Consider the following 72,089-nt stretch of genomic DNA (forward strand, 5'->3'; position numbering starts at 1 on the left):
TATATGATTTCGAAACTGAAAAAGCTCTAGCACATGATTTAATCCCTGCTTCCCTCTGCGAAGGGCCTGTCTTTTACTTTATGTTGAGTCAGTAAACCTATTTCCCTCCATCTCAAGCAAGCATTTGAGTTGTTGTGATCAAACTATTATATTGTGATTTGCTTCATCATGTCTTTACTCTTTCTTGTTTAGTACAAGTTTTGCCTGAATGAATATAGCTTTGAAAGTCAGCAATGTTTAATATGATTAAGTATGCAAGTTTACCATAAGATTTTAACATGAGAGCGCTGCTCAATAGATAAGTATAATTTGTTAAATGTTCTCTGACCAAGAACAAAGTTTGCCATCACCAATTATGATTTCTTATGCACCTTTATTTGTGATTACCTTGTACTTGTTTCAAGTTGAGTTATATGAGGAAGTTGTTTACTATAATGTCTTGTGTGAATGAATATGATGCTTCTTGTCCGTATTTTATTTATCGACTCTTCACTCCATAAACATGTGGTCCTGTTTACCGAGTTCAGTTTCGCTTGGGGACAAGCAAAGTCTAAGCTTGGGGGAGTTGATACGTCCAATTTGCATCACTATTTTATATCATAATTTGCTGTTATTCATTGATATATTTCATATTGGGACACAATACTTATGTTATTTCATCTATTTTGCATGTTTCATGATTATTTGGAGATCGCGCACCGGAGCCGGGATTCTGCTGGAAAAAGCACCGTCAGGATGCAATATTTCGGAAGATCAACTGTGGAAGGAAATTTCACCAAAAATCCTATTTTTCCAGATGACGGAGAAAGCCAGAAGGGGGAGCTGAGAGGACCCAAGGCGGGCCCACACCATAGGGCGGCGCGGCCCATGGCCTGGCCGCGCCACCATGTGGTGTGGGGGCCCCACAGCCCCTTTCGCCTCCTTTTCTTCGCGAAACTCTTCGTCCCGAAAACCTAAGCCACAGAGGGATCCTCACGAAGGGTTACAACCGCCTCTGCGGGGCGGAGAACACCAGAGAGAAAAGAGCTCTCCGGCGGGCAGGAATCCGCCGGGGAAATTCCCTCCCGGAGGGGGAAATCGACGCCATCGTCACCGTCATCGAGCTGGACATCATCTCCATCACCATCACCATCATCTTCATCATCATCACCGCCATTACCACCGCTGGACATCGTCACCGCTGTAGCAATTTGGGTTTGATCTTGATTGTTTGGTAGGGGAAACTCTCCCGGTATTGATTTCTACTTGTTATTGATGCTATTGAGTGAAACCATTGAACCAAGGTTTATGTTCAGATTGTTATTCATCATCATATCACCTCTGATCATGTTCCATATGATGTCTCATGAGTAGTCCGTTTAGTTCTTGAGGACATGGGTGAAGTCTAAATGTTAGTAGTGAACTATGGTTGAGTAATATTCAATGTTATGATATTTAAGTTGTGGTATTATTCTTCTAGTGGTGTCGTGTGAACGTCGACTACACGACACTTCACCTTTATGGGCCTAGGGGAATGCATCTTGTACTCGTTTGCCAATTGCGGGGTTGCCGGAGTGACAGAAACCTAAACCCCCGTTGGTATATCGATGCGGGAGGGATCGCAGGATCTCGCAGTTTAAGGTCTGTGGTTAGATTTATCTTAATTACTTTCTTGTAGTTGCGGATGCTTGCAAGGGGTATAATCACAAGTATGTATTAGTCCTAGGAAGGGCGGTACATTAGCATAGGTTCACCCACACAACACTTATCAAAACAATGAAGATTAATCAACCGTATGTAGCGAAAGCACTAGACTAAAATCCCGTGTGTCCTCGAGAACGTTTGGTCATTATAAGTAAACAAACCGGCTTGTCCTTTGTGCTAAAAAGGATTGGGCCACTCGCTGCAATTATTTCTCTCGCATTTTACTTACTTGTACTTATTTTATCTGTTACATCAAAACCCCCTGAATACTTGTCTGTGAGCATTTACAGTGAATCCTTCATCAAAACTGCTTGTCAACACCTTCTGCTCCTCGTTGGGTTCGACACTCTTATTTATCGAAGATACTACGATACACCCCCTATACTTGTGGGTCATCACATACTCACATCGACTTGAGTATTGTAATAAGACCACTTAAGTATGTAAATATATGGTATATGTTTGGTATGATTTGGATTTGCTTCTTGATTTCCATTGCGTGACTAGTTCTGTGCACAATGTTGAGCTCAGAAAACTTGCGCATGGAGTAACTATGAGTATCATCTTGTGTTGCAGAACTAGGGGGTTATGTCGGGAGCGTTAGGAGAGGAGACCGAGGCACAGCGCATGGAGCGCGAAGCCAAACAAAAGGAAGAGGCTGACGAAGCAGCCAGGAATCAGTTTCCACCACCACCACCACCCATGACGCAACAGAATTTCGTCCAGTACATGCAGATGGTGGAAGAAAGACAACGTATTACGTTGGAGCAGCAGAATAAATTCTTTCAGGAATTGCTGCAGCAGAACAGAGTTGAGAGACCTGAGAATCAGGGAGTCACCCTATCAGACTTCCAGAACACAAAACCTATATCTTTCGCATACGCGCCCGAGCCAATGGACGCGGAAGACTGGCTCATGGACACTGAGCGAAAGCTCAACACTGTTGGTTGCAACGACCGGAGAAGGTCCGTTATGCTACACACTTGTTGTGTGGACCTGCCGCATCATGGTGGGATAATATCGTAGCCGTTTATCCGGCTGAGAAGGTATTTACCTGGGAGGAGTTTAAGAGGAAGTTCAGGGAATCCAATGTTCCTGAAAGCATAGTGGAACTAAAGCATCGAGAATTTGAAAATCTCGAACAGAAGGACAAGGCCATCCTGACCTATGTCAGGGAGTTCTCAAAGCTGTCCCGGTACGCTGTTGAAGAAGTCAACACCGAGGACAAGAAGAAGAAAAGGTTTCTGAGGGGGTTAAGTCCCCAGTTCAAAGTACAGCTCTGTATGATGAGAGCGACGGAGTTTCAAGAGTTGGTGGATGTGGCCATCACTCTGGAAGATGATTTCAAACAACTGCAGGAGGAGAAGAGGAAGAAGGCCAAGTTTGAGCCTAAGAGGTTTGTTAGCAACAAGCCCAATACCAGCTTGAGTTTCAAGCCAAGGTACAACAATAATAACAACAACAACAACCAGAGGAGGAACCAAGGATATCAGTCTGCAAACCAGATTATATGCCATCACTGTGGATTCAAAGGACATGTTGCGAAAGATTGTAAGAAGCCAAGGATCATATGTTTTGGTTGTCGCCAGGAGGGGCACATGATGAAAGATTGCCCCAACAAAAAGAACGGAGGAGGGCAGTCAGGAGGAGGAGGAAGCCGAGGAGGAAACACCGGAGGGAACTGGAAGAACAAGAAACCCTTCGGCAAGCTGAACTGCACTAGTCTGGAGGAGGTGGTCAACTCCGATCAGGCGGTGATAGGTACGCTTCAGATACTCACTCATCCTGGCAAAGTACTTTTTGATACTGGTGCAACTACATCATTCATTTCTCAACAATTAATCATCAAACATGGGATTAGTTGCACTAAGTTAGATACACCCATAACCATACTTTCTGCGGGGGGAACGATAGTAGTAACTCATACCAAACAAAAACAAGTCATTATGATCAATAAGTGCGCTTTTGACGCAGACCTGTTCATTTTACCGATGAAGGACATTGATGTCATTCTTGGTATGAACTGGTTGGAAACTAATGGAGCATTGATTGACTGTGTGAACAAGACGGTATCATTGAAAAGCCCCGATGGAAGTAGAATGATCTACCAAGGCGACAAACATACACAGATTGAAGTGGAGCTACAGCTAAACAGCATGAAGGAAGTGAAATTGGAAGATATACCGGTAGTGAATGAATTCCAGGATGTATTTCCTGCGGAATTATCTGGAATGCCACCAGATAGGGAGATAGAATTCACTATCGACCTAATTCCAGGAACAGCACCGATTGCTAAAGCACCATATAAGATGGGGCCTAAAGAGTTGAAAGAACTTAAGGAGCAATTGGATGACTTGGAACAGAAAGGATTTATACAAGAAAGTGTTTCACCATGGGGATCACCTGTGATCTTCGTAGATAAAAGAGATGGAGGTAGAAGGATGTGCGGAGACTACAGGAATTTGAACAACGTCACAATCAAGAACAAGTATCCACTTCCAAGAATTCAAGATCTATTTGATCAAGTTAGAGGCGCGAGAGTCTTTTCCAAAATTGATCTAAGATCCGGTTATCACCAGATAAAGATCAAGAAGGAAGACGTTCCGAAAACTGCCTTTGTTTCAAGATATGGACATCATGAATATCTTGTAGTGCCATTTGGATTAACCAATGCCCCAGCAATTTTCATGAATCTCATGAATAAGATTTTCATGCCATGTCTAGACAAGTTCGTCATAGTATTCATCGATGATATCTTGATCTATTCCAAAGATAAAGCTGAACATGCTGAGCATCTGAAGATAGTGTTGCAAACACTAAGAGAACATCAACTCTATGCCAAATTTAGCAAGTGTGAATTTTGGCTAGATCAAGTGGAATTTCTAGGTCATGTCATTAGTAAAGATGGAATAGCTGTTAACCCGAGCAAGGTAGCAGCAGTTCTAGAATGGGAAGCACCCAACACTGTCAAGGAAATCCGAGGATTCCTCGGAATGGCAGGATATTATCGGAGATTCATTGAAGGATTCTCCAAGATAGCAGGACCAATGACGAAGCTATTAAGAAAGAACACACCATTCGTGTGGTCAGAGGAGTGTGAGAAGAGTTTTCAAACTCTGAAGGATAAACTCACCACGGCACCGGTGTTAGCAGTTCCAGAAGTTGGCAAGGATTACACCGTGTACTGTGACGCATCCAAGCATGGATTGGGTTGCGTACTCATGCAAGATCGGAAAGTAATATCTTATGGATCAAGGCAACTCAGACCTCATGAGGTGAATTATCCAACACATGATCTAGAGCTAGCAGCAGTTGTATTTGCACTTAAAACATGGAGGCATTTTCTCTATGGAGCCAAGTGTGAGATCTATACCGATCATAAGAGTCTCAAATATTTCTTCACTCAGAAAGAACTCAACATGAGGCAGAAAAGATGGTTAGAATTAATCAAGGATTATGATTTGACCATCAATTATACTCCAGGAAAGGCCAATGTTGTAGCAGATGCTTTGAGTAGAAAGAGCACTGGAGGAGTGGAACAAGAAATATCACCGGAGTTGAGGAAGGAAATAAGCCAAGCCCAGATACAACTTTGGGAGAAAGAAGCTCATGAAGGACTATCGGCTTTGCAAGTAGCCGATGAGTTGAATGTTAACCTGAAGAATGAGATAATGATGGGTCAGCTGGACGATCCATTCATCGTGGAGGAGATGAGAAGAATAGATGAAGGAAGACCATCAGAATTTCACCGAGGAGAATCAGGATCACTATGGTTTCAAAAGAGGATTTGCGTTCCGGATATTGCTGAAATCAAGGAAGTAATACTCCGGGAAGCTCATCAAACACCATACTCCATTCATCCGGGAAGTACGAAGATGTACATGGATCTAAAGGAGCTATTCTGGTGGAACAACATGAAGAGAGAAATAGCACAATATGTGGCGGAATGCCATACCTGCCAAAGGGTGAAGGCTGAGCACCAGAGTCCCAGGCGGAAAGTTACAACCATTACCCATTCCAGAATGGAAATGGGAGGAGATAGGAATGGATTTCATCACCGGACTACCCATGACTAATAAAAAGAAGGACATGATATGGGTAATCGTGGATCGGTTGACGAAGAGTGCACACTTTTTAGCAGTAAATCAGCAGGATAAAGGAGAGAAACTCATTGATCTTTACATCAAAGAGATCGTGAGTAAGCATGGAGTGCCCAAGAAGATCGTGTCGGATCGAGGATCCGTGTTCACATCAGCATTCTGGAAGCAACTACACGAAGCTTTAGGATCCAAGTTGGACAATAGTACCGCCTATCATCCTCAGACAGGTGGACAAACGGAGAGAACTAACCAGATCTTAGAAGATATGCTTAGGGCTTGTGCCCTAGACTTCGGAGGATCATGGGAGGAGCACTTGCCACTAGCAGAGTTTTCATACAATAATAGCTATCAAAGTAGTATCAAGATGGCACCGTTCGAAGCTCTGTATGGAAGGAAGTGTAGATCACCGATATGTTGGTATGAAGCCGGAGCAAGCAAAGAGTTCAACCCTGATTATGTCAAGGAAAAGCAACAAATCATCGACATTATCAGAGATAGGTTGAAGATAGCCCAAAGTCGGCAAAAGAGTTATGCCGATCAGAAGAGAAGGACTTGGGAACCACAAGTTGGAGATATGGTATATCTTAAGGTAAGTCCGATGAAAGGTCTTCAGAGATTCAGAGTAAAGGGAAAGTTGAGCCCTAGATACATCGGACCTTTCAAGATACTGAGTCAGAACCGAGGGTTAGCTTTTGAATTAGATCTACCGGGAAAGCTAGCTCAAGTTCACAATGTATTCCATGTGTCACAACTCAGAAAATGCTTAAAGACCCCAGATGAGCCGAGTATCACATGCCGAGCTCGAGTTACAACCAGATTTGACTTACATCGAGAAGCCAGCCAAGATTCTCGAGGAGAGCTGGAAACAACTCAGAAATAAAGCTATCAAGTACTGCAAGATACAATGGAAGCATCATCCCGAGAGGGAAGCCACCTGGGAAAAGGAGGAAGACCTGAGGAAAACATACCCCGAACTTTTCAGGTATTACAACCACAACTTCGGGACGAAGTTTTCTTTAAGGGGGGAAGGCTGTAATGTCCCAGGTTTAGAGACGATCGAGGGGTAGATTTTAGAAAGGGATGTGCATTGCATTACAAATTCGGGGGAAATTTCGCGCTTTTAAAACAAAACTGCATCGAAGGAGGACAAGTTTCTCTCTCGACACCTTACGAGGTTAGGGTTTCGAGAGTGCGACAAATTTGTATCTCACCTAACTAATTTAGGGTTTTGAGAAGAGAGGAGAGTAAGTGCATTACAACTTAAGTTGCATGATTGAATTCAAACCTAAGTTGCATTTGAATTTAAAATTCAAACATCAAATGAATATCTCATAATTCAAATGTGAGGTAATTCATTAAGAAAATTATAAATAATAAACAATATAAACAATACAAATATAAAATAAAGCTCATTAGAGAAACTTGGAGCTTTATTGATAATCACACAAGATACATTGTCTTTACAATATTCAGATTTGAAAATATAAGATATTACAACACATTACAAGAATTGACAAAATGAAAAAAAAGAAAAAGAAAGAAAATTACAATGAAATGATCAATCCTAAACTACAAGTTGATCTTCATGAAATCCTGGAACAAGATGATCTTGCAATTCATCTTGATCATCTTCCAAGTCCCTGCATACACACAAAGAGAAGAAACAAGTTATGCCAAGTGGCTTTGCCACTTGGCAGATTAGAAAAAAAACAGTGAAATGGTGGATAATACCCAGCTCTGCCGAGCCGATCCTCTCACATCCAAGTGCAAAGCATCAGGTACACACACACACACAGGCAGCTTACACTGCATGTGTGCATGCTAAACAACACACCAGCACTGAGAGGAGTCACCAAATGAAATCACCACTGCTGTCGACCAGAGAGAGCAAGGGAGAAGCATATATAACCTTTTTGAGCCAAAAACCTAGCTGTTCACCGGCAGCAACTTCACTGGGTAAGTCACCAAGAACACAAGAACACTAGAACACAAGAACAGCTACTGCTGTTCAATATATTCCACAGTCACCAGAAACAATCCAAGAACCAAGCTTACAAGGAGGAGCAGGGCAAGCTCATAGTCCAACCAGAAGAAATCCTCTACAACAACACCATAATCTAGGAGCTGGAGTGAGGTATACATATCATCATGAACAAACCAGAGGGTTTTGTTCATAAATTGCACATGCATGATCTCAAGCACACCAAAAGGGTAGGAAATCATGTTTGTGTCATCATCTGGCTGTCTAGCCATTTGGTGCAAGCAAACATATGGAAAGCCAGGAGGAAAACCAACCCAGGGAACATTGGTTATACCAAACCGAGTGGCATAATCAAAGAAATCCAACAAGGGAAGATCCTATCTAGCTAGCCGGATTCACCTAGCACCTAAGACCATTACACCATCGGACAAATAAGCAATTGTGCCTATTTTTATTTGTCAACGACCAAGAACACCGGGAATCCAACAAGGAAAATGCCCAAGTGATGCTTTCATCAAGCCACGACCAGCCAACAGGGGTGGGAGCTTCCTGAACGAGCAAGAAATGCTGTTAAGGCCACCTCAACCACCAAAACAATAAAGCCACCAAGCCCGAGCACATCACATCATCACCCAACAGGGTTCAGTATGAGCTAGGGTACCCAACCGATGGTTGGCATCCCTCTAGTCTCATCAATTCATCCATGAGATCATTACTGCTAAGCAGTTCACATCATTTATCCATTCAACAAAGCAAACCAACACAGATAAATGAATTACACAAGCAATTGATGCAATAGAATCTTGCTGATGATCCAATGGATCACTGCAAGCATCAACAAATGCTTGAGCAAGTACCATCACACCAGGCCAAGCCTGTGTGATACACACACAACATAGAGTGAGCAACAGTGAGGCACAGACATCAAAGAGCAGCTTTTACAAGCAACTGGTGATCATATGAACACCAGAAGCTTGCTAGAGCATGCTACTGCATGCTAGAACTCATTCCAAGCATTAACACATGGACAGATAATTAAATTAAACATATAACTGAACAATTGCATCACAGATAAGTGCATTAGGCAGCACAATTGTATCCAGAAGCACTTCATCAAAGAAAGGGGCAGTTAAATTAACAGCTAGGCTCAAATGAGCATGTCCATGAATTAAAGCACAGATAAAATCTCATCAGGAGCACTGGCACTTGCCAAAGGCAAGGATCATCACAGCATGATCAAGTCAGGGCAAGCAATTGCATATACAGGAGAGGCATAGTATACAGAGCAACAGCAGGAGCCACTAAATTACACAGAGCACCACAGCATGCTCATGAGCAAGAGCTCATGAGTTGCTACAGCAAGTAATGGAGAAAGAACAACACAGCACAGCAGCCTAGAACCATGGCAGATGCACAACAACAGCACAGCAACATAGCACATCGGCATACGCGCATCCATAGCAAGCACAGCGCAGGGCACATAGGCACAGGAACAGCAACAATACAATCAGACGGATGCCAGGGCATCCAGAGAAAGGAGAAGGGGTAGAATAGGTAGCAGAGGAGGAAGGAGGAGGAGAGAATACTCACAGGCGAAGCAGATGAGCACAGCCATGGCGGCACGGCAGCACACGCCGGGAGAACGGCGGCGCCAGGCCAAGCCAAGCCAGGCACCACCTCGCCGCAACGCCCGCGTAACCACGACGAGGCACACAGCAGCGCCTCGGCGCCAGGAGCTTCGGCGGCGACGAAATCGCCGCGGCACACCACGGCAGGCATGCAGAGGCGAAGGGGACGAGTCGAGGAGGCGGCGAAACACAGATCGGCGTGGTGGATCTGAAGCGCCGTCAAACGGCGGTTCAGATGCGCCACATCTCGCCGGCGGTGACGGCCGGAGTTGGCCGGAATAATTCGGCGGAGGCGCAGGCGACCACGGCGTCGCGGGAGCGAGAGAGCTAGGGTTCGCGAGGAAGAGAAGGGAAGGGGACGGGTGCGTCCGACCGAGCCCAACGTGCGGCTCGGGTTAGGGTTAACCGCTGGGCCACCCTGACAGGTGGGCCCAGGGGCATTTTTGGTATTTCATAATTCCAATTAAAACAGAAACTTTGAAAATGCATAGAAAATGTAAAATAGCTCTTAAAAAATAATTAAAAATATGAAAATAGATCAGCATAAAATTCTCTATTTAAATAAAATATCAAAGAGAATTTTTGAAGACAATTAAGAATGAATCTTAATTTGATGATTTAAATAATAAATTAAATCACACCTATTATTTTCAATAATGAAAATAAGCCCATTAATGCAATTGGACTTTAAAAACATCTTGACAATATTTCAAGATTGTATTTTACCCTAAATTGAGTATCTCCAAATTATTCTTAGTAATAACCTCTTACATGAAATAATCACGACATCGGAAGGGGAACAAACCCTAAAACTGGAACCATGCATAATTGCTTCTTTAACCATTGCCCTTATCGGACAATGATGCTATTTTTCAGAACCGAGAGGACAAGGGTCAGTCCACACCATCCAACCGCAAAACTTTGCGGTGTTCGGGCAAGTTCATCACTTGCTCATGTCATTTGAGTATCTTTATCAAATTACTTGCAAAGTACTATGATTATCACTATTGCATAAAAACCAAAACCACTATTTTCATAACTATGAATATGACTATGTGGTGGGCAATGGAACCATGGATTGTGTTGATATGGTGGAGGTTCCATTGCAAGGGTTAATATCCATCTAGGATTAAACAACAAATGTCGCCAGTGATTCTTGTGCCGTAATACCCGTGTTAACCATAAGATCCGGAGTGGGACGGAGTAGTCAAAAGTGTTTCCACCTCTCGTACATCAACGGATGCGCTTACCGTAGACACTTGACCCGAGGTTGGGCAAGCGGTGGGGTGGGGATCCCATTCTAATTCCCCACGGTAAGTGGTCTATGATGGGTTGCAGCTACCGGCGAAGGAGTTTGGTTAACGAGTCCCAAACTGTTGTCGTGGTCGGGGTCCATCCTTAATTGGTATAAGAGGACCGGCGAGGACCCAGGGTCGGGGTATGCAACAAAGGGTGGGTGTGCGAGGTAGCGGAGGAACATGATTGGCTAGACCTTATACCGGGCCTCACACCATAGGAAGTGTGGACGGGGAAATTGCCCGGTTGGCACCAAGGTTAAGATCTCTTATGGGTAAAGCAACACACCTCTGCAGAGTGTAAAGAACCGTGACCTGTCACTCCCTGTTCCGGGATATGGAACTACGAACGCAGCCGGAAAGGAGCTCCATGAAGTTCTAGTAAACCGGTGAAGGCTGACGGACATAGCTCTTTGGAATAAAAGCAATCTCTTGAAGAAATGTTTACCAAAACTTGCATTGGTATTAGACTTTCTGGTCTAATATCGTAGCTAGAGCATAAAACACCTCTTATCTATAATGAACTTGTTGAGTACGCTCGTACTCATGCCACTCTTAAATCCCACGCTTAGATTGTCTGAATCGTCTGGAGGAGGACTACGACAACAATGAAGGAGCCGAGATCATCGGCTATGAAGAACTAGACCTCTCTGGAGGTATCGAGGGCGTAGACTACCTCATCGTCTACGGAACCGGGGAGGCTTCCGGAGGAGATCAAGCCTGAACATCTCGAGTAGTAGTAGAAGTCGAGCAACCCGAACTCTTAATATTTAGCTGCTCGAAGAAATAAATGTATAACTTAATGAGACTCTTATATTGTAAGCTAAGTTGGGTTCGCCTCGAACCCAGGAGTATTGCTCTTAGGACCCAAGAGGAGCTCCGAGACAACATGTGTGTGATATTTGTAATAATAAATGAATGAGTTATGGACCTGCTATGTTCTGTTGTACTACTCTGAGGGATGTAATATTTGCGGAATGGTACTTCGTGAATGTTATATCAACGACTGGCATACTACAACATGCAGTGGTATGCAGGGTCACCACAGCCGGCCTACCAACCGGCGGGCTCGGTGTGCCGTCCGGTCGACCGGTCGCCAACCGGGCGCCAACCGGATGAGCTCCTAGAAGACGCAAAGTGACCCCGGTCGAGGTCCGGTCTGCCGCCCGGTTTGGACCGGCTGGTCCGGTCTGTGGCCCGGTCTGACCGGGCCCTGGACCGGACGGCCCGGTCCCTGGCCCGGTTGACCGGCTTCCTCGACGGTTGTCTCAGCCCAACTTTTCCCCAACGGTTATATTTGCTCTTGGGCTATAAATAGCCCTTCTTCCACCTTGGGCTGAGTTAGTTCTTCCCATTCTCTCTCCTCCATTGTTGCATTTGAAGAACTTGCTCTCCCCTTTGATTCCTCCAACCATTCTTGCTCATTCTTGAGGGATCTAAGAGAGGAGATCTAGATCTACACTTCCACCAATCCATTTCTTCTCTAAGTGAGGGAATCTCTTGGGATCTAGATCTTGGAGTCTTTAGTTGACTTTCCCCTTTGTTCTTCCTCTCCAATCTCATCCTAGCATTCGTTGCTTTGGTGGGATTTGAGTGTGAAGGACTTGAACACCTCTAGTGTTCTTGCTTTGCATCATTGCATAGTGTTGAGCTCTCTACCACGATTAGTTCGAGTGAGAGACCGTGAGCTTGTTACTCTTGGAGGGAGACCTCCTAGTTGGCTTGGTGATTGGTGCTCCGGTGATCTCTTCAAGAAGATTGTGAAGAGGCCCGGGCTTCTCCTTCGTGAAGCTTGTGAAGTGGTTGTGGAGCTTGCCATCTCCGGAGCGGAGGAAAAGCTAACCATAAGGAAAGGGCCATTATCCTTCGTGGGTGTGGTTCGGAGAATAGGGTGAGCCTTCGTGGCGTGGGGAATCCTTCGTGGGACCTCCACCCCTCCAAATGTGACGTACCTTGTTGCAAAGCAAGGGAACACGGGAATACATCCCCGTCTCCGCGTGCCTCGGTTATTTCTATACCCGAGCTCTCTTTCCTTGTGATAGCCATCGTGCTTGAAGTACATATATCTTGCTATCACTTGTGCTACATATATCTTGTGCCTATCTTGCTTAGCTCTAGTTGCTATGGTTACACTTAGTTGAGCTTAGCATATTTAAGGTTTGTGCTTATAAACTAAACGATAGTTTAATTCCGCATTATTACAAGACAAATCCGTAAGAGTTTTTAATTGCCTATTCACCCCCCCCCCTCTAGACGACATCTCGATCTTTCAATTGGTATCAGAGCAAGGTCTCTCCTTGTTTAAGGCTTCACCGCCTTGAGAGTAAATATGTCTGCTAGTAATTTAGTGCACAATGACACAATTATCTTTGTTGGCACAAATTATCTTTTGTGGCGAAATTGCTTGCTTTGGAATCTTCGGACCTTGTGTCCAAACATTGAGCAATTTCTAGATGTAGGTTTTTCTCCTCCGATGGATCCTCAAAATCTATCTTTAGAGGATGAGAAAAACTTACATCTTGAAGCTCTAGTATCTAATGAGCTTTTATTCTCCTTGAGACCCGATTTTCGTAGGTTCTTGATATATATAAAGCGAAAATCGCCTCATGAGATGTGGATCATCTTCTTGAAGAGCTCCAAGTTGCTTCCACCTCCGGTCGTGATGAGTTATCATCTTCTTCCACTTCACCAACGTGTAGCAAGACACGAGGTAATGATATGGTGAGTGGTGAGGAAAATTGCAATGTTGATATTGTGCTCAATAGTGATAATTCTTCATCTCTATCCCATTGCAATGCTTCCTCTTTGGACTTAAACACATCTAGCATTGAAAATAATCTACATGCTTGTGTTGATAGTCCTTGCATATCATGTGTAAATTGCTTACATAAATCTCATGATGATATGCTTACCTTGTCTTGTTCCCATAATCAAAATGCTTCTATTTCCTCTAGTTGGTTGTTGAGTAACAATGTAGAGGAAACCGAATACTCTATGGATCAAGACATGATTTCAAATGAGGATTCAAGAATATCTTCATCTTCATCCTCCGGTATGCACATGTGCCTTATGGCAAATGGATCAAAGGTATCTCCTACTTTGACTCCTAACACATCCTATAACGATGAGAATGATGATGATGATAATGATGAAGAATATAATACCTTGGTGCATAATATGGCAATGGTATATGCTTCTCTTCATGGTAATAAAGAAGCTCGTGCTAATCTCGAACACTCTATGGATACCTTGAATAAATATAGGGAAACCATAGTGGAGTTGGAGTCCCATGTTGAAAATGGGGAAATGAGATTCACTCTCCTCAAGCATGAGCTAAAAGATGCGAAGCATACTAATTTTATGCTTACACAAAAAATTGAATCCTATTTGCATGAAAATGAGAAAACTATTGTTGATGCTTGTGCTACTAACTCTAATTCTTGAGCTAAGGGCTAAGGTCTCAACTTGAGTTGCTAACTAGCAATTATAGGGAATTGGAAGAAAGCAATAAAACGCTCTCACACTCTCTTGAGGATCTTCTAACTTCCTACGATGAGCTAAAGTTAGCTCATGAGGCTAGTATCACTAAGGTAACATCTTGTGAGCCTCATGTGGACATTAGCACAATCTCTACTACAAATGCTATACTCTCATGTGCTAGTCTTTGTAATCCATCTAGTCAAACTATTGATACACCTTGTGTTGGATTACTTGCCTTGCCTTGTTTCTCTAACAATGAAGCTTCTACTTCCTCTAGTACTTGTATTTCTACTAACCATGTAGAGGAAATAAAAGAGCTCGAGGCTCAAGTCCTTTCTTTAAAGAAAGACTTGGAAAAGCGTCATGAAGGGAAATCCGCACTTGACAAGATGCTTAGTGTGCAACAATCCCCCAATGACAAGAGTGGACTTGGATTCAACTCCAATAACAAGAACAAGTCCAAGAGCAAGAACAACAAGAAGAAGGGCCAAGACAAAGTCAAGGATTCGGCCAAGATTGTTTGCTTCAAGTGCAAAGTTGAAGGGAACCATGTTAGATCATGCCCATTGAAGAAGAAGAAGCACTTGAGTGAGAAACAACAAGGGAAATGGCCACAAGGTCAAGGTCAAGCTCATGCTCGACCTCAAGTTGAAGATAGGCCACTTCCCAAGAAGAATCAAGATATTGTTCCCCAAGAGAAGAAATCAATAAAGAAGAGAAAGGGGAACACTTGCTACTTATGTCGTGCGAAGGGGCACTTTGCTTCTTCTTGCTTAGGTGGTACCTTATCTAACCCTATAATTGTTGATGATGATTATTCTCTAGGGAAGGATAAGGATGGCAATATGTTTGCCAAGTTTGTTGGAACTCAAAGTGGTTTCAAGAAAAGAACCATTTGGGTTGCCAAGCCTATTGTGACTAACCTCTTAGGACCCAACTTGGTTGGGGACCAACAAGCTCAAACTTGATCAATAGGTACAAATGGAGGTCATTGGAGACTTGGCTACTTCATGAAGAATTAAGGGATCTTCATATATTATATTTTGACCAAGCCAAGTCGTATGGATTATCATCTATATCTTATATCCAATGTTCCTCTTTGCGGTAACTTATACTTCAACTCATCATATTTATTGTAAGTTACTTGCCCCTTTGCATGTTTGGTTTTATATCAAATATGTGTTTGTATATGTTGTATCTTACTTGCCTATCTTTTGTATTCAAGTATGCTTGTTTGACTCATCATATACTTGTGTATTGTTTTGAGCCTAATGCATCTTGATGATATCTTATTTGGCTCTCTTTGAAGTGATTAATGGAACATCCCATTTTGGGGGAGTGATATGCTTTGTGCATCTCTCTTTCTTTAAAATGTGTGTACATGGGTACCACCACTTAGTATTGATATTGCAAGATTATCTAGTCACTATGTGGTGTGTCATACTCATGAGAAATTCAAATTCTAAATGTCCATTAATCATCTCTAGTCGAATTTTAGTTGCCTCTTGTTTTAGAAGAAATGACTTATCACATTATGGGGGAGTAATATGTTTTGTACATATCACAAGCCTAGAAAATGTGAACATATGAGGTTATGCCACTTAGTGTTGATACACGTAATTATCTTGATCCTAGGTGGCATGTTTGCTCAAACAAGCTCCACTTGTAGTAAAAAGCTTTTATTGCTCATCTTTTGGTTCTTGTTTGAGTAAGAAATTATTGATACGATGTTTCCTCAAATACATATCTCTATATCTTATTTGGGACACCGATTGCTTCAAGTTATTCTAATCATTATCGTGCGTGATTGTTTGACTAGTTGAAGCTATCAAGAATCTTCATCTGCGCATAGTGCTTAATTCTATATACTTATTCTATGCCTTTTATTGTGAAGTTGATCCTTACTTTCATTGTTAATATACCACCGGAAGTTAATTCCAATATTCTCATTGTCTTTGACAATTGATAACCTTGTATGTGGTTGATTTTATGGATCACCTTCACCTTGGATTGTTTCTTATTGTCTTATTTTATTTCCAACAAATCCTTGTTGCTCCCATGTGTCTTCCTTGCCCTTTTGAAAAATCTTTTGATAAATTCTCTTGATTCATATCAAGTGTTTGTTTTGGAAGACAAACCTTTTCCTTACGGTACATTGTGCCATTGTGAAAAGTGTAGAGGGTTTGGTTTATTTGTTTGAACCTTGCTCTTTTTGGAAGTTTGCTATCTCGTTCCTTCTTACATGATTTATTTGCTTGAATGAGATAAATCCTTGAGCATGTTTGCTTTAATTCATCCTTTATGCTCAATGGTTCCTTCTTAGTTCATTTGTTGAACTTTGTTGAACAAATCTTTTGTGATTTGCGTCTTTGATATATTTTGGACAACAAATTTGTTTGGTCGCATCTTTATGCCTTCTTCAATTCATTTTTTTGTTTTGTCCAAAGTATATTTTCCTTGGATCTTTAAAGTATTTATGCGTGCTTATATGTAATTTGTTTATATTCTTAGCATGCTTTCTTTCTTTGATCCATTATATAGGGTATACTCCATCAAATCCTAAATGGCTAAGATGTGCATGAAATTCAAATTTCATCTAAATATGCACATATTGATATGGAGTGTATCCTATGTATTGTGGTTAGTCTAACCATTTTGGACCCAATAAGTTTGGGGACCAAGATGTACTTGAATGTTGTTTTAGGTACATTGGAGATGCAATGGAGGCTTGTCTCATCTATAAGGAAGGTGTTGTCACCATATGAAAATTGGAGTCAAGCTAGGATGATCGATGAACTCTTATCTACTACATCATGCCATTGCTATCTCGGTAACAAGTATCTTATTCATGCATACTCATATAGCATCCAACCTCTTGTAGGTTGCATCTTGGCATGAAATTCTTTATTTCGAAAATATTGCGATTCTTGAAAAATCCTTTTAAAGAAAACTTCTTATTATACATTTGAGTAATTTGAGAAGATGCATATGATAGGAATATATATATATATATATATATATATATATATATATATATATATATATATATATATATCATGTTTATGTTTCACCTATCTCAAATATGCCCTCTAGCAATATATTGCATATCAATTCCTCAAAGAGCTCTTATGTGCAATATTGATGAAATTGCGAAATAAATCCATATTTATGATACTTGTTGCCTTTCTCAAAACACTCCAACTAGCTCTACTTCCCTTATTGTTAGTTGTGATGTTTTTGAGATTTAACTTGGTTGAAGCTCATTCATATACCATAAGTGAAAGTTGGAGCCATAGGCTATATATGCTTCTTAAGCAAACATCCTTTGGTATATTTTATGACTTCATCTTGGATATCTTGTCTTATTTATTTTATTAATCTCTTGTGTGTGCATGTTTCTTTATGGATCATCTTGTCCACTTTAGAAACTCATATACATGAGAGAGTTGATCCATCACCTTGATATCCTTGTTCTTTGCCAACCATCTTCTTATCCTTTTGATTTTAGTGTTGTTGGTAAAGAAGATTTATGAGTGCTTGGTTTATTTGTTTTTTCTTCATGCACTCATATCTCGTAATTGTTGGACTCAAGTTGTTCTTGGTAAGCATATTCTCTTTATCTTAGTTGTGTTCTAAATGATATATAGGGAGTGAGGATTCCATGTTTGTGCATATTGTATTCAAATGCAAACATTATAAATTGTGCACGAACCTTGGGGAGCTTTCTTACTTTATTTAGAGCACTATATCTCTCTTATCATGATATCTTTGTTTGTCCAATTGGATCTTTGATTGCTTGCTTTATTTGTTCAAGCTCACTTCACCATGTTATCTTTATGCAATCTTTGATCCTCAATATAGTTTGACTTCCTTCAAATATTCATCATTGGATATGTGCACTTGATACCACTCAAATTATGAGAAGTGCACACTTTGGGGAGGAACTCACATTATGTTGGCCTTCTAAATTTTTCACCCATTTTGACAATCGATGCCAATGGGGGAGAAGTTTAGAGGGTTTAAGGGAATGGTTTTATGCTTGAGTTTGGTTTGTGCTTAAGTGTTTTGCCTCTCATGCATTCCATATTTATATGTCTTGCATGCTTGTATATATATAGTGGAAACTATCCCAAAGGTTAATCTTGACAATATATGCAATGAATTCATGTTCATCACACGTGCATACATTGTGGGGGAGTTTTCTCTATATATATATTGGTTCTACTCACATCTCTTGCATTTGTTGTAGTTGTGTGAGTAGAGCCGGTTTTGATATGGGCTAGTAGCTTTGTGTTACTTGACCATATCAAATACAACCTCTTGTATGCAACTTATTCTCGGATAAGTTGCGTACTTGTTTCTAATATTCATTATATAAACCCTCTTATTGTGGTTGTCATCAATTACCAAAATGGGGGAGATTGTAAGGGTACATTGCCCCTATGTGTGGTTTTGGTAATTAATGACAACCCCTATGGACTAATGTTTTCATTGAGTTTATATGTAGGAATATTCCATAGGTTCTACTTGTACTCCATGTGTTGGATTCAAGTATGGATGCCATGAAGATAAAAGTATACCTTGTGTATTGGCATCAAGATCATCGGTATGAAGATATATATGTGATATGATCAAGAAGAAGAAATGAAGATGGAGTTCTTGTGTGGAACTCAATATTAGCCATGCTCTATCTTAAGTGAGTATGAGAAGATACAAGGTTGAGTTGGGCAAGTTCAAGATGAGCATCTTGAGTGGATAACATGCTTGAAGCTTGCCGTCCATTTGGTGATAATGGACATGTGAAGATGTGCTTCAAATAGAGCTTTCCCATCATGGTGTATGGGGGAGCATTTGTGAGTCTTCACGAAGCGACGATGATCAAGTGAGGCATTCCGGCTTGAGTGGAGATTGAAGAGCTATCATCAAGATCAAGCGGGTTGCGCAAGGCAAAGGTATGGCCTTGCTAGGTTTTCCTTTTACCGGTCTCAAGGTGGTTGTTGGGAGACCGGATTATAGGATAGATAGTCGCACTATCAAGAGGGGCTTTCGGTTGGGTAACTTGATCGCATCGTCTTAGGGAGCTCAATCATTTGCATACTTTGCATATCCCTATTGCTTCTTGGTGTTTCTCTGTGTGAGGTTCTTGAGCTTGTTGCTAGCTTTACAACAAGCCCAAGTTCATCGAAAACGGAATCCGCATGCATCTTCTATTGCGTTTTCGAGTTTGGACGTCTTCACCGTTTCTTGACGGTGGGAGACTCCCTCTCTAAAATCATCTAAAATGTTCTGTGAGGAGTCTCCATATTTCCAGTTTTTGTTGGGGTTCTATTCGTCGTTATCTTTCCAACAAGATTGGTTTCATGTCAATCGGGGTCCGGACACAAAAGTTATCACAGTTTTTGTATAACATGTTTTCCTACTCTCCCGGTCAGGGACCCGGTCGTACCGGCCCGTGCGCCGGACTAGCTCCGGCCTGCCGCCCGATCAGCCGGCCTACCAACCGGCGGGCTCGGTGTGCCGTCCGGTCGACCGGTCGCCAACCGGGCGCCAACCGGATGAGCTCCTAGAAGACGCAAAGTGACCCCGGTCGAGGTCCGGTCTGCCGCCCGGTTTGGACCGGCTGGTCCGGTCCGTGGCCCGGTCCGACCGGGCCCCGGACCGGACGGCCCGGTCCCTGGCCCGGTTGACCGGCTTCCTCGACGGTTGTCTCAGCCCAACTTTTCCCCAACGGTTATATTTGCTCTTGGGCTATAAATAGCCCTTCTTCCACCTTGGGCTGAGTTAGTTCTTCCCATTCTCTCTCCTCCATTGTTGCATTTGAAGAACTTGCTCTCCCCTTTGATTCCTCCAACCATTCTTGCTCATTCTTGAGGGATCTAAGAGAGGAGATCTAGATCTACACTTCCACCAATCCATTTCTTCTCTAAGTGAGGGAATCTCTTGGGATCTAGATCTTGGAGTCTTTAGTTGACTTTCCCCTTTGTTCTTCCTCTCCAATCTCATCCTAGCATTCGTTGCTTTGGTGGGATTTGAGTGTGAAGGACTTGAACACCTCTAGTGTTCTTGCTTTGCATCATTGCATAGTGTTGAGCTCTCTACCACGATTAGTTCAAGTGAGAGACCGTGAGCTTGTTACTCTTGGAGGGAGACCTCCTAGTTGGCTTGGTGATTGGTGCTCCGGTGATCTCTTCAAGAAGATTGTGAAGAGGCCCGGGCTTCTCCTTCGTGAAGCTTGTGAAGTGGTTGTGGAGCTTGCCATCTCCGGAGCGGAGGAAAAGCTAACCATAAGGAAAGGGCCATTATCCTTCGTGGGTGTGGTTCGGAGAATAGGGTGAGCCTTCGTGGCATGGGGAATCCTTCGTGGGACCTCCACCCCTCCAAACGTGACGTACCTTGTTGCAAAGCAAGGGAACACGGGAATACATCCTCGTCTCCGCGTGCCTCGGTTATTTCTATACTCGAGCTCTCTTTCCTTGTGATAGCCATCGTGCTTGAAGTACATATATCTTGCTATCACTTGTGCTACATATATCTTGTGCCTATCTTGCTTAGCTCTAGTTGCTATGGTTACACTTAGTTGAGCTTAGCATATTTAAGGTTTGTGCTTGTAAACTAAACGATAGTTTGATTCCGCATTATTACAAGACAAATCCGTAAGAGTTTTTAATTGCCTATTCACCCCCCTCTAGGCGACATCTCGATCTTTCAACGAGTCTCGGCAATATCTTATAGGTCTGTACCGGTATGGTTGGGGTGGCGTGCAGGCTAGACGGCGGCGTGATGGCGCGACGAACGGCGGATAGTTCGCCCCGGACAGTCCGGTGCAATTCGGCCGGACTGTCCATCGCATTGGGAACGAGATTAACCGGACTGTCTTGCGGTGCTTGCGTTGGACTGTCTTGTGGCGCCAGACTGTCTTGTGGTGTTTACGCCGGACAGTCTTGCGGTGCCCGCCGGACTGTCTTGCGGCAACTGTATGCCTATACGTGAGAATACTGAGTTTTGGATTTGGGCTTGGATATGGGCCTAAATAATACCGGTTGGGTTTTGTTGAGTTTGGAGAGGGGGTTGTACTGGAGCAAGCCTCTAGAACTAAACAAACAGAACCTGGGACGGATAACCATTTACACCCTCCGTCCACAAGAATCTTCTGAAGAATTCCAAACTCGTCGTGAAGATAAGACCACAAGAACTCCTCCATTCGAAGCCATAACTTGATCAATGTTCTAGGGGGTATGAGAGAAAATGTGTCTACACGGAGGCAATTGAATTTTTTTAGTGATCATCATGCTAACCTCTCCGTGATAGAAGCATAAAAGGTCTATGAAACCCTTGATGATCCGAATTGGATGGAAACCTATACATGAAGAACTCAATAACTTCAAGTGCAACAAGGTTTGGATATTAATGGGAGACCCAAAGATTGTCGTAAGATATCGGCACTAAGTAGATCTTCAGGAAACAAGAAAATACCAATAGGATAGTCATCCACAACAAGGCGTGTTGGCCTGTTGGGTGGCTCAATGCTTCTCGGAAGTTGAGGGTATCGACTACGGTGAAACTTTCACTCTCGTTGCTCATCTTGAATCAATTTGTATCTTGCTTGCATATGCATCACATCATAACTTTGCAACAAAAGGATGTTAAAAATGCATTTTTAATGGTCAACTAGATGAGTTGATTTCTGTTAAGCAATAAAGAGGATCCGAGTCTGTTAAGCAATAATGAGGATCCGAGTATCCCAATTTGTTGCGATGTGTAAGTTATACATCCTTCCATTACACTTGGAAAAATTAACCATACATAAAAGTTTTGCTAAATTTTAAGCTAACATATTCATTGTTATATACTCCCTCTGTTCCTTTCTATAGTGCCTATAGATTTTTGGCATTTGTTTCAGAATATAAGGTTGCAGCTTAGCTTTTTTTCAATTACCCCCTCCCCGTTCAGCTCCCAAATCGTTCAGCTCCCAAATTTATTATGGTAAGTTAGTAAGATATGAATTTTCCAAATTTTACGTTGATCTCAAATCGTTCAGCTAGGGGTCTTGTGTAAAAAATACTCTTGCGCTAATTTCCGTGCCAAAAAACTATAGGCACTATAGAATGAAACAGCGGGAGTATATTTTTAAGTTCTAGTGGCCCATGTTTGCAAAAAAATACTTGCACTAACTTCCGTTTGCATTTTGCGATGAAATTACATCAACTATTTATTTGCAAACATTGCCCTAGAACCCTCCTTGAAAAATCTGACTACAGGGCAAAAGACCCATCGGTACGGACCAGCTTAGCACTGAGCTACCACTTGTTCTCCGAGAAGTACAAAGGGACATAATTGCCTTCATCCATATAAAATTTATGCCATATAGATCAATTATAATGTATGTATGTGTATTGTTGTTCTTTTTTCGTACACTTAGATATCATTGCAAAGACCTCTAAAGCAAATAATCTAACAAATATCTTGACAGAGTTTTTCAGAGTAAATAAAAAAATCAGCAAAGGGAATATATTAATATTACCAAGATACCAATTACACCTAAGCTCTACAACAACAGAATGTTCCAAGAGTGGACACAACCCTACTACAAAAAATAATAAGAAGAAAACCAAAAGATCGTGTTACGATGATCATAAACTTATAGCCGCAACACAAACCACTTCCACCAGACAACACGAGGAGTCCGCCTTCTCAAACCAATATCTTCAACAAGGTCATTGCAAGACACACCAAATTAAGGCTAGACCTTGAGTTTTCATCCTGGAGCAAGTTCGCAATCTCAAAATAATGCCTTGAACAAGACCACTGTCACACAACCAATTAAGGTTAGACCTTAGATTTTCATCTTGAAAGATAAAACTATGTACTCCTCCTATGTTGCCACCCCAGCTTGCCGATGTCCCTACTGTAAGATATGAAACACCAAGCAAAGTCCTCTTCACCAAGAAGACTCGGTCCGTCATTACAAGACCTCACATCTTAGCCACCATAACATTCTCCGTCATTGTCTTCTTCACGAAAATCAAAAACCAACATGTACCATCCGATCCATCAATCTACATGCATCTGGCACCTAAAGCAGATCGCCGGCGAAGCTTTCCGAAACACGTCACCCGCCAGATCAATGAGGGACAACCTCAAGAAAAAACACTGTCTTGACGCGAGAACAACCCAACGACCGCCTCTTTTATTAGGTAGATCGACATCCCCCACCCCATCGTCTGTTGGCTCCCAACAGTAGATCATAGATCTCAGCGGGCACCGCTACCACCACTCGCACCACGTGGATATGAAGGGATGAGCTGTATTGAGTTCCCTGAACCAGGCCTCGTTCCGCCCTTGCGGCCACATCGATCGCCAAGGTCACCGAAGAAGTCCATGGCTGCCGCCCTGCTTCCATTCTGTCGGACGAGCCACATTGTCCAGGGCAGCCGCGAAGCTCAGGCCGAAGATCCCACCACGCTGGGAGGAGGAGGCCTCCGCCATATGCGCTTAGAGACGAGAGCCTGCCACCATTGTGTGTCGAGAGGGGCTCTACCCGTCGGCTTCCTTCGGTAGCAGCAGTGAGATGTGGGGGAGGAGGGGTGGCGGCAGCTAGGGTTTCGCTTGAGCCGCTCCGGGGGAGCAACACGATCGTTGTTCCTCAGAGTAAATAAGTTGGATACATTAGATGTAGCACAAAGTTATACTAAATTCGACTCAAATAAAAGATATGGGAGGTAGTACTAAGCAGAAGAATCTAGAGTTTAATTATGAGATGTTTGTGATGATTTGTCCTCAGATCCCATAACAAAAAATAACCTGAGACTGGTTTGTATGTTGTTATATATGGAGCTTTGTGTTCTAGCAACGTAAATACTGCTTATTCTATACTCAGTCGTTGTTACAATAGTATCGCTTGTAATTAAAGCTAGACCTACGGACTGGTGTGCCTACGAGATTTCTACGGACAAACGTGATGAATGGCTAGATTGAACTTGCTAAAAAAGCGGGACACGACCGAATTTGTGGTGCGAAAATTATGTGCATGCGTTTTTTTAAATAAAACCGAGGTAAAATATTTGCCATTTGCATTGATAGAGAAGTAGTTTAAGTTTAGTACAAATGCTCAGGATGCGTTCTAGAACATTAACACAGGAATACTCTCATGGTATTACGTAGCTCAAATATCTTGCATCGGCCATGCCCCAAGCACGAGCCTCGTCCTTGATCTTGGCAATGACCATGCTCATGGTGGATTGGTGGTGGTCAAAAATTCCAAGTTTGAGTTCCTTAAATTTCTCAAGAAATAAGCATGATTAAGGATGCCATCGCTTTTCTATGTTATCCTCTAGCCATCCACCACACATTAACAGAAGGTACATCATCTCAATACTCCATAGATCCCTCCGGGATGCCACACCAAGAAAATACTTCTCTCCATATCCGTTTGATAAATCTATAGTTGTACATGAGATGTCCACCATCTCTTGGACTAAATTGCGTAGGGGAAAATTTACACAATTCTCCCAATCCCTACGTTGAAGTCTTTCCATCCTCCACATTCAATTTTGCATAATCAACCAAGCAAAGAATCTATATTTGGGAGCGCCCAAACTCTCTAAACCGTAGCACTGAGGATGGTCGAGACAAGACCCTCAAACTGCATCTTGTAGGCTTGCTCGAGGCGCACATCCGCGAGGAGTCGCCAATGTGCACCAAACCGAAATTGTGAGAGATCTTAATTTGGTTGACCCAAAAGTTATGTGGGGAGCTTTCTAAATATTGCAATTCTTCCTTTTTGACAACTTGAAGAGCGCGGGCGCCAAGTCTTGTGGGCAAATGCCACCAAGCCATGGAGAGGTCCAAAACTTGCTTTAAGAACTCAAGTCATCGAAGTTTACAGATTCACGTACTCCTGATTTGGAAACCCGTGTATCCATCAGAGGTCATAGCGGCATAGGGCATTACTTTTCTGTATTGATTTGAGTACTTGTCTACTTCGAGATCATATGATGGACCATGCCAAATTTCTCAAAAAATAAGCATGATTAAGGATGCCATCGCTTTTCTATGTTATCCTGTAGCCAAGGCGTTATTCATCCACCACACGTCAACGGAAGGTTCATCATCCCAATACTCCATAGATCCCTCCGGGATGCCACACCAAGAAAAGACCTCTCTCCATATCCGTTTGGTAAATCTATACTTGTACATGAGATTGTCCACCATCTCTTGGACTTGGTTGCATAGGGGAAAATTGTCACAATTCTCCCAATCCCTACGTACGTTTAAGTATTTCCATCATCCACATTCGATTTTGCATAATCAACCAAGTAAAGAATTTACGTTTGGGGGCGCCTAAACTCTCTAAACCGTAGCACTAAGGGTGGTCGAGACGCGCCTAAACTCTCTAAACCGTAGCACTAAGGGTGGTCGAGACAAGACCCTCAAATTGCATCTTGTAGGCTTGCTCGAGGCGCACATCCGCGAGGAGTCCCCAATGTGCACCAAACCGAAATTGTGAGAGATCTTAATTTGGTTGACCCAAAAGTTAGGTGGGGAGCTTTCGGAACGTTGCAATTCTTCCTTTTTCTTGTGGGCAAATGCCACCAAGCCAAGGAGAGGTTCAAAACTTGCTTTAAGAACTCAAGTCATCGAAGTTTACAGATTCACGTACTCCTTATTTGGAAACCCATACATCCATCAGAGGTCATAGCGGCGTAGGGCACTACTTTTCTGTATTGATTTGAGTACTTGTGAAAGTTGCCTCCCGTGTCGCTCCCGCTTGGGGCGACAACGGAGGACCCTAAACCCTAGACCCCCTAGCCCTCCCCTCTCCCTCCCTCCTCCTCGCCGCTGCCGGAGGTGGCCGCCCGGAAATCCGCGCGCGGCTGCCAAGGAAGGTGGCGGCCGGGATCTCGCTGCTTCGCGGTCCTCGCGGAGAGCTCTGGCATCTGGGGCGGCGGCCTCGCTTGGGGAGGGCGGCGCCGTTCCGGCGGCAGGAGGCGCGCGCTGATGCTGGTGGTTCCTCTTCTTGGCTGCAGGGGCGGCGAGGAGAGGATGTGGTGAGGTCGCGGTGCGGTGGCTGCCCCGTCGGCCTCCGGTCAGATCTGAAGACGGTGGCTCGTGCTCGTGCTGTTCCGATCCCGATGTCTCCGGATCTGGCCTCGCCGGATCTGGTAGGTAGTCGCGGTGTGCGGGGCTGGGGCTTTGGTCCGGGGAAACCTTTGGCCGGCGGAGGCGGCCACGGCGTCAAGGGCGCTCCGGGCGCACTCCTTGGAGGTGATGCTGAGGTCCAACCCTATCCCCTTCCTCCCTCCTCCCGGGTGAAAACCCAAATCCCTTGGATTGGACGGCGGCGGCGTTCTGACGTCGTGTCCTCCTTGGAGGCGTCGTCTTGGGATGGTGGGAGGTGAACGGCGGTTCGTGGGCACCTGGTGGCGGCGTTCAATGGTGGCGGCTTTCTACCATGGTCGGCTGCGGCCTACAACGGTGGTTCTGGTGCCATTATCTTGGCCGTGTCTTCTTTTGGCGGCTTCCCCCCTAAAGCTTGCTTCTTGATGAGTGTTCGGTGCTGAGGATGACGATGTGCGTGGACAGCTCGTGTTCAGTTTTGATCCTGCTCGATGTTCGGCTCCTGGCAGCCCTTTTGGTCAGTTCTTCATGCGTGCTCTAGGGTGAGTTGTTCTACCTTCCGATGGTTCGACGCCTTTCGATCCAAGGCGGGGAGGCAGGGGCCTTCTTCGGAGGTAGACAGGGCGAAGCTCAGCGGGGAGGCAGGGGCCTTCTTCGGAGGTAGACAGGGCAAAGCTCACGACCACTATGGTGCTGTCGAGATTTGACAAAGACAGGGCCTTTCTCAGGCGTGTCTACTCCACGACTTCTTCTTCAAGGCTATGAGCGCGAGGACGGATGAAGGCTTTGTCTCAGGCGGTGTTTCTTGATGTATTTTTTGCTTTGTGTGCGTTGCCTGTTAGCTGAACTGTCAGCATCTTGTATCTGCCATTCGTGGCTTTATTAATTTAAAGCTGGGCTAAGGCCTGATGTTTAAAAAAAAAAAATTGAGTACTTGTCTACTTCGAGTTCTTATGATGGACCATGCCATTCCAGTAGTTAGTCAATGTTGTATGTTCTGCAAACCATAATACTCCCTAGTCGGGCCGTGTACATCAAATCAGTTCATCTTCAGTGTGACATACACTAATTTCTCGAGAAATATTCGAGCTCTCGTCACAGACGGCTTGTTTTATTTCTCAAGCATCAGTAGTAACCTTACCTATCAGAGTACCAGACACAGTTACAAAGATTATCATGAACTCGTGTTTCTGGGTTTCTTACTGATCTCGGCAACTTATCAGTGATAGCCGAGCGGCGCCGGCGTCTTGTTGAGTTCCAGCCCCTGGAAATGGATGTCCTGCATGGCGCATCATCAGAAGCAAACCAGTTCAGACATCACGAGCAGAGCATTTCATGCCTTGGAGTTGGAGACTAGCATACGTACCGCGGCGAAGTGGTTCACGTCGCGGTGGTGCGCCTCGTCGGCGCGCACGACGGTGACCACGTCCTTGAGCCTGGCGTCGGCGGGGAGCCGCCAGTAGTCGATAGCGATGCGCGGTGCCGGGACGTTCTCGATCCTGCCGGCCTCGATGTCGCGGAGGAACTCGGTGTAGGAGTGGATGGCCTCCTCCTCGAGGTAGCCGACGACGCGGTGCGCGAACTTGGGGGACAGGAGGTACCCGACGAAGTAGGCGTTGAAGAAGACGCCCTGCACGGCCAGCACCAGCGCGCGCTCGTACCACTTGGGGTCGGCAACCTCCATGAAGGTCATCAGGTGCATCCGCTCGTTCTCCGCCTCCTCCAGCAGCGCCCGGATCCACCCGCCGCTCTGCTCGAACCGCCGGAGCGACCGCAGGTGCAGCAGCATCCCGCCCACCATACCCGGCACCGCCGCCACCGTCTCCAGCATCATCGCACGGCACCCGTACCTCCTCTGCCGTGTCACTCATGTCAGTACGACTACGAACACGAACGCAAATCTTGTCTGTTATGTTCCATCAACGTGTGTGTACCTGGAAGAAGATATCCGTGGGCACGCGCAGCGACTTGACGGTCCAGTACGCGATCTTGTCGAGCAGCACCTTGGGCTGGTGGTGCTTCGTGATGTCGATCGACGTGTCCGACGTATACGCCTCCCACGGCTGCGAAATCAACACTTAGTTACGACAGAATATGCACTCTTGCAAGCATACATGGAACAAGTTCAACACTTACCCTGAAGCAAGACCACTTCCACTCGGCGCCGTCCTTGTTCACCAGCTTGGCCGGGGCGATGCCCCAGTAGCTGCTCACCACGCCGCTCTTCTCCCGCTCCTTCGCGGCCTGTATCACCTCGGCCGTCGCGGCGGCGGTGCTCGCGACGTTGTCCTTGGACGCAGCCACCTCCTCCTTCGCCGCCTCGGCGGCGTTGGTGGCCAGCAGCCGCGCCCACACGCCCCCTTCTCCTCCGGCACCAGCAAGCAGGGGCCTCGGCGCAGCCGCCGCGCCGAAGACGCGCGGGCCCAGGTGGCGGAGAAGGACGGATCCGGCAACGCGGGACCTCATCGCCGAAGATGATGAGCCTGCGAACTGGTTGGCTGCTCTGCTCGCGAAACTCGTGGCCGCAGCCTCGCGAACCTGCAGACGTGCCAACTTCTGAGCGAGTGACGGGACGACGTGTCGCCGACGCCGAGCCAGTACACGCCACGATGGCACCGTGCTGCGCGTAGATGACGCGAGACGTGAGGCTCCGCTTGGCTGATATTTTTGGAACTAAGTGGTGGGCAATTTGTAGAAGACGCTGTGTAAAATGGCCCCAGCTTTTCAGGAGTGGGGATAGGGGTGTCAAGATCGTTGCGGCTGCTATGCGGGTGGCTGCTAGGAGACTTCAGTGGACTGAATTTGGCCGTGCGTCCACGTGGTAGAATCTAAAAAGGAGGGAACATTTCTAAGTTGGAATCCACTTCTTTTGACTCCGAAAATTGGCGAGGAAAGTCGTTTGCAGCGCGCTTAAGCCAGATATAACGCCTAGCACCGGCGCAAGCTTTATCAGAGATTCTATTTTACAGCGCAATCAAAAAGCTAAAAATAATCCTTCACCAGATGCTGTAAAATAGAGCTCCACAAACAAGTTTTTTCAATATACATACAACAAACAAGATCAAACACCAACAAATAAATCTAAAAAAATCAACTAAATTACTGTGGATTATCCATCTAGCTAGAAATTGATCTAGCTAACAAGCTAGCAATCGAATCCCTATGCGCGGCCGAAATCAGTCCGTGGGTGCATGCGCGGCCACAGCAATCGACATCGAGTCTAGCTAGCCACAGCAATCGAAATCGAGTCTGTGCGTGCGTGCGCAGCCGGCGGAGCTCGCAGGGAGGTGGCATGGAAGACGCCGTGGCAGCCGCTGAAGGCGGCGCGGAGGCTGTCGTAGTTGAGAAGGTCCGCGCGGCACAGGTGAGCCTCTCCTCCGCTGCGTCCAGGGCTAGCAAGTGCGCGTTCTTGCTGTCCGCTGCACAAATTAACCAGTCACACGCGAGCGCGGGGGCCGGCGGAGCTCGCAGGGAGGCGGCCGGCGGAGCTCGCAGCGCCGCGGCCGGCGAAGCTCGCAGCAAGGCGGCCGGCGGAGCTCGCAGGGAGGCGGCCAATGAAGCTCGCAGCGCGGCGGCCGGCGGAGCTCGCAGCACGGCGGCCGGTGGAGCTCGCAGTGAGGCGGACGGCGGAACTCCTCATCGTCGAAGCGCGAGAGACATTTGAGAGCGGTTTCATTTTCGCGCGGTTGGAAGGATCGCGGTCCCAGCTTACAGTGCGCGCTAGCCGGCGCACCAGATAGCGCAAAGTACATCGCGCACTAAAATATTTGCAGCGCGATTAGCGTCTGTTGTAGGACGAAAAATGCGTCCGACACTGTATATTAACGGTTATTTTAGCGCAGCGCTATTTTAGAGTCTCAGTTGGAGATGCTCTAAGCCACATCGGTGATGCGGGAACTTTAGAATGTGCACGCTCACGTAACAACATTCCAACCTATATCTAGATATGAACCATATGTTTCGGACAAGCCTTTTTGCTCCTTGTTTTTTAAATGAGTTTTAGATATATTAAAAGATGCTAGAAATTCTGACAAACATATCGCGTACAAATCGACTTTCTATGTGTTCTCAAAGTTGTTTCAGAAAAAACCATATTTTTATCGTTTGTAAAAGGATAAAAGCACCACGATGTTCTTTGTGCTCACGAAGTTGTTTCATGAAAAACCAATATTTTTCATGTGCGTAAAAAAGACAAAAATCAGTGCCAACAACATTTTACTTCCTTATAACCCATTCGATCTGTTTTTGCATAGTACGGTTTTCAATTACACTTAACAAAATTAACAACATTTTTTACTTTTTTATAACTTATTTGCCAATGAAGTATGAACCTCGTGTAAGTTGTACATCCTTCCACTACACTTGGCAAAATTAACTACACACAATAGTGTTGCTAAATATAATATTTGCAATAACTTTAAGTTCACGTCTTGCGAGAAAATTACATCAACTGTTTATTTCCAAAAATTGCCCTAGAACCCTCGTTGAAAAAAGTGTGACTAGAGCACAAGAAACCCATTGACAGTTGCTTATAAAATGTACCAAAAACTCAGTTGAAATATCCGCTCCTATGAAGGGTTAAACCTAGCTAACTCAGAGCACTAGACAATGCACAACCAACTTAGCACTGAGCTAGCACTTTTCTCACAGAGTATAAATGAACAAGAATGCATTCCTCCATATGCTAATTTATGCTTAGATAAATTATAATGTGTGTATGTATGGATATTGTTATTCTTTTTTTATATATACATAAGTATCATTGCAAAGACCTCTTAAGCGAATAATCTAACAAATATATTGATAGAGTTTTCTAGTAAATAAATTGGATACTGAAATGTTACTAAACAGAAGATTCTAGTGTTTAATTATCCCGTCAAAAATGTAAAGAGTGATTTGTCCTACGTTGGAATTGTTTTTTTTGTCATGTATGTCACTTTATGTTCTAGCAATGCAAATACCGCTTAGTCTCTATTCAATCGTGCTATCTTGTTACCACTATTCGAAGTTCAAATTTGCAAGTGTCCAAATACTCATAAAAATAAATTGTGAGTCTCTCTTGTGTGTTCTGAAAAAACATTTGTACTTTTGCCTTTTTGTGAAACTATTTACATTAGATTTGTCTTTTTTTATTTCTCTTGTGTGTGTTTCGAATTTGGTTCTGAAATTTCATTACTTTTTTTTTGATAATGGGTGCTTTACTACTTATGAAAAACAATTACACCCGACCTTTGTATAGCTAAGATGCACACAGTCGTTCGAAAAGTCTTAAAAGTCTGGAGTAATAATAAAAAAAGGCGAATTACATATCAGACATGAGCAACTGTAAGACGCCTAAGATGAAGGCGGAGACCCAATCCGTAGATTATGCTTCCACCCATGTAGGGAAAAAATATCCCTCGCCGTGTCCTCCAACCGTGTACAGACCTCCGTAAAGAGGTCGCGGTTCTCCATATTTTGCAGCGCAGACCACGAACGAAGAGTAGCGGTACATCTGTAGATAACCTGCAAGAGAGAACAATTCTTATCATTAAAAACTTTGTCATTTCTACACAGCCATAGCGACCATATAATGGCAAGCGCCCCACCGTAATAAACGTTCTAAATCTATGGTCGATACCATGAAGCCAATTACCAAAGATATTGGCCACACTAGTCGGGGGATACAGATCAGAAGCTACTTGAATGCATGGCCATATAGACCTGACAAAGCCACATTGGAAGAACAAGTGTTTAATCGTCTCGTTGTGATGAAAGAAAACACACCGCGTACTCCCATGCCAATGGCGTTTCACAAGATTATCTTTGGTTAGGATTACTCCTCGACATAAATACCAGCCAAAAATCTTAATTTTGTGTGGTATTTTCATCTTCTAAATCTTCTTGTTTTTATCAACTGGTATTTCTGGTTGGATAATTGAATTGTACAATGAACTTACAGAGAACTTTCCATTGGATTGTAAGTTCCAACGAAATTCATCTTGCCCTTCGAACAGCTGAATGGATTCCAAACGTAGCAGTAAGGTATTCCATACAAGAAGTCTCGGGCCGATTAAATCTCATCTAAATGTCACTGTCGGAGGTGAGGTTGCCATTACTAATGCAATGATATCACTTTTGTGACGAACAATGTTGTATAACGCTGGATATTGTTCAGAGAGAGGCCTATTCCCTAGCCATGTATCCTCCATAACCGTATCTGCGAACCATCATTAATATTGAAAGTACTATATCTGTGTTATCACCAGATTTTGGCTAAATCAGGAGGTGGGCCGCGATCAAGATGGGCTTGGGAGATTACATATGGAAGAACTATGAAGCGGCCTCGCACGGAGAATTTGGGCTAGTTAGCCCGTGTATCTTAATATAATAGATTGTATATCGGTTTAGAAGTTAGATTTTATCTCGTGCACGGTTTAGTGCACGCCCACATTAGAAAGTCCGCTGGACTATAAATATGTACCTAGGGTTTATGGAATAAACAACAACTCACGTTCAACCCCAAAAACAAACCAATCTCGGCGCATCGCCAACTCCTTCGTCTCGAGGGTTTCTATCAGGTAAGCGACATGCTGCCTAGATCGCATCTTGCGATCTAGGCAGCACAAGCCCCACGTTGTTCATGCGTTGCTCGTATCGAAGCGTTTTTGATGGCGAGCAACGTAGTTATCATTAGATGTGTTAGGGTTAGCATTGTTCTTCGTTTAAGCATGCTTACGTAGTGCAACCCTTGCATATCTAGCCGTCCTCACGCCTATCTCAGGTGTGGGGGCGGCACCCCGCTTGATCATTATTTAGTAGATCTGATCCGTTACGATTGCTCCTTGTTCTACAAGGATTAGTTTAATATCTGCAATAGTTTGGCCTTACAATGGGGGGAGGATCCAAGTGGCACGTAGGGTGGCGTTCGCAAGTCCTAAACGGGATGTTCCTAGGATCAACTTCGTGTTGGTTTTTTGGCCTTGTTTAGGATCGGCTTACGAGCACCGTGCGTGGCCGCAAGGCCCAACCTCGGAGTAGGATGATCCGGTTATGCGGTGAAAACCCTAAATCGTCGTAGATCTCATTAGCTTCATCTTGATCAAGCAGGACCACCAAGTATTCGTGCACCCCGTACGGATCATGGGTGGATCGGCTCTTTGAGCCGATTCACGGGATAACCCGAGAGCCGATCGAGGCTCGTATTTAACGTTTACATGTATGCCCCGCAGAAACTAAGCGAGGCAACTTCATCACCTTCCCGACCAGGTATAGGTCAGGTGGCACGCCCTTGCACTTCGCAACGCCGCGTGTGACCGGAAGAGCATTGCGGGCCGTCGCTCGGAGGGGTCTCAGCCAGCCGCAGCTCTAGGCTCCCCCGGCTCTACGAGTGTTGACAAGGCCGCTGCCCGCCGGTGGGTTTTGGCAGTCAACACATTCTCGGCACGCCCGGTGGGACCATCGTCTACATCAACCACATCGCCATCTACATCCGAGATGGCGGACGGCACGCCGCTCACATGCGACGAAATCAAAGCCATCCTCGAAGCCGCACTCTTCGGCTCCTCCCACCGAACCCACTCCCATGGCGTCAGGGGGAGGGGCTCCACGCCCGAAGGCGCACTTAATGGGGGAAATCTCTCCACCCCGTTGGAGGAGCGCACCAAGTCTCTGAAGCATGGGGATCTGCCCAAGGAGCTCAGAAGGGAACATGACGGGATCAAGGCAACCCTTGGAACCGAACTCATCGGCTCCGCTGAGAAGACCCGGCCGCACGGTATCGGGCTTGGTAGAAACCCACGTCCGGGTCCCGGTGTCGACACGGTGGATCTCAGCCACCCCATAGATCGGCCAAAGTTTTCCTTTGGTGTCAATGTGGCAGGATCTGCAAGCCGCCATGGCAAAGAGGAAACGAAAGCAGCCACTCCCGTGGCAAGGATGAAGAGGGAGCCGATCCGCGCGGCCAACCCCGAGGTGAGGACATGCGGTACCCGGCAAGGGAGGGAATAAGAAGCATGCGGTATCAACGCCCACACTCCAAGCACCCTCTCAGCAAATACGAGCAACACCAAGACCGACGTCGGCGCTACGACGCCGACGATGAAAGGAATTTCTGGTCTGATGCCGAGGTCGGAAGGTACCGCCAACATGGTAGAAGCAACAACGGGTACGGTCGTCGCGCCGAAGGGAGGCCAAGGGGGCAGAGTGACATGGATAAGCACCGGGACTGCCCGTTCTTCAAACATTGCTCGGGACTCGGGGATGAGCCGATTGCCAACAATCGAGGACCGCCCGTAATGCAAACAAAGGAAGAAGGGTGCCGCTAACGTGTCTGTGTTCAGCCGACTAGGGCCTTTCCCGCATCGGGACAAGCGTGCCGAGTCCCCTCAGATGGAAGATCTCGAGGAGCTAGAGGACGGTAGTGAAGAATACAAATATCATCAGCCCAGATGGTACCCTGATGGGCTCAGCCGTTCCCAGAAGCAAAGAGTCCAGCGTCTGCGTGAGTTGGAAGAAACTGAAAGATTATACTTGCGCACGCTAGGGAAGGCACGGCCTGATCTGGCCGCCAAAATTCTGCGAACCCTAGACGAGGAAGGTCAGCCACAAAGAAAAGAGTGGCGCCCCGAACAGAGAAAAGCCGATGATGAAACGTCGGCTGGCACAAATATGGTGTTTATCCTCCCGTCGGAGTTCAGTACTCCAGGCTTAGATGAGACATCCGTGGCACAACTTGACTGCGGCCCACGGCCGGTTATCTTTGAGAAGCCCCGAGACAGGAGCTACAGGCATCTGAAGGCCCTGTACTTACGAGGGTATATCGATGGGAGGCCTGTAAACAGGATGCTGGTGGACACCGGAGCGGCGAGTTAACATCATGCCGTACTCTATGCTACGTCGGCCGGGACGCTCGAGTTCGGATCTAATCAAGACCAACGTAACGTTGAGCGACTTCAACGGCCAAGCGTCTGAAGCACAAGGAGTTCTGAATGTGGATCTGACCGTAGGAAGAAAAACCATCCCCACGGCGTTCTTTATCGTTGATAGCACGAGCAGTTATGCTGTTTTGCTAGGAAGAGATTGGATCCACGCCAACTGCTGCATTCCCTCCACGATGCACCAATGCATAATACAGTGGGATGGTGATGAGGTAGAGGTCGTCCAAGCCGACGACTCGGCCGAAGTTTCAACGGCTGGCATGAACGCATGGGAAGCAACGAGGCCAAGAACCCCTCTCGGGCATCAAATTGGACGATCGCGAGCGCATCGATGTGACAAAGGGAAGGGTTAAGCTAGTTTTATCCACCGGCCCGACCATGTAGTTGAAGCCAAGCGATGTGCAAGTTGCCGAGGCCGATCCTTGTGATCGGTCCCAAGGGTCTATGAAGGAGCAAGTACAAAACCTTCACCGAGCAAACAGCGTGGAGGCCGATTCCAGTAATCGGCCGCGAATATCCTCACCATCCATACTGCCTGGGTTCAACACATTCATGGCCCATCAGAGCCGATGTCATCGAATCTCTCGACAGAATCGGCTCGGGGGGGCGCCCAAGTGGATGAAACACGAGTCTCATCCTTTAATGGTGGATATTGGAGTATGGGGGCCGATACACAGGTCGGCCAAAAAATTCGAACATTTTCGGGAATAGCCGATGCACAGATATCGACTTAAGAGCAGGGAGCTAGTTCCCTCCAAGAATCCGGAGGGCGTCGAAATACGAAGACGTTCTCACCGGAAGTTGCCTCAGCCTGCCGAAGATGATGAGCTGATCCGATCAGCAAGGCGCAAGGCTTGGACTAAAGAAGCTCGGGGAGGGCGGCTCGCCCTGAAATTCCCTCACTCGAAGAGCCGATTTGTTCTGAATCGGTTGATACGGCGTTGCGAGTTGGAAATCAAGGATGATTGACGTGATCAGCTCGCTGCTATTCTCACCTTGAAGGCCCGGGGGGCAGCTCGCCGTGAAGGTCTCTGCTCCGGGGAGCCGATTTCGTTGGGATCGGCTGAACTCTGCACCACAAGTTACCTAGAGAATGGTGCTTATGGTGCAAAAAACTATCATAGCCTGATGGATCGGCTGTATGGACCCTCAACGGAAGGGAGGTGATCGGCTGGTGGCCCTGCGGGATAGCTCTCTTGGACAAGGTTGAGCCCGCCCCGAAATCTCGATGGTGATGATCTGTCCTTTATCCTCGCTTCGGCTGAGGCTCGGGGGCAGCTCGCCCTCGAAGTTTAACCAACTCTGTCGAAGTGGGCCCACTCTTCGTGACGGCTCGTTCAAAAGACAGTGATTATTGTAGAAGGAAGCTGCCGGAGCTGAACGAGCAGAATTCGGAGAGGATAATGAAAAGAAGACCTGACATTATTTCAGGAGTTCTGCCGTTAGGTTCAACATGCCATCTTGAGAGATCTGCGGATTTGCGCGAGTAAAGGTTTGGCCTTGCGTGGCAAGGAGTTTGGGTCCGGGTGGATCTATCTCGAAATTTAGTGTGGGAGACCGGTGCGATGCCATCGGCTTGTTGGGCATTGTCCAGCTTTGGCAATCGGCAGAATCGAAGGAAAGACAATCGGCTAAATTATCATAAAGAGAATCGGCAAAATCGAGTTGGGGAATTTCTTCATTAATAACCAGATTTCTTACATAGAAGAGCTGATTGCTCTCAAAAGGGAAGACCAGGGGGATACATTGCCCCGTCTGCTACTGCTAGCCCTATGCTAAGACCCTATCTAGGGGCTGCTGCTGCCCTCGTCGTCGTCGTCGTCGCCGTCGTCGCCACCGCCGGTGCTGCTCCCCGCCGGCTCGTCGTCGCTGCTCCAGCGGCCGCCGATAGGACCCTCGTCGTCTTCGTCCTCTTCGTCGGCGTCGTCGTCACTGTCGACATCGCTGAAGTTCCCGGGCCAGAGGTGGCGGCGTTTGGCCGGCGGCTCGTCGGAGGAGCTGTCTTCATCCTCCTCCTCCTTTCCCTCCTCCTTCACCTCCTCGGAGGTGGTGAAGTCCGCCCGAGAGAGGCGGTCGTCTTCGCTCTCCTCCACTACTTCCTCGTCGGCAAGGAAGCGGAGGTCGCTCTCCCCGTCGGTTTGGGATTTGTCATCCTCGGACCGGACGGAGGAGTCATGATCCTCTTTGTCCCACTTTGTCGGGGCAAGGATGTCGTACGCCGCTTGTGTACCCCACGAGGGCGTCGACTCTCGGATGGGAGAAGACACGTGGGAAGGATCCGACGAAGAAGAAGAGGAAGAGGAAGAGGACATGGTTGCAGGGGAGGGTTTTTTTGGAGCGCTACTGCGGAAGGGGTAAAGAAGAGAACTGTTCGTTGCGGCTAAATAAAAGGAGGTGGGGGTTTTTAATTTCCGAGCAGTTCTCGAGGACATGGTGCCAAAACTGTCAAATCGTGCAGAGAAGTTGGGAAGGCAAGTCGTCATGATGAGGCGTGCTGCGACAGTTCCGCTCTGCCGTGACACGACCCCTCCGGGAAAAAACAGAGTGGTTTTGAAATTATCATTACCAAAACCAGGGGGGCATGTGTTATCACCAGATTTTGGCTAAATCAGGAGGTGGGCCGCGATCAAGATGGGCTTGGGAGATTACATATGGAAGAACTATGAAGCGGCCTCGCACGGAGAATTTGGGCTAGTTAGCCCGTGTATCTTAATATAATAGATTGTATATCGGTTTAGAAGTTAGATTTTATCTCGTGCACGGTTTAGTGCACGCCCACATTAGAAAGTCCGCTGGACTATAAATATGTACCTAGGGTTTATGGAATAAACAACAACTCACGTTCAACCCCAAAAACAAACCAATCTCGGCGCATCGCCAACTCCTTCGTCTCGAGGGTTTCTATCGGGTAAGCGACATGCTGCCTAGATCGCATCTTGCGATCTAGGCAGCACAAGCCCCACGTTGTTCATGCGTTGCTCGTACCGAAGCGTTTTTGATGGCGAGCAACGTAGTTATCATTAGATGTGTTAGGGTTAGCATTGTTCTTCGTTTAAGCATGCTTACGTAGTGCAACCCTTGCATATCTAGCCGTCCTCACGCCTATCTCAGGTGTGGGGGCGGCACCCCGCTTGATCATTATTTAGTAGATCTGATCCGTTACGATTGCTCCTTGTTCTACAAGGATTAGTTTAATATCTGCAATAGTTTGGCCTTACAATGGGGGGAGGATCCGAGTGGCACGTAGGGTGGCGTTCGCAAGTCCTAAACGGGATGTTCCTAGGATCAACTTCGTGTTGGTTTTTTGGCCTTGTTTAGGATCGGCTTACGAGCACCGTGCGTGGCCGCAAGGCCCAACCTGGAGTAGGATGATCCGGTTATGCGGTGAAAACCCTAAATCGTCGTAGATCTCATTAGCTTCATCTTGATCAAGCAGGACCACCAAGTATTCGTGCACCCCGTACGGATCATGGGTGGATCGGCTCTTTGAGCCGATTCACGGGATAACCCGAGAGCCGATCGAGGCTCGTATTTAACGTTTACATGTATGCCCCGCAGGAAACTAAGCGAGGCAACTTCATCACCTTCCCGACCAGGTATAGGTCAGGTGGCACGCCCTGCACTTCGCAACGCCGCGTGTGACCAGAAGAGCATTGCGGGCCGTCGCTCGGAGGGGTCTCAGCCAGCCGCAGCTCTAGGCTCCCCCCGGCTCTACAGTGTTGACAAGGCCGCTGCCCGCCGGTGGGTTTTGGCAGTCAACAATCTGAAGAAAAATTTCTTCGTTGAATTAGACCAATCCAAAAATGCGAGTCTCCGATTTCCAAAGGATCTGGGATAACGTTTTCTCGCCAATGTACTTTCTTCTAACCATAGTCTGCCATACGCCATCTTCGGTTAGAAGCTTATAAAGCCACTTACCTAATAAGGTCGAGTTCTTGACCTCAAGGTCGTCGTGAACCCCTAGCACACCCATATCTCTAGGTCGGCATACGATAGACCACTTGACCAGTCGATATTTCTTTTTTTCACTATCCCCTTGCCAAAAAAATCTCGATTTATAATAATCAAGCTTGTCTGACACACCTTTTGGCAAAATGAAGAAGGATATCATATACAACACCATGTTGGTGAGTACTGCATTAATGAGAACCAGTCTTCCTCCAAGGGATAGCATTTTACATTTCCAACTACTAAGTCTCTTCTGAAGTCTTTCCTCGACTAGTTTCCACTCAGCCATAGTTAATCTCCGAGAATGCATCGGGATGCCCAGATAGTTGACAGGAAACTGGCCTTGCCCACTGCCAAACAATTCCTAATATTCGGCGACTGAGAGCATCTCCAGTCGCGTCCCCCCAAACCGTCCCCCAAAGAGATTTGGGGCGCGCCGGACAAAAAAATGCTTCCAGCCGCGTCCCCCAAAGCCGTTTTTTGTCCGGCGCGCCCCGATACGGTGTCTGGCGCCCTGAGCCCGTCCCCGCCCCACAGGGGATGCACCGGGCATGCCGGACACAACGAAAAGCGAGGCGGGCTCCCACATGTCGGCGACTATTTTCATAAACCGTTCATTCGCGCCATTTTTCTCGTCGCTCCTTCCTTCCCGCGCCTCCCACCCCTCCGCCGCCACTGGATTTGCCGGCCGTTTCGGCGTCTGATCTCTTCTGAGAGTCGGCACCGTCGTCGCGGCTGGCGCTCCCGCCGGTCGTTCCGCCGCCGCCGCTTCGCCAGTGAATCCCAGAACGCGGCGTCAAATCCGCCCCACCTCCGCGCACACAAGGTGCTCGACGACTTGCCAGGTAGGCGCGATTGGCCGATGTTCGTTACCTCGTCTACCGCGGCGCAATTTTAACCATTGATTTTGCTACAGAAATGGATAGCGACGACGAGATGCTTGCCCTGCTGCTGGAGGACGAGCAAGCCTTTGACGATGACCTCCGGGAGCATTTGCTGATCATCGCGTCCCTCCAGGACATGCTTGACGCCGAGGCGGATAAGAGGAAGAGGCCGCGCCGCGGAGGATCAAGGCCGGGGAGAAAGAAGTCCAAGCCTCGTCAGAGGATGGAGGGACATACCATGCTGCACAACGACTACTTCGCAGATGAGACAACACATGCCGACAATTTTCAGCGCCGGTACAAGATGATCAAGGGTCTGTTCATGAATATCCTCCACGGCGTTCGAGAGTTCGATCCCTACTTCAATCTCAAGCATGACGATGTAGGCGTTGTCGGGTTCTCGTTGATTCAGAAGTGCACCACCACCATGAGGATGCTTGCATACGGAGCACCTGCCGATACACAGGACGACTACCTTCGCATGAGTGAGTCTACTGCCATTGAGTGCATGTACAAGTTTTGCCGAGCTGTGGTGGGAAAGTTTGGCAAATACTACTTGAGAGGGCCAACTGAGGAAGAGACTGCAAGAATTATGGTACAAAATGCTGCCAGAGGATTCCCTAGAATGCTTGGAAGCATCGATTGCATGCACTGGTCATGGAAGAACTGTCTGTTTGCTTGGCAAGGTATATACAAAGGGCGTCATGGATATTGCAGTGTGGTGCTTGAAGCTGTGACAGATTATGACCTATGGATTTGACATTCTTTCTTTGTCATGGCGGGATCACACAATGACATCAACGTGTTGCAGCAGTCTCCAGTGTTCAGCAGACTAGTGGAAGGGCATGCTCCACCATGCAACTATGAGATCAATGGTCACGAATATACCAAAGGCTATTATCTAGTCGATGGTATATATCCAAAATGAGCCACTTTTGTCAAAACAATCTCAAATCCATCAGGTCTGAAGAATTCCCACTTTGCTACGCGACAGGAGGCTTGCAGGAAGGATGTCGAGCGGACATTTGGTGTACTTCAAGCACAATTTGCAATTGTCTGGTACCCTGCTCTAAACTGGCCTCACGATCAAATGTGGGAGGGGATGCAGGCTTGTGTGATCATGCACAACATGATCATCGAGGATGACCGCAAGAATCATGCTAGGACACATGTTGGTCCCTATGAGTGTCAGGGCCCTCTTGCGGAGGTTGATCATGAGTTGCCTGCAGATTTTGCTGATTTCCTCGCCATACATGCATAGATCCGTGACAACAATGTTCATGATCAACTTCAAGCTGACCTGGTTGAGCATTTGTGGATGATCAAAGGAAATGCCGCAGCACCTTGATCTAGCCCTATTTATTACATTTGTTTAGTTGTTTATTGTTTGTTGTATTTTAATTTGAAAACAATCTCCGCAAACATATTTATTTCTATGCTATATTTCATAAATGGTTGTGTGTTCAAAAATCTTTAAAAAAATGTTTGGGGCGGCGTTTGGGGGACGCGGCTGGGGAGCGACGCCCCCCAAACGCGGCACGAACAAAACAAATCCCCCAAACTCTCAATCCAGCGCGGTTTTGGGGACGGTTTAGGGGACGCGACTGGAGATGCTCTGAGTCCTGAGCCTCGCCAAAGCAGAACAATTCGATTTTATGGAAGTTTATTTTGAGTCCCGGTAAATGCTCAAAAGCTGCCAATATTAGCTTTAAATTTCGAGCTTTATCGAGATCATGTTTCATAAATAAAATTGTATCATCCTTGCATGAAAGCGGTTTGCAACGGCCTGACCACATGATCAGCCAGTGTATTCAGTTTAATGGTGGCCACTTTCGTGAATATCTGTCACATCCCGAATTTTTTTTCAAATTTCGAATTTAAAATTAAATTAAATTTAATGCTTGATTAATTGAACTTGATTGAATTTTCACAAGGAATTAAAACTTTTGTGTTTATTAAAAAGGTTTTGTCAAAATAGAGTTTTCTTAAAACTTGATTTTCAAAATATTTGCCAACAATACTATATTTTGTTCGGAGGTTTTGAAACTTATAAAATCATTATTTTGAGAAAATGTTAATCCTTAAAAAGACACTATAGCCACATAGATATGTATGTCAAATTTTAATTTTATAAAGTTTATATTTTTGTCTCAAATTTGGTTTCTTATTAAAGTATTTTTCACGACGAAACCAACGGTACCTTATTTGCATTTTTCGGATTATTTTTGAGCCTCCAAATATGTATTTTCATTTTCTGGTTTAAAAAAAATGAGAAAACAAAAAGAAGGGCGCCCCGGCCCACCCCGCGGCCCAGCTCGTCCCCACCCCCGACCAGCCCAGGCCGCCCCAGCCTTCCTTGTATTTTTTGTCCTGGCCCAACTAGACTGATCCGGCCGAGACCGACCAGCCCGAGCGCTCGCTCGCTCGCCTTCCTCTTCCTTGTTCACGTAGGTGAGTTCAACGTACAGCAGCCATGGCGTTACATCTTTCTCCCCTTTTGTATGCCTTTCAAGGACCCTAAAACGGCTCACTATAAAAACGAAAGTTACTCCAAATTGAATTGGCGTTCCATTCAGGCTTTAATTTTTCTATTTAACTGACTTAATTTTCCAAACCAGCGTCGTGAACTAAATGTCGTCCGTTGGCATTCACCTCCGGATCTCCATCCACAGTCCATCTCAACACGAACCGAAAGGAGCACCGTGTGTCCCTTGTTTTTCTTCACCACTTTCACTCACAAAGTTTCTCCATAGGAGCTCTGTATATCCCGTACAAACCATGCCAACATCAGCCACAACATCGAGTTCATCGTCAGATCTTGTCGTCGTCGGCGATTCTCTTGCCAATTCGTCACACCAGGAGACTCCCCTTGTCAAGGGCTACCTCCAGGACATGGTCATGCATGATCTTGTTGCTGTTGGCCGCGACGTCATCGGAATTCGTCGAACCGGTACGTCGCGTATGTTCATCGTTTTTCTCGATTCCTTTTACTGGTGTGTTGTCCTAATCTTCGCCCGCATCTAGGACATGGTCTTGCCTTACATAATATCTTTTGGCCGCATCACCATCGCTCCGCCGTTTGCCGCGAGACCTACGACCGTGACCAGGTAATCATGGGGAACCCGGCCACTATTCCGTTCTCGTCCGCATCTTCTAGCCATACACATATCCCTGCCCATTTTAACCGGCCAATTTCGCAGCTGGAGGAACTGATCCGTCCGACGCCGCCGCTCAGTTCACCCGTACGACACCATCTTCTGGAACTTTGGCCAAGCCGCGGGAAGGACGAAGATTGACCGGACCAGCTGCACGTATCGAAGTTCGGAACCAAGCTAACCACGAGGATCAATAGATCAACAAATTCGTCCACTTCCCCGTCCTCGGGAACGACCAGAACTACGTCGCCGACGACCTCCGGAGCGCAGCACCGCCACGGCCGGTAAAGCTTTCGTTCCTAGACTGAAGTGTGGTGTTTAGATTAGATAAATTCAGATGCGCCGTAAGCGGTTAGATCTAGATCCAAGAGCCCACGTTAGCCCCATTTGTTCAATCGATCAATGCCACATGAGCTAGCTCAAAATTGATCGGCCACTTGTTAAAATTCATATTTGGACATATGTAACTCCATTTTAGATGATTCTCCGAGCTTTGCATTCGTAATTTATTTCTCTACAACTTTCGTATAGGAAGTTCTTCCATCTGAGAAACTTTTTCGGACAACTTTTCGTACAACATCAAATTTTAATCGCGACATGTTTAATCTTGTAAAAATTATATAAAAATAATTACACATACAAAATTGGTAAATAATATACCGATGGTCTCATAAAAATGTTTAGAACACAAATGTAATTTTAAATCTAACTTTGGAGTAATGTTCAAATATTCAAAACTCAACTTCTATAAACCCAAATCAAGTGATTCTTTTTGCAAATGGGTCATATTGATGCCCTCTGTTCACTTACACAAACACCAAACTTAGTTCAACCCTTTTCCGACTATTCAAATTCAAACATGAGAATTTGAGTATTTTCATTATAGATTATTTTAAACAAGGTTCATTTCTGCAAAAGTGAATCCTTTAGTGAAGCCCATCTATCAAATCTCTTAGACACAATCATCATATGTTCAAATGATATTATCCTAGTCCATGTTATTCAAATAACAATTGAGTTAATTGAGTAATTCAATATATCACAAATTCATACCCAAGCCTATGTGTAACTCATACTATCTTAGTAAGTGTTGTCACACTCTACCAAATAGTATTTTGAGTTGCGCTATTTGAGACTCATGTAATTTTATCACATGGATCATTCCAATTACCCACTTATGTAGGAAACAACTTTTGACCTTAGTTCCTTGTCAACATTTTCCTTCTAAGCATTTGGTTTAGATAATATTTCTTTCTTTCTAAGTAATTGACTTGACCATTCCATCTCCCAAAGCCATATCTTACAAGCCATGCCTCAAGCCATATCTTCTTTGTCCGATGACTAAAATACAATGAATGACAACTTGTTGTTTGCCTTGTTTGATTTTGTTGTTGTTGCTGAATGGTGTGTTTATGTTGTGCTATATTTTATCTTATAGTTCGTATGAAGAGCGACGTGTTTTGTTGAGAGAAGTGAACGATCTTCAATTACGAAAAAGGCAAGTGACATTCAAATCCTACTTATCTTATATATGCATTAGTGTTTTCAAACTAGTATGCATGGTAGGATTTTGATTCCGAAAGTTATGTTATGCTTATCAATCCCAGTAGTGTGTAGCCACCATGAACCCTTGCTAGGATTCTTAGACTGCCTAGCAATACCAAAATGCCACTGCCTGTTTGATTATTTTGGATTGTGACCGTTGGAAGTTAAAATTAATAACCTTAATGAATCACCTGGGTGGATTGGTTGATTGGTGGGCGGCTGCTCGGGCTCACGCGCCCTAGGGACTAAAGTGATGAATTCCTCACGCGCCCTGGGGACTAAAGTGATGAATCCCTGAGAGTTCGCATGTTGTAGAGTGGTCGCTTTGGACTGCACACCTGGTTTTCACCAGGGGATCGTGTGGGGGTTTATTACCTGTAAGGTTTTAAGCTTGTAAGTTCCACTTGTGGTAGGCCACCCAGGATTAAAGAGATTACTATGTCGTCCATGTTTTAGTTAGCTTCCAAGTGCAGCCTTATGGTATTATGGGCTCTGCCGGGATTAAGTATGTTGTGAGGTCCAACTTGTTTGCTAGACATGAGGATGTGGCTGCGGCCAAGTGGGAACGGGTCTAGCTAGTATGGTTGAAACCTTCTTCCGAAAGATCTTGTCTCATTCTTCTCTTGGGAAGGGTGGGTCGTAAGGTGAAAGTGCACAACCTCTCGAGAGTTAAACCTAAGATCTTAGCCGTGTCCCCGGTTACGGACAATTTGAGCTTCTAGGCAAGGAATGTACGGAAGAATCTCATCACCTTTTCTGAATGTATTTAAAATTTGAATCAACCTTTGAAAACTCATGGGAGATGTAACCATGTGATTATTCTAAAACCCATGGAGGATTTATCCATGGTGTGATTTCATAATGTCATTCAAAGATTTTCAAAATGTTTTGTTTTAAATAAAATATAGGACAAAATTGGCTTTATGCAAATTTGCCTAAACTCCACTAGCCAAATATCATGTAGATAGTCATGCCCAAAACTGCCACCATATAAGTGTCATTTGCCGGTACATCATTGTACTCGACCTCCATTCGTGGGGCTGCATATTCAAACGTGCGGGATTTTCCGAGGAGAAGTGCGTATTAGGATCTCGAGTCTACATTCTAACATGTCCGCTCGTGGCACATGAAGATGATGAAGGCTCATTGCTGATTTACTTTCCGCTGTGTTTATTCCGAGCTAGTCCATGTGACTATGCATTTTGTAAGGTTTTATTGTACCCTCCGGATCAACGATGTAGTAATTTGATACTATTGCCATGATTACTATATTTTGTAATGTGTGTGCTATCGGTGATCCCGGGAATAGCACTATACACAGGTATCTTGCCTTTATTAAAAGGTAGGGTGCTACAGAATGGTATCAGAGCATAGTGTTGCCTGTAGGATCGAGATCCTAGGTTTGGATTAGAAATAGGAAGACCCTAGGATGAAAATTTTGTCCAATCCTATTTCAAAAACAAAGTGTGCTTTGTGAACTTCTAGTACTACTCATCTATTCCATCTTCAGAAATGTTTTCCTCTTGCCTTAGATGACCTACCTTATGAAATCCACCAAGGAAGTAGAGATGATGACCTTGTATCTGAAGTGAGGGACTAATGCTTCATGTGATATTCTTCGACTCCGCAAGAAGGAATTTTATGGAAGACCAATGAAGAACTTGAAGAAAGACTTCGATGCAAACTCCACAACACACGTTTGGATTAGAAATAGGAAGACCCTAGGATGAAAATTTTGTCCAATCCTATTTCAAAAACAAAGTGTGCTTTGTGAACTTCTAGTACTACTCATCTATTCCATCTTCAGAAATGTTTTCCTCTTGCCTTAGATGACCTACCTTATGAAATCCACCAAGGAAGTAGAGATGATGACCTTGTATCCGAAGTGAGGGACTAATGCTTCATGTGATATTCTTCGACTCCGCAAGAAGGAATTTTATGGAAGACCAATGAAGAACTTGAAGAAAGACTTCGATGCAAACTCCACAACACACGAGGATACACCAAAGGAGTGAAATAGAAAATTGATGCATCCAATATAGAAATAGACTAGACCATTAGTTATCTTTTAGCGAACCAACGACAAAGTAACAAAGTATTGATCTTACCAAAATGCGGTATGACCATACTATTTTGTTTGTGTTTGAACCATGTTGCTTGATGCTTGTTAGATGATTGTTGTTTGCTGAATTGCTTTGATCTGCTGTGTTTGGGTAGGAATTCTCCCTTAGAATCTTTCTATCTATTCTCATCTATACCCAACCCAGAGAATGTTTTCTCGGCAACTCGCCATGAAGACAACATTAGTGAAACCAACCTAGATGTTTTCTATCAAGAAGATGAAGCGTAGAGTGTGATATACGCAAAGCCCTAGCTAGGGATCGATAGAAATGTTTTCAAAACAGTTCAATAATGGAGATTGAAACATTGATTCAATTTTTCATGGATTTTTTATATCAAACTTGTGAGGTTGACCAAGTGTTAGAATACGAGATATACCAAACCGAAAACAAGGTAATGATTGGGTGCGACATGGATTGGCCCCCATGACGACTACTCATATTGTTTGCTCTTGTTATGAGGAATGGTAAATCTACAGAGACATACCTACAAGTGAGACGTCGCTCAGAAGCCTAAACCCTAGGGTGGATAAATATTATACCCCTACAGTAGGCAAGTGCTGCCAAGCGTAGGACTACCTTTAGTTTGAAGATCCGCCACTAGTTGAAAAGTAGTGGAAGGTTGCCGAAGACACCAACAAACAAGGTATGAGGAATGTCGTGAAGTCCTCTCATCTTGGTCCCCTGATTGACCCAAAGAGTGACCCCTCAGTGTCAAAAGTTGTTCAACGACCAACCATTTGGATTAGAAGCCCTATTATAAAGGAAACCTACTCGACTCACCTTGAAGATATGTGTTTTTCACTATATGTGAATAAACAAGCACCTATTGGATATTAATTCAGAAGCCCTAAGCCATAGATGTTTTGAAATATGACATGTTGTCAAGTCATATCCTCGGATGTGCCAAGTCATACACAAGATAAGCTTAGCCTAAACCCAAGACCCAAGGACTATCTAGAAAAGTTTCTTTTAAGGGTGGTAGCCCACCCAGACATATCCCAAACCCAATTTTGTTTCCAGCCTTTCTCGAATCTCGAGGACGAGATTCCTTTTAAGGGTGGTAGTTTGTCACATCCCGAATTTTTTTTCAAATTTCGAATTTAAAATTAAATTAAATTTAATGCTTGATTAATTGAACTTGATTGAATTTTCACAAGGAATTAAAACTTTTGTGTTTATTAAAAAGGTTTTGTCAAAATAGAGTTTTCTTAAAACTTGATTTTCAAAATATTTGCCAACAATACTATATTTTGTTCGGAGGTTTTGAAACTTATAAAATCATTATTTTGAGAAAATGTTAATCCTTAAAAAGACACTATAGCCACATAGATATGTATGTCAAATTTTAATTTTATAAAGTTTATATTTTTGTCTCAAATTTGGTTTCTTATTAAAGTATTTTTCACGACGAAACCAACGGTACCTTATTTGCATTTTTCGGATTATTTTTGAGCCTCCAAATATGTATTTTCATTTTCTGGTTTAAAAAAAATGAGAAAACAAAAAGAAGGGCGCCCCGGCCCACCCCGCGGCCCAGCTCGTCCCCGCCCCCGACCAGCCCAGGCCGCCCCAGCCTTCCTTGTATTTTTTGTCCTGGCCCAACTAGACTGATCCGGCCGAGACCGACCAGCCCGAGCGCTCGCTCGCTCGCCTTCCTCTTCCTTGTTCACGTAGGTGAGTTCAACGTACAGCAGCCATGGCGTTACATCTTTCTCCCCTTTTGTATGCCTTTCAAGGACCCTAAAACGGCTCACTATAAAAACGAAAGTTACTCCAAATTGAATTGGCGTTCCATTCAGGCTTTAATTTTTCCATTTAACTGACTTAATTTTCCAAACCAGCGTCGTGAACTAAATGTCGTCCGTTGGCATTCACCTCCGGATCTCCATCCACAGTCCATCTCAACACGAACCGAAAGGAGCACCGTGTGTCCCTTGTTTTTCTTCACCACTTTCACTCACAAAGTTTCTCCATAGGAGCTCTGTATATCCCGTACAAACCATGCCAACATCAGCCACAACATCGAGTTCATCGTCAGATCTTGTCGTCGTCGGCGATTCTCTTGCCAATTCGTCACACCAGGAGACTCCCCTTGTCAAGGGCTACCTCCAGGACATGGTCATGCATGATCTTGTTGCTGTTGGCCGCGACGTCATCGGAATTCGTCGAACCGGTACGTCGCGTATGTTCATCGTTTTTCTCGATTCCTTTTACTGGTGTGTTGTCCTAATCTTCGCCTGCATCTAGGACATGGTCTTGCCTTACATAATATCTTTTGGCCGCATCACCATCGCTCCGCCGTTTGCCGCGAGACCTACGACCGTGACCAGGTAATCATGGGGAACCTGGCCACTATTCCGTTCTCGTCTGCATCTTCTAGCCATACACATATCCCTGCCCATTTTAACCGGCCAATTTCGCAGCTGGAGGAACTGATCCGTCCGACGCCGCCGCTCAGTTCACCCGTACGACACCATCTTCTGGAACTTTGGCCAAGCCGCGGGAAGGACGAAGATTGACCGGACCAGCTGCACGTATCGAAGTTCAGAACCAAGCTAACCACGAGGATCAATAGATCAACAAATTCGTCCACTTCCCCGTCCTCGGGAACGACCAGAACTACGTCGCCGACGACCTCCGGAGCGCAGCACCGCCACGGCCGGTAAAGCTTTCGTTCCTAGACTGAAGTGTGGTGTTTAGATTAGATAAATTCAGATGCGCCGTAAGCCGTTAGATCTAGATCCAAGAGCCCACGTTAGCCCCATTTGTTCAATCGATCAATGCCACATGAGCTAGCTCAAAATTGATCGGCCACTTGTTAAAATTCATATTTGGACATATGTAACTCCATTTTAGATGATTCTCCGAGCTTTGCATTCGTAATTTATTTCTCTACAACTTTCGTATAGGAAGTTCTTCCATCTGAGAAACTTTTTCGGACAACTTTTCGTACAACATCAAATTTTAATCGCGACATGTTTAATCTTGTAAAAATTATATAAAAATAATTACACATACAAAATTGGTAAATAATATACCGATGGTCTCATAAAAATGTTTAGAACACAAATGTAATTTTAAATCTAACTTTGGAGTAATGTTCAAATATTCAAAACTCAACTTCTATAAACCCAAATCAAGTGATTCTTTTTGCAAATGGGTCATATTGATGCCCTCTGTTCACTTACACAAACACCAAACTTAGTTCAACCCTTTTCCGACTATTCAAATTCAAACATGAGAATTTGAGTATTTTCATTATAGATTATTTTAAACAAGGTTCATTTCTGCAAAAGTGAATCCTTTAGTGAAGCCCATCTATCAAATCTCTTAGACACAATCATCATATGTTCAAATGATATTATCCTAGTCCATGTTATTCAAATAACAATTGAGTTAATTGAGTAATTCAATATATCACAAATTCATACCCAAGCCTATGTGTAACTCATACTATCTTAGTAAGTGTTGTCACACTCTACCAAATAGTATTTTGAGTTGCGCTATTTGAGACTCATGTAATTTTATCACATGGATCATTCCAATTACCCACTTATGTAGGAAACAACTTTTGACCTTAGTTCCTTGTCAACATTTTCCTTCTAAGCATTTGGTTTAGATAATATTTCTTTCTTTCTAAGTAATTGACTTGACCATTCCATCTCCCAAAGCCATATCTTACAAGCCATGCCTCAAGCCATATCTTCTTTGTCCGATGACTAAAATACAATGAATGACAACTTGTTGTTTGCCTTGTTTGATTTTGTTGTTGTTGCTGAATGGTGTGTTTATGTTGTGCTATATTTTATCTTATAGTTCGTATGAAGAGCGACGTGTTTTGTTGAGAGAAGTGAACGATCTTCAATTACGAAAAAGGCAAGTGACATTCAAATCCTACTTATCTTATATATGCATTAGTGTTTTCAAACTAGTATGCATGGTAGGATTTTGATTTCGAAAGTTATGTTATGCTTATCAATCCCGGTAGTGTGTAGCCACCATGAACCCTTGCTAGGATTCTTAGACTGCCTAGCAATACCAAAATGCCACTGCTGTTTGATTATTTTGGATTGTGACCGTTGGAAGTTAAAATTAATAACCTTAATGAATCACCTGGGTGGATTGGTTGATTGGTGGGCGGCTGCTCAGGCTCACGCGCCCTAGGGACTAAAGTGATGAATTCCTCACGCGCCCTGGGGACTAAAGTGATGAATCCCTGAGAGTTCGCATGTTGTAGAGTGGTCGCTTTGGACTGCACACCTGGTTTTCACCAGGGGATCGTGTGGGGGTTTATTACCCGTAAGGTTTTAAGCTTGTAAGTTCCACTTGTGGTAGGCCACCCAGGATTAAAGAGATTACTATGTCGTCCATGTTTTAGTTAGCTTCCAGTGCAGCCTTATGGTATTATGGGCTCTGCCGGGATTAAGTATGTTGTGAGGTCCAACTTGTTTGCTAGACATGAGGATGTGGCTGCGGCCAAGTGGGAACGGGTCTAGCTAGTATGGTTGAAACCTTCTTCTGAAAGATCTTGTCTCATTCTTCTCTTGGGAAGGGTGGGTCGTAAGGTGAAAGTGCACAACCTCTCGAGAGTTAAACCTAAGATCTTAGCCGTGTCCCCGGTTACGGACAATTTGAGCTTCTAGGCAAGGAATGTACGGAAGAATCTCATCACCTTTTCTGAATGTATTTAAAATTTGAATCAACCTTTGAAAACTCATGGGAGATGTAACCATGTGATTATTCTAAAACCCATGGAGGATTTATCCATGGTGTGATTTCATAATGTCATTCAAAGATTTTCAAAATGTTTTGTTTTAAATAAAATATAGGACAAAATTGGCTTTATGCAAATTTGCCTAAACTCCACTAGCCAAATATCATGTAGATAGTCATGCCCAAAACTGCCACCATATAAGTGTCATTTGCCAGTACATCATTGTACTGACCTCCATTCGTGGGGCTGCATATTCAAACGTGCAGGATTTTCTGAGGAGAAGTGCGTATTAGGATCTCGAGTCTACATTCTAACATGTCTGCCTGTGGCACATGAAGATGATGAAGGCTCATTGCTGATTTACTTTCCGCTGTGTTTATTCTGAGCTAGTCCATGTGACTATGCATTTTGTAAGGTTTTATTGTACCCTCTGGATCAACGATGTAGTAATTTGATACTATTGCCATGATTACTATATTTTGTAATGTGTGTGCTATCAGTGATCCCGGGAATAGCACTATACACAGGTATCTTGCCTTTATTAAAAGGTAGGGTGCTACAGAATGGTATCAGAGCATAGTGTTGCCTGTAGGATCGAGATCCTAGGTTTGGATTAGAAATAGGAAGACCCTAGGATGAAAATTTTGTCCAATCCTATTTCAAAAACAAAGTGTGCTTTGTGAACTTCTAGTACTACTCATCTATTCCATCTTCGAAATGTTTTCCTCTTGCCTTAGATGACCTACCTTATGAAATCCACCAAGGAAGTAGAGATGATGACCTTGTATCTGAAGTGAGGGACTAATGCTTCATGTGATATTCTTCGACTCCGCAAGAAGGAATTTTATGGAAGACCAATGAAGAACTTGAAGAAAGACTTCGATGCAAACTCCACAACACACGTTTGGATTAGAAATAGGAAGACCCTAGGATGAAAATTTTGTCCAATCCTATTTCAAAAACAAAGTGTGCTTTGTGAACTTCTAGTACTACTCATCTATTCCATCTTCAGAAATGTTTTCCTCTTGCCTTAGATGACCTACCTTATGAAATCCACCAAGGAAGTAGAGATGATGACCTTGTATCTGAAGTGAGGGACTAATGCTTCATGTGATATTCTTCGACTCCGCAAGAAGGAATTTTATGGAAGACCAATGAAGAACTTGAAGAAAGACTTCGATGCAAACTCCACAACACACGAGGATACACCAAAGGAGTGAAATAGAAAATTGATGCATCCAATATAGAAATAGACTAGACCATTAGTTATCTTTTAGCGAACCAACGACAAAGTAACAAAGTATTGATCTTACCAAAATGCGGTATGACCATACTATTTTGTTTGTGTTTGAACCATGTTGCTTGATGCTTGTTAGATGATTGTTGTTTGCTGAATTGCTTTGATCTGCTGTGTTTGGGTAGGAATTCTCCCTTAGAATCTTTCTATCTATTCTCATCTATACCCAACCCAGAGAATGTTTTCTCGGCAACTCGCCATGAAGACAACATTAGTGAAACCAACCTAGATGTTTTCTATCAAGAAGATGAAGCGTAGAGTGTGATATACGCAAAGCCCTAGCTAGGGATCGATAGAAATGTTTTCAAAACAGTTCAATAATGGAGATTGAAACATTGATTCAATTTTTCATGGATTTTTTATATCAAACTTGTGAGGTTGACCAAGTGTTAGAATACGAGATATACCAAACCGAAAACAAGGTAATGATTGGGTGCGACATGGATTGGCCCCCATGACGACTACTCATATTGTTTGCTCTTGTTATGAGGAATGGTAAATCTACAGAGACATACCTACAAGTGAGACGTCGCTCAGAAGCCTAAACCCTAGGGTGGATAAATATTATACCCCTACAGTAGGCAAGTGCTGCCAAGCGTAGGACTACCTTTAGTTTGAAGATCCGCCACTAGTTGAAAAGTAGTGGAAGGTTGCCGAAGACACCAACAAACAAGGTATGAGGAATGTCGTGAAGTCCTCTCATCTTGGTCCCCTGATTGACCCAAAGAGTGACCCCTCAGTGTCAAAAGTTGTTCAACGACCAACCATTTGGATTAGAAGCCCTATTATAAAGGAAACCTACTCGACTCACCTTGAAGATATGTGTTTTTCACTATATGTGAATAAACAAGCACCTATTGGATATTAATTCAGAAGCCCTAAGCCATAGATGTTTTGAAATATGACATGTTGTCAAGTCATATCCTCGGATGTGCCAAGTCATACACAAGATAAGCTTAGCCTAAACCCAAGACCCAAGGACTATCTAGAAAAGTTTCTTTTAAGGGTGGTAGCCCACCCAGACATATCCCAAACCCAATTTTGTTTCCAGCCTTTCTCGAATCTCGAGGACGAGATTCCTTTTAAGGGTGGTAGTTTGTCACATCCCGAATTTTTTTTCAAATTTCGAATTTAAAATTAAATTAAATTTAATGCTTGATTAATTGAACTTGATTGAATTTTCACAAGGAATTAAAACTTTTGTGTTTATTAAAAAGGTTTTGTCAAAATAGAGTTTTCTTAAAACTTGATTTTCAAAATATTTGCCAACAATACTATATTTTGTTCGGAGGTTTTGAAACTTATAAAATCATTATTTTGAGAAAATGTTAATCCTTAAAAAGACACTATAGCCACATAGATATGTATGTCAAATTTTAATTTTATAAAGTTTATATTTTTGTCTCAAATTTGGTTTCTTATTAAAGTATTTTTCACGACGAAACCAACGGTACCTTATTTGCATTTTTCGGATTATTTTTGAGCCTCCAAATATGTATTTTCATTTTCTGGTTTAAAAAAAATGAGAAAACAAAAAGAAGGGCGCCCGGCCCACCCCGCGGCCCAGCTCGTCCCCGCCCCCGACCAGCCCAGGCCGCCCCAGCCTTCCTTGTATTTTTTGTCCTGGCCCAACTAGACCGATCCGGCCGAGACCGACCAGCCCGAGCGCTCGCTCGCTCGCCTTCCTCTTCCTTGTTCACGTAGGTGAGTTCAACGTACAGCAGCCATGGCGTTACATCTTTCTCCCTTTTGTATGCCTTTCAAGGACCCTAAAACGGCTCACTATAAAAACGAAAGTTACTCCAAATTGAATTGGCGTTCCATTCAGGCTTTAATTTTTCCATTTAACCGACTTAATTTTCCAAACCAGCGTCGTGAACTAAATGTCGTCCGTTGGCATTCACCTCCGGATCTCCATCCACAGTCCATCTCAACACGAACCGAAAGGAGCACCGTGTGTCCCTTGTTTTTCTTCACCACTTTCACTCACAAAGTTTCTCCATAGGAGCTCTGTATATCCCGTACAAACCATGCCAACATCAGCCACAACATCGAGTTCATCGTCAGATCTTGTCGTCGTCGGCGATTCTCTTGCCAATTCGTCACACCAGGAGACTCCCCTTGTCAAGGGCTACCTCCAGGACATGGTCATGCATGATCTTGTTGCTGTTGGCCGCGACGTCATCGGAATTCGTCGAACCGGTACGTCGCGTATGTTCATCGTTTTTCTCGATTCCTTTTACTGGTGTGTTGTCCTAATCTTCGCCTGCATCTAGGACATGGTCTTGCCTTACATAATATCTTTTGGCCGCATCACCATCGCTCCGCCGTTTGCCGCGAGACCTACGACCGTGACCAGGTAATCATGGGGAACCTGGCCACTATTCCGTTCTCGTCTGCATCTTCTAGCCATACACATATCCCTGCCCATTTTAACCGGCCAATTTCGCAGCCGGAGGAACTGATCCGTCCGACGCCGCCGCTCAGTTCACCCGTACGACACCATCTTCTGGAACTTTGGCCAAGCCGCGGGAAGGACGAAGATTGACCGGACCAGCTGCACGTATCAGAAGTTCAGAACCAAGCTAACCACGAGGATCAATAGATCAACAAATTCGTCCACTTCCCCGTCCTCGGGAACGACCAGAACTACGTCGCCGACGACCTCCGGAGCGCAGCACCGCCACGGCCGGTAAAGCTTTCGTTCCTAGACTGAAGTGTGGTGTTTAGATTAGATAAATTCAGATGCGCCGTAAGCCGTTAGATCTAGATCCAAGAGCCCACGTTAGCCCCATTCGTTCAATCGATCAATGCCACATGAGCTAGCTCAAAATTGATCGGCCACTTGTTAAAATTCATATTTGGACATATGTAACTCCATTTTAGATGATTCTCCGAGCTTTGCATTCGTAATTTATTTCTCTACAACTTTCGTATAGGAAGTTCTTCCATCTGAGAAACTTTTTCGGACAACTTTTCGTACAACATCAAATTTTAATCGCGACATGTTTAATCTTGTAAAAATTATATAAAAATAATTACACATCCAAAATTGGTAAATAATATACTGATGGTCTCATAAAAATGTTTAGAACACAAATGTAATTTTAAATCTAACTTTGGAGTAATGTTCAAATATTCAAAACTCAACTTCTATAAACCCAAATCAAGTGATTCTTTTTGCAAATGGATCATATTGATGCCCTCTGTTCACTTACACAAACACCAAACTTAGTTCAACCCTTTTCCGACTATTCAAATTCAAACATGAGAATTTGAGTATTTTCATTATAGATTATTTTAAACAAGGTTCATTTCTGCAAAAGTGAATCCTTTAGTGAAGCCCATCTATCAAATCTCTTAAACACAATCATCATATGTTCAAATGATATTATCCTAGTCCATGTTATTCAAATAACAATTGAGTTAATTGAGTAATTCAATATATCACAAATTCATACCCAAGCCTATGTGTAACTCATACTATCTTAGTAAGTGTTGTCACACTCTACCAAATAGTATTTTGAGTTGCGCTATTTGAGACTCATGTAATTTTATCACATGGATCATTCCAATTACCCACTTATGTAGGAAACAACTTTTGACCTTAGTTCCTTGTCAACATTTTCCTTCTAAGCATTTGGTTTAGATAATATTTCTTTCTTTCTAAGTAATTGACTTGACCATTCCATCTCCCAAAGCCATATCTTACAAGCCATGCCTCAAGCCATATCTTCTTTGTCCGATGACTAAAATACAATGAATGACAACTTGTTGTTTGCCTTGTTTGATTTTGTTGTTGTTGCTGAATGGTGTGTTTATGTTGTGCTATATTTTATCTTATAGTTCGTATGAAGAGCGACGTGTTTTGTTGAGAGAAGTGAACGATCTTCAATTACGAAAAAGGCAAGTGACATTCAAATCCTACTTATCTTATATATGCATTAGTGTTTTCAAACTAGTATGCATGGTAGGATTTTGATTTCGAAAGTTATGTTATGCTTATCAATCCCAGTAGTGTGTAGCCACCATGAACCCTTGCTAGGATTCTTAGACTGCCTAGCAATACCAAAATGCCACTGCTGTTTGATTATTTTGGATTGTGACCGTTGGAAGTTAAAATTAATAACCTTAATGAATCACCTGGGTGGATTGGTTGATTGGTGGGCGGCTGCTCGGGCTCACGCGCCCTAGGGACTAAAGTGATGAATTCCTCACGCGCCCTGGGGACTAAAGTGATGAATCCCTGAGAGTTCGCATGTTGTAGAGTGGTCGCTTTGGACTGCACACCTGGTTTTCACCAGGGGATCGTGTGGGGGTTTATTACCTGTAAGGTTTTAAGCTTGTAAGTTCCACTTGTGGTAGGCCACCCAGGATTAAAGAGATTACTATGTCGTCCATGTTTTAGTTAGCTTCCAGTGCAGCCTTATGGTATTATGGGCTCTGCCGGGATTAAGTATGTTGTGAGGTCCAACTTGTTTGCTAGACATGAGGATGTGGCTGCGGCCAAGTGGGAACGGGTCTAGCTAGTATGGTTGAAACCTTCTTCTGAAAGATCTTGTCTCATTCTTCTCTTGGGAAGGGTGGGTCGTAAGGTGAAAGTGCACAACCTCTCGAGAGTTAAACCTAAGATCTTAGCCCTGTCCCTGGTTACGGACAATTTGAGCTTCTAGGCAAGGAATGTACGGAAGAATCTCATCACCTTTTCTGAATGTATTTAAAATTTGAATCAACCTTTGAAAACTCATGGGAGATGTAACCATGTGATTATTCTAAAACCCATGGAGGATTTATCCATGGTGTGATTTCATAATGTCATTCAAAGATTTTCAAAATGTTTTGTTTTAAATAAAATATAGGACAAAATTGGCTTTATGCAAATTTGCCTAAACTCCACTAGCCAAATATCATGTAGATAGTCATGCCCAAAACTGCCACCATATAAGTGTCATTTGCCAGTACATCATTGTACTGACCTCCATTCGTGGGGCTGCATATTCAAACGTGCAGGATTTTCTGAGGAGAAGTGCGTATTAGGATCTCGAGTCTACATTCCAACATGTCTGCCTGTGGCACATGAAGATGATGAAGGCTCATTGCTGATTTACTTTCCGCTGTGTTTATTCTGAGCTAGTCCATGTGACTATGCATTTTGTAAGGTTTTATTGTACCCTCTGGATCAACGATGTAGTAATTTGATACTATTGCCATGATTACTATATTTTGTAATGTGTGTGCTATCAGTGATCCCGGGAATAGCACTATACACAGGTATCTTGCCTTTATTAAAAGGTAGGGTGCTACAATATCTTGAAACTTACATTTAAGAGGCAGATGGGTCTATATTGTTGGATCCTTTCTGCCTCCTTAACTGTGGGTAACAAGATAACCTCACCAAAATTTAGACGGAGTAATTCTACCTGGTCAGCGTGTAAAACACTGAACATTTCTAGAAAATCCTCTTTAATGGTATCCCAAAAAGTCTGATAAAATTTAGCAGGAAAATCATCTGAACCCGGGGCTTTGGTATGTTCCATTTGAAAAATCGCTTTATTAACTTCCTCCTCCAAGTAAGGAGACGTAAAAATATCGTTCTCCTCCACACTTGGGGTATATCTGCTATTTGAGACTCATCCAGGGAGAATTAACTCTCATCTGGAGGATCAAATAGACCATTGTAATAATTAGTAATATAGGATTTGAGTTGCTCATGGCCTTCAATTAGACCCTCATCTTGTACTAGAGATTAAATACGTTTTTCCTGTGACGGCCATTGGCAATCCCATGAAAATATCTTGTATTTGAATCTCCTTCCATAATTAATTGGGCTTTTAAACTCTAGTGCCATTTCAACTCTTCTTCCCGAAGAAGATCCGCTAATTGAGTATTAGATTGATTTTTTTACATCCAATTCAATGCTCGTTAGCGGTCTCATTTCATTACTATAGAGCATTTTCATTACTATGGAAAATGATGTATAGCAAAATCCATAATCTATCATGTCCTCCAAGTCGTACATTGCTTTCTACCACATCGTTTTAAACCTGAGCATTCCAAGTGCTTCGTCCTTGGCAACATTGTGGTCAATCTTCCGAATAGGCGATGAGGGACCGGATTGCATTTTCTTGCATTGAATTGAGTCCTTTTTTGCATTTTACCAGGATTAGGATGTGGTTTTGTTTTCTTGGGGTTTTGGTTGTAAATTGTAATTGGTTTTATCATAATATATAATCTGAACCCAGGTCCTTAGAGCATCTCCACCGGCGCGCCCGATAGCGATTTGGGGGCCAGGTGCGAAAATGGGCTTGCACCGGCGTGCCCCAAACGGCGCCGGCAATTTTTTCGAGCCCAATAGAAGCGTCGGCAACCCCGTGCCGGCCCCTTGGCCAAGGGCGCGAATCGGACGCGCTGGGGCCTCGCAAGGCTGAAAATTTTGGGCGTGGAAGCGTCACACATCCCCAAAATATACATTTTCTCCCCCAAAACCCTGTCCCCTTCTTCACTCATTTCTCCCGCCCGCCACTCCATCTCCCATCCAGCCTCCAACCCAAAAAACCCTCGCTGCCGCGCCATGCCATCGAAGGCAGCGAAGGCGCCGACGAAGGCGCCGCCGAAGTCGCGCACCGTCGCACCGAAGGAGAAGCCGGCGACCATGTCGCAGGAGGAGTGAGACAAGGAGATGGAACGCCGCTCCTTCATCACGGCCGACCGCAGAAGGTGCCGCGTCGCCGCCATCGACGCAGCGAAAGCGGCGGCCACTGCGGAAGCGTGCCTCAGTTTGGGCGGCGGCCTCAGCAACATCTCGAGCTCACCGTCGTCGCCGGGTTACTACGCGGGGTACAACGCGGACGGACCGTCGATCTCGCAGATGCGGCTATTGCAGATGGACGGCCGCACATGCTACTACCCCGAGTACGGGGACAGCGACATGACCGTCGACCACAATGCGCCGTTCTCGCCGAATTCAGCGGCGATGGGCAGCGACGCCTTTCGCTTCCCCGACCCGAACTCGTCGCCTGACCTGCGCCGCACCGAGGGCCACGTGACAGACGGCACCGGCCTTCCCCGCCACCTCTTCCCCGACGATGGCAGGCACACCCACCAGGTGTTCGGCAGCGCGTCCGGCGTGTCCATGGGCGAGGACGAGGTGTGTTTTCTTACTTTTTATGTGTTATGTGCATTGTAGACACCGGCGTCGAATGAAAGTAGGTAACTTGATGCTCAGATTGCCGCCGGGGAGGAGATCCTCAACGGCATCATACACGGCCATGCCTACGAACCCCCCGTCGACGAGTAAGAAGAAGAGGCCGACGAGGACGAAGGTGAGGAGGAGGTCCAGTAGGAGCTGATCGACACCGACACCGGCGTGACCACAACGACGATGCGCAGGCGTTTCGACTCGTGGTCCGAGGTGGAGGTCTTTGGAGGATGAATGTCTCATCGAGGCATGGAAGCAAGTGAGCTTTTGCCCAATCACCGGCGCAAACCAAACCGGAGGCACGTGATACGTCTCCAACGTATCGATAATTTCTTATGTTCCATGCCACATTATTGATGATATCTACATGTTTTATACACATTATATGTCATTATTATGCGTTTTCCGGCACTAACCTATTAACGAGATGCCGAAGAGCCAGTTGCTGTTTTTGGTTTGAAATCCTAGTAAGGAAATATTCTCGGAATTGGACGAAATCAACGCCCAGGGTCCTATTTTGCCACGAAGCTTCCAGAAGACCGAGGGAGAGTCGAAGTGGGGCCACGAGGTGGCGACACACCAGGGCGGCGCGGCCCAAGCCCTGGCCGCGCCGGCCTGTTGTGTGGGCCCCTCGCGTCGCTTCCTGACCTGCCCTTCCGCCTACTTAAAGCCTCCGTCGCGAAACCCCCAATACCGAGAGCCACGATACGGAAAACCTTACTGAGACGCCGCCGCCGCCAATCCCATCTCGGGGGATTCTGGAGATCACCTCCGGCACCCTGCCGGAGAGGGGAATCATCTCCCGGAGGACTCTTCACCGCCATGGTCGCCTCCGGAGTGATGAGTGAGTAGTTCACCCCTGGACTATGGGTCCATAGCAGTAGCTAGATGGTTGTCTTCTCCTCATGTGCTTCATTGTCGGATCTTGTGAGCTGCCTAACATGATCAAGATCATCTATCCGTAATTCTATATGTTGTGTTTGTCGGGATCCGATGGATAGAGAATACTATGTTATGTTGATTATCAATCTATTACCTATGTGTTGTTTATGATCTTGCATGCTCTCCGTTATTAGTAGAGGCTCGGCCAAGTTTTTGCTCTTAACTCCAAGAGGGAGTATTTATGCTCGATAGTGGGTTCATGCCTCCATTAAATCTGGGACAGTGACATAAAGTTCTAAGGTTGTGGATGTGTTGTTGCCACTAGGGATAAAACATTGATGCTATGTCCGAGGATGTAGTTATTGATTACATTACGCACCATACTTAATGCAATTGTCTGTTGTTTTGCAACTTAATACTGGAAGGGGTTCGGATGATAACCTGAAGGTGGACTTTTTAGGCATAGATGCATGCTGGATAGCGGTCTATGTACTTTGTCGTAATTCCCAATTAAATCTCAGAATATTCATCATATCATGTATGTGCATTGTCATGCTCTCTTTATTTGTCAATTGTCCGACTGTTATTTGTTCGCCCAACATGCTATTTATCTTATGGGAGAGACACCTCTAGTGAACTGTGGACCCCGGTCCATTCTTTCACATTGAATACAATCTACTGCAATACTTGTTCTACTGTTTTCTGCAAACAATCATCATCCACACTATACATCTAATCCTTTATTACAGCAAGCCGGTGAGATTGACAACCTCACTATTTCGTTGGGGCAAAGTACTTTGGTTGTGTTGTGCAGGTTCCACGTTGGCGCCGGAATCCCTGGTGTTGCGCCGCACTACATCCCGCTGTCATCAACCTTCAACGTGCTTCTTGGCTCCTCCTGGTTCGATAAACCTTGGTTTCTTTCTGAGGGAAAACTTGCTGCTGTACGCATCACGCCTTCCTCTTGGGGTTCCCAACGGACGTGTGCTTTACACGCCATCAAGCATTTTTTCTGGCGCCGTTGCCGGGGAGATCAAGACACGCTGCAAGGGGAGTCTCCACAATCCAATCTCTTTACTTTGTTTTTGTCTTGCTTTATTTTATTTACTTTCTTGTTTGCTGCATCATATCAAAACACAAAAAAATTAGTTGCTAGCTTTACTTTATTTACTATCTTGTTCTCCATATCAAAAACACACAAAAAATTAGTTACTTGCATTTACTTTATTTAGTTTGCTTTATTTACTACTGCTAAAATGAGTAATCCTGAAATTGAAGTTCGTTCGTTTAAGCAACAAGGGGGAGAATGTTTAAAAGATGCTTGGTATAGAATTAGTGATGCCCATAATAGGTGCACTAATAAACACTCCACCACTATCCTACTCAGGAATTTTTATGTTGGTATCTCTAGCTGGAATAGGTATGTTCTTGATTGTCTCGCGGGAGGTAACTTCCTAGGCGCCCCTGCTTTAGAAGCTAGTTGCATTATTGAGAGTTTATTTGGAATACCACCTGTTAATGATGTTAAAATTGAAGCCTCTCTTGAAGATGTCATGAAAAAGTTGGAAACCATAGAGCAAAACCTTCCAATTATTAATACTACTTTGAAAGCATTACTTGATAGCACTGATAAACTTGATAAATCTCTAGGTGGAATTAATGAGAGAATCGCCATCTTAGAATCTTGTGCTATTCATGATAATCGAACCCATAGGATTAGTGAACTTGAAGAAGCTATGGGAACCTTGGGTTCAACTTTTTCTTCTCTTAAGTATAAGGAGAAAGCTTATGTGGGTAAGGAGCAAAAGTTTATGTATGTCTATAAAGTGCCTAAACCAAAAAAATATTATTATAGGCCTAAATTTGACAAAGACCTTAGTACCACTACAGATGGGGGAGCATATGATATCGATGCACCATCTCTCGACAACACTTGATATACACTTTCTGCGCCTAGCTGAAAGGCGTTAAAGAAAAGCGCTTATGGGAGACAACCCATGTTTTTACTACAGTAATTTTATTTTATATTTGAGTCTTGGAAGTTGTTTAATACTGTAGCAACCTCTCCTTATCTTAGTTTTGTGCATTGTTGTGCCAAGTAAAGTCGTTGATAGTAAGGTTCATACTAGATTTGGATTACTGCGCAGAAACAGATTTCTTTGCTGTCACGAATTTCGACCTGCCTCTCTGTAGGTAGCTCAGAAAAATATGCCAATTTACGTGAGTGATCCTCAGATATGTACGCAACTTTCATTCAATTTGGGCATTTTCATTTGAGCAAGTCTGGTGCCTTAATAAAATCCGTCTTTACGGACTGTTCTGTTTTGACACATTCTGCCTTTTATTTCGCATTGCCTCTTTTGCTATGATGGATGAATTTCTTTGCTTCATTAATGTCCAGTAGCTTTGTGCAATGTCCATAAGTGTTAAGAATGATTATGTCACCTCTGAACATGTGAATTTTTATTGTGCACTAACCCTCTAATGAGTTGTTTCGAGTTTGGTGTGGAGGAAGTTTTCAAGGATCAAGAGAGGGAGATGATACAATATGATCAAGGAGAGTGAAAGTTCTAAGCTTGGGGATGCCCCGGTGGTTCACCCCTGCATATTTTAAGAAGACTCAAGCGTCTAAGCTTGGGGATGCCCAAGGCATCCCCTTCTTCATTGACAACATTATCAGGTTCCTCCCCTGAAACTATATTTTTATTCCATCACATCTTATGTGCTTTGCTTGGAGCGTCGGTTTATTTTTGTTTTTGTTTTTGTTTTTGTTTGAATAAAATGGATCCTAGCATTCATTGTGTGGGAGAGAGACACGCTCCGCTGTTGCATATGGACAAATATGTCCTTAGGCTTTACTCATAGTATTCATGGCGAAGGTTGAATCTTCTTCGTTAAATTGTTATATGGTTGGAATCGGGAAATGCTACATGTAGTAATTCTAAAATGTCTTGAATAATTTGATACTTGGCAATTTTTGAGCTCATGTTTAAGCTCTTGCATCATATACTTTGCACCCATTAATGAAGAAACACCTAGAGCTTGCTAAAATTTGGTTTGCATATTTGGTCTCTCTAAAGTCTAGATAATTTCTAGTATTGAGTTTTGAACAACAAGGAAGACGGTGTAGAGTCTTATAATGTTTACAATATGTCTTTTATGTGAGTTTTTCTGCACCGGTTCATCCTTGTGTTTGTTTCAAATAACCTTGCTAGTCTAAACCTTGTATCGAGAGGGAATACTTCTCATGCATCCAAAATCCTTGAGCCAACCACTATGCCATTTGTGTCCACCATACCTACCTACTACATGGTATTTCTCCGCCATTCCAAAGTAAATTGCTTGAGTGCTACCTTTAAAATTTCCATTCTTTACCTTTGCAATATATAGCTCATGGAACAAATAGCTTAAAAACTATTGTGGTATTGAATATGTACTTATGCACTTTATCTCTTATTAAGTTGCTTGTTGTGCGATAACCATGTTCCTGGGGACGCCATCAACTACTCTTTGTTGAATATCATGTGAGTTGCTATGCATGTCCGTCTTGTCCGAAGTAAGGGAGATTTACCACTCATTTATTGGTTAGAGCATGCATATTGTTAGAGAAGAACATTGGGCCGCTAACTAAAGCCATGAATCATGGTGGAAGTTTCAGTTTTGGACATATATCCTCAATCTCATATGAGAACATTAATTGTTGCTAAATGCTTATGCATTAAAGAGGAGTCCATTATCTGTTGTCTATGTTGTCCCGGTATGGATGTCTAAGTTGAGAATAATCAAAAGCGAGAAATCCAAATGTGAGCTTTCTCCTTAGACCTTTGTACAGGCGGCATGGAGGTACCCCTTTGTGACACTTGGTTAAAACATGTGTATTGCGATAATCCCGGTAATCCGAGCTAATTAGGACAAGGTGCGGGCACTATTAGTATACTATGCATGAGGCTTGCAACTTGTAAGATATAATTTACATGATACATATGCTTTATTACTACCGTTGACAAAATTGTTTCTTGTTTTCAAAACCAAAGCTCTAGCACAAATATAGCAATCAATGCTTCCCTCTCGCGAAGGGCCTTTCTTTTACTTTTATGTTGAGTCAGTTCACCTATCTCTCTCCACCTCAAGAAGCAAACACTTGTGTGAACTGTGCATTGATTCCTACATACTTGCATATTGCACTTGTTATATTACTTTACATTGACAATATCCATGAGATATACATGTTACAAGTTGAAAGTAACCGCTGAAACTTAATCTTCCTTTGTGTTGCTTCAATACCTTTACTTTGATTTATTGCTTTATGAGTTAACTCTTATGCAAGACTTATTAATGCTTGTCTTGAAAGTACTATTCATGAAAAGTCTTTGCTTTATGATTCATTTGTTTACTCATGTCATTACCATTGTTTTGATCGCTGCATTCATTACATATGCTTACAATAGTATGATCAAGGTTATGATGGCATGTCACTCCAGAAATTATCTTTGTTATCGTTTACCTGCTCGGGACGAGCAGGAACTAAGCTTGGGGATGCTGATACGTCTCCAACGTATCGATAATTTCTTATTTTCCATGCCACATTATTGATGATATCTACATGTTTTATACACATGATATGTCATTATTATGCGTTTTCCGGCACTAACCTATTAACGAGATGCCGAAGAGCCAGTTGATGTTTTCTGCTGTTTTTTGTTTCAGAAATCCTAGTAAGGAAATATTCTCGGAATTGGACGAAATCAACGCCCAGGGTCCTATTTTGCCACGAAGCTTCCAGAAGACCGAGGGAGAGTCGAAGTGGGGCCACGAGGTGGCGACACACCAGGGCGGCGCGGCCCAAGCCCTGGCCGCGCCGGCCTGTTGTGTGGGCCCCTCGCGTCGCCTCCTGACCTGCCCTTCCGCCTACTTAAAGCCTCCGTCGCGAAACCACCAGTACCGAGAGCCACGATACGGAAAACCTTACTGAGACGCTGATGGCGTGTATTTCACACGTTCGTTGGGCAACCCCAAGAGGAAGGTATGATGCGCACAGCAGCAAGTTTTCCCTCAGAAAAGAAACCAAGGTTTATCGAACCAGGAGGAGCCAAGAAGCACGTTGAAGGTTGATGGCGGCGGGATGTAGTGCGGCGCAACACCAGAGATTCCGGCGCCAACGTTGAACCTGCACAACACAACCAAAGTACTTTGCCCCAACGAAACAGTGAGGTTGTCAATCTCACCGGCTTGTTGTAACAAAGGATTATCCGTATTGTGTGGAAGATGATTGTTTGCAGAGAAAATAGTAAAACAAGTATTGCAGCAGATTTGTATTTTAGTATTAAAGAATGGACCGGGGTCCACAGTTCACTAGAGGTGTCTCTCCCATAAGATAAAAGCATGTTGGGTGAACAAATTATAGTCGGGCAATTGAGAAATAGAGAGGGCATAACAATGCACATACATGACATGATAAGTATAGTGAGATTTAATTGGGCATTACGACAAAGTACATAGACCGCCATCCAACTGCATCTATGCCTAAAAAGTCCACCTTCAGGTTATCATCCGAACCCCTCCAGTATTAAGTTGCTAACAACGGACAATTGCATTAAGTATGGTGCGTAATGTAATCAACAACTACATCCTCGGACATAGCGCCAATGTTTTATCCCTAGTGGCAACAAGCACAACACAACCTTAGAACTTTCTCGTCATCGTCCCAGGTGTCAATGCAGGCATGAACCCACTATCGAGCATAAATACTCCCTCTTGGAGTTAAAAGCAAAAACTTGGCCAGAGCCTCTACTAGTAACGGAGAGCATGCAAGATCATAAACAACACATATGTAATAACTTGATAATTAACATGACATGGTATTCTCTATCCATCGGATCCCGACAAACACAACATAGAGTATTACGGATAGATGATCTTGATCATGTTAGGCAGCTCACAAGATCCAACAATGAAGCACAATGAGGAGAAGACAACCATCTAGCTACTGCTATGGACCCATAGTCCAGGGGTGAACTACTCACTCATCACTCCGGAGACGACCATGGCGGTGTAGAGTCCTCCGGGAGATGAATCCCCTCTCCGGCAGGGTGCCGGAGGAGATCTCCAGAATCCCCCGAGATGGGATCGGCGGCGGCGGCGTCTCAGTAAGGTTTTCCGTATCGTGGTTGTTTCGCCTCAGGGGTTTCGCGACGGAGGCTTTAAGTAGGCGGAAGGGCGAGTCGGGGCCCGACGAGGGGCCCACACCATAGGGCGGCGCGGGCCCCCCTTGGCCGCGCCGCCATGTGGTGTCGCCACCTCGTGGCCCCACTTCGTATGTTCTTCGGTCTTCCGGAAGCTCCGTGGAAAAATAGGCCCCTGGGTCTTCGTTTCGTCCAATTCCGAGAATATTTCGTTACTAGGATTTCGAAACCAAAAACAGCGAGAAAACGAGAACCGGCACTTCGGCATCTTGTTAATAGGTTAGTTCCGGAAAATGCACGAATATGACATAAAGTGTGCATAAAACATGTAGGTATCATCAATAATATGGCATAGAACATAAGAAATTATCGATACGTCGGAGACGTATCAAGCATCCCCAAGCTTAGTTACGCTCGTCCCGAGCGGGTAAAACGATAACAAAGATAATTTCTGAAGTGATATGCCATCATAACCTTGATCATACTATTTGTAAACATATGTAGTGAATGCAGCGATCAAAACAATGGTAATGACATGAGTAAACAAGCTGAATCATAAAGCAAAGACTTTTCATGAATAGTACTTCAAGACAAGTATTAATAAGCCTTGCATAAGAGTTAACTCATAAAGCAATAAATCAAAGTAAAGGCATTGAAGCAACACAAAGGAAGATTAAGTTTCAGCGGTTGCTTTCAACTTGTAACATGTATATCTCATGGATAATTGTCAACATAGAGTAATATAACAAGTGCAATATGCAAATATGTAGGAATCAATGCACAGTTCACACAAGTGTTTGCTTCTTGAGGTGGAGAGAGATAGGTGAACTGACTCAACATAAAAAGTAAAGAGAATGGTCCTTCAAAGAGGAAAGCATCGATTGCTATATTTGTGTTAGAGCTTTTATTTTGAAAACATGAAACAATTTTGTCAACGGTAGTAATAAAGCATATGAGTTATGTACATTATATCTTACAAGTTGCAAGTCTCATGCATAGTATAGTAATAGTGCCCGCACCTTGTCCTAATTAACTTGGACTACCGGATCTTTGCAATGCACATGTTTTGACCAAGTGTCACAATGGGGTACCTCCATGCCGCCTGTACAAAGGTCTAAGGAGAAAGCTCGCATTTTGGATTTCTCGCTTTTGATTATTCTCAACTTAGACATCCATACCGGGACAACATGGACAACAGATAATGGACTCCTCTTTAATGCATAAGCATGTGGCAACAATTATTATTCTCATATGAGATTGAGGATATATGTCCAAACTGAAACTTCCACCATGAATCATGGCTTTAGTTAGCGGCCCAAAGTTCTTCTCTAACAATATGCATGCTCCAACCATGAAGGTGGTAGATCTCTCTTGCTTCGGACAAGACGGACATGCATAGCAACTCACATGATATTCAACAAAGAATAGTTGATGGCGTCCCCGAAACATGGTTATCGCACAACAAGCAACTTAATAAGAGATAAAATGCATAAGTACATATTCAATACCACAATAGTTTTTAAGCTATTTGTCCCATGAGCTATATATTGCAAAGGTGAATGATGGAATTTTAAAGGTAGCACTCAAGCAATTTACTTTGGAATGGCGGATAAATACCATGTAGTAGGTAGGTATGGTGGACACAAATGGCATAGTGGTTGGCTCAAGTATTTGGGATGCATGAGAAGTATTCCCTCTCGATACAAGGTTTAGGCTAGCAAGGTTATTTGAAACAAACACAAGGATGAACGGTACAGCAAAACTCACATAAAAGACATATGGTAAACATTATAAGACTCCATACCGTCTTCCTTGTTGTTCAAAACTCAATACTAGATGTTATCTAGACTCTAGAGAAACCAAATATGCAAACCAAATTAGCAAGCTCTAAGTGTTTCTTCATTAATGGGTGCAAAGTATATGATGCAAGAGCTTAAACATGAGCACAACAATTGCCAAGTATCAAATTATCCAAGACATTTTAGCAATTTACTACATGTATCATTTTCCAATTCCAACCATATAACAAATTAACGAAGAAGAAACTTCGCCATGAATACTATGAGTAGAGCCTAAGGACATATTTGTCCATATGCTACAGCGGAGCGTGTCTCTCTCCCATAAAGTGAATGCTAGGATCCATTTTATTCAAACAAAACAAAAAACAAAAACAAACCGACGCTCCAAGTAAAGTACATAAGATGTGGCCGAATAAAAATATAGTTTCAAGAGAAGGAACCTGATAATTTGTCGATGAAGAAGGGGATGCCTTGGGCATCCCCAAGCTTAGACGCTTGAGTCTTCTTAGAATATGCAGGGGTGAACCACCGGGGCATCCCCAAGCTTAGAGCTTTCACTCTCCTTGATCATAGTATATCATCCTCCTCTCTTGACCCTTGAAAACTTCCTCCACACCAAACTCGAAACAAACTCATTAGAGGGTTAGTGCATAATCAAAAACTCACATGTTCAGAGGTGACACAATCATTCTTAACACTTCTGGACATTGCTCAAAGCTACTGGAAGGTAATGGAACAAAGAAATCCACCCAACACAGCGAAAGAAGCAATGCGAAATAAAAGGCAGAATCTGTCAAAACAGAACAGTCCGTAAAGACGAATTTTAAAAGGGCACCAGACTTGCTCAAATGAAAATGCCCAAATTGAATGAAAGTTGCGTACATATCTGAGGATCACTCACGTAAATTGGCATAATTTTCTGAGGTACCTACAGAGAATTAGACCCAGATTCGTGACAGCAAAGAAATCTGGAACTGCGCAGTAATCCAAATCTAGTATTTACTTTACTATCAAAGACTTTACTTGGCACAACAAAACATAAAACTAAGATAAGGAGAGGTTGCTACAGTAGTAAACAACTTCCAAGACACAAATATAAAACAAAGTACTGTAGCAAAATAACACATGGGTTATCTCCCAAGAAGTTCTTGCTTTATAGCCATTAAGATGGGCTCAGCAGTTTTAATGATGCACTCGCAAGAAATAGTATTTGGAGCAAAAAGAGAGCATCAAGAAGCAAATCCAAAACACATTTAAGTCTAACATGCTTCCTATGAAGAGGAGTCTTGTACACAAATGAATTCATGAAGAACAAAGTGACAAGCATAAGAGGATAAAACACGAGTAACTTCAAGATTCTCAACATAAAGAGGGAAACTTAATATTATTGAAATGCATATAACCATATTTCCCTCTCTCATAATAACTTTCAGTAGCATCATTGATGAAATCCACAATATACCCATCACTTAAAACATTCTTATCATGGTTCATATGCATAGAAGTATCATTAAATTTGGCATAAGAAGAGTTATTCTCATTAATAGTAATTGGAGTAAGATTATTATCAAGAATTTGAACATGGTAAACAAATTGCATATTAAGGGAATTGTTTTTAGTAATCCAATCATGACTATGACAAGTTTCATAAGGATAGTTAGAACCTATATCATAGCATTCTTTATAATAATCATCAGAGATCGGGGGCACAGTGTCATCATAGGAAATAGAATAGTTATCTTTCACAGTCGGTTTATCTGTGTCCACACCATCATTGTTATTAAAAGGAGATGTATCAAGAACATAATGACCAGTAGCTAAAGGATTTTCAAACTCCTCTTCCCCAAGCTTTGAGCTTTCTATATCATTATGGGAGGAAGCATGGATAGCACTGACACTATGGCAATTATTATCATCATTTTCAGAATTAGTTTCCCAGAGATTTGTAATATCAAAAGTAGTGTGCTCATTCAAATCATGATCGCTAATGTATGTAAAGGGCATAGGAAGATCGTCGTATTCAGATTCATTATCACAATAATCATTAGGAGCAACATACTTACGGTTACCTAGCGTTATCTCATTCACGCGGGGATACGCCGTTACCTTTTTCTTTTTATTCTTCTTCTTCGTTCCCTTCTTCTTCTTCTTCTTCTCTTCCTTCTCCTCGTTCCCTTCTTTAGGAGGAAGAGGCTTGAAGGGTGGCTTGTCCGCATAACCTGATTTACTTTCAGAAACAATAGAAGAAACTTGGGAGGATCCCTCCTTTTCATTAATTAGTTGAAAACACACAGCGGTCCTATCATATTTTGGCAAGGTTTCATCTTCTAAAATATTTTGTATGTAAGTATTTGTATGGCTATTATCAATGCAATAAGAAAAACACCCATGCAGGAGATCATCAACATCAAGATAACTCATATGTAACAAAGAGATTTTTCTCGACAGTTCTTCACACCCCAAAAATAAAGTAAGTTCATCATGCTGATTAGGAGTAATTTCATCATCACAATACAAATTTGCAGCACTCATTGGGTTCAAATTATCATTGGAGGAGCATTGAAAATTAAAATGACCCACTTCATGGCAAACTTCACAAATAAAAGGATAGAGGGCACAAACTTTTTTACCAAGATCATCTAAAGCCCTAAACCACTTTCTAGTTTTTTCATTAGCATGATGGATACAATATTCATCTTTGATTTGATTAATTCCACAAGGTCTATGTATTCCACAAAAATTAACATGCTTATAGGAAATAACATTCTTAGGAGTTTGAGCATGCTCATTACAATAATTAACAACAATTTCATTCTTCATGCAAGCCTCTTTAAAAGGTTCATGATACTTATCAAAATTCTTTTTAGGCAATTCAAAATGAGAAGCAAAGGCTTTATAAAGATTTGCAGCAACTTGAGAGTCAAGACCATAAGTAGCACTCATATTTCGAAATTTATCGGTATCCATAAAAGCTTCAATGCATTCATAATCATAATTTATACCGACTCTTTACCTTTGTCGTTCTCCCAATCTTCGAGCGTTCTCCTTAATCCGATCAAGAAGGTCCCTTTTAAACTCTTCTTTGTTGCGCGTGAATGATCCGGAACAAGTAGCATCCGAGCAAGGTCTTATCTTGAAAAGAAAGTCTTGCATAGAAATT

The 72,089-nt window shown here is 43.9% G+C and overlaps 1 protein-coding gene across 1 annotated transcript; it reads right to left on the bottom strand.

Moving 5' to 3' along the window:
- Positions 1-27,277: 27,277 nt before the first annotated feature.
- LOC124692931 (ubiquinol oxidase 1c, mitochondrial-like) lies at positions 27,278-28,869 on the bottom strand. Its single transcript, XM_047226371.1, has 4 exons — positions 28,421-28,869; positions 28,219-28,347; positions 27,651-28,139; positions 27,278-27,563 (listed from the first exon to the last, which is right to left on the bottom strand). The coding sequence occupies exons 1-4, from the start codon at positions 28,748-28,750 to the stop codon at positions 27,504-27,506; spliced, it is 1,008 nt and encodes a 335-aa protein (XP_047082327.1). The 5' UTR covers positions 28,751-28,869; the 3' UTR covers positions 27,278-27,503.
- Positions 28,870-72,089: the final 43,220 nt, after the last annotated feature.

This window comes from Lolium rigidum, chromosome 2 (assembly GCF_022539505.1).
Source record: "Lolium rigidum isolate FL_2022 chromosome 2, APGP_CSIRO_Lrig_0.1, whole genome shotgun sequence".
Lineage (NCBI taxonomy): Eukaryota > Viridiplantae > Streptophyta > Magnoliopsida > Poales > Poaceae > Lolium > Lolium rigidum.

What these genes read in the sequence shown, in the direction of transcription:
- LOC124692931 (XM_047226371.1), bottom strand. Translation starts at nt 28,750, where the DNA reads ATGAGGTCCCGCGTTGCCGGATCCGTCCTTCTCCGCCACCTGGGCCCG. An exon ending in CCACGGATATCTTCTTCCAG is followed by an intron (nt 28,140 to 28,218) that starts GTACACACACGT and finishes GTGACACGGCAG; the next exon opens with AGGAGGTACGGGTGCCGTGC. An exon ending in ACGTGAACCACTTCGCCGCG is followed by an intron (nt 27,564 to 27,650) that starts GTACGTATGCTA and finishes TGCGCCATGCAG; the next exon opens with GACATCCATTTCCAGGGGCT.